The sequence below is a fragment of the Mercenaria mercenaria genome, unplaced genomic scaffold (genome assembly GCF_021730395.1).
Source record: "Mercenaria mercenaria strain notata unplaced genomic scaffold, MADL_Memer_1 contig_3238, whole genome shotgun sequence".
NCBI lineage: Eukaryota > Metazoa > Mollusca > Bivalvia > Venerida > Veneridae > Mercenaria > Mercenaria mercenaria.
In genome coordinates, this window is record NW_026461359.1 from 1 (window position 1) to 54,545 (window position 54,545).

Below are 54,545 nucleotides of genomic sequence, written 5' to 3' on the forward strand. Positions count from 1 at the left end.
AATCAAGTACACTAATAGGTAAGACGTCATTGTAGTGGGAAGTGAAACTAGCTTGTTTCAAACCGAAATAAGTGTGTTTATTAAACATATAGAGGTAAATTCAAATTTAATCAGATAGATTTTTAGCTAGAAATGAAGGTATTCTTAGGAAATGTGTGTGAAACCGGGTACACTGACTCTATGCCAGATCATAAGGGACTGGTTTTAAAATTAGTATGTTGGCAATTTGACCATTTTTACATCAGAATTCATTGTCCTGAAACGAAAATAATAATAATGATTATATTAGTATACACTTACTGAATGGCTCGTTGAATTATAGTCAATTGTGTTACATAACATCATATGCTTAAGATAATCATATATATAAGCCAAATAGCGCTAAAAATAATGGTAGTTGCGTACTTGGGTATTTAGATAACGCCCTGGTTTTGGGATTTAGTTTTCTTTCGTAGTGTTATTGTAATATTATTTTTGAAATCATAGAGCAGGTATGTGATTAATATTTCTCTAACATTTCATATTGTATTTTTAGTATGTTTAGTTTATAGTTGAAAGATTATATTACCAAGAAACAATTGTCTGTTTCCAGAAAGATATCCGTGTTGTACATTGAGATCTCGATCGTGGCCATCTGCATTTGATAGATATGGTAAGTATTTACTTTTACACAATTTAAATCACAGGTTTATTAATTAGCTGCATTAGTAATCTTAAGTATGTGTATGAAATAATGAGTTCATAGTTACAGATTTGTTTAAATAATGTTATGGCACGAACAATTATTAGATAAATTACAAAAAAAAAAAAAACATTATCAGTCTTCAAAGATATAAAAGGCAACCACTTACTAGACTGCTTCAAATCTTTTCCTTATAACTCAATGATGACATCTAGAACTTCGAATATCTTCACAGGATCCTTTTGCCGCTTGCCAAATTGGACCGCAAAGTTTCTTAGGTAACCAATGTCAAATCGATACAATATGGAGTTTGTGTTTGGCATCATATACGTTTACACCGAATATATTTATTTTATCATATTCAATTTGTCTCATTTAGTCAGGTCTATAAAAATGGGCACATGTTAGGCATGTCATGTAATATAACACTATTAGTGTTAATTCCGTTATTATTAAACCTTAGCAGAAGTGTAATTTCAACAAAACTTTACTTATCGTTCAAGAGTATGTAATTCGTGTTAATTTCTTTTACTACCTTATGACATTAACTCATTTCCAGAATTGAAGATTTGGAGTCAAATTATTTATTAATTATAAATTGTGCAGTGTAGCTTCTTTCATAACATAGTTTCTTTGCAGAGAGTATGATTGAGACCTAAATAGATAATAAATTACGCTTCTTTTATATAAGGGTGTTTGGATTCACACAGGCAAAGACTACAGAGAACAAGTAATGAGCCAGGAATCAGAGTAAAAGGTATATTACTACATTTATGTACCTTCTCCTTCTTATTATTAACAATATATTTATTTGTACCATCCAAAAACAAACTAGGAGCCTCCGCGGCCGAGTGGTTAAGGTCGCTGACTTCAAATCACTTGCCCCTCATCGATGTGGGTTCGAGCCTCACACGGAGCGTTGAATTCTTCATGTTAGGAAGCCATCCAGCTGGCTTACGGAAGGTCGGTGGTTCTACCCAGGTGCCCGCTCGTGATGAAATAAAGCACGGAGGGGCACCTGGGGTCTTCCTCCACCATCAATGCTGGTAAGTCGCCATATGACCTATGATTGTGTCGGTGCGACGTTAAACCCAACAAATAAATAAATACAAAAACAAACTAGGTCATCTGCATACTGTGAGATCTTAAACTCCTTTTCAATGATTATTATTCCTTTTATATTTTGATTATTTCTAATTAATATTGAAAGTATTTTACCACAAAGAATGAGAAGGTAGGGTAACAGGGCATCTTCTTGACGACAGCCTCTCTGTAATGAGAACCATTCAGTCATGTGTCCATTTACAAAGGCACAAAGGCACAGGATTCAATATTTGTTTAAAATAGTTTAATCCAAGATGTTATTGAATGGCCAAAGTCAAAAAGTCTAAAACAAGAAAGAATATCCAACAAGGAAAGCCACGTTCCAAAAATGCAGCCTCCCCAAACGCAAACCAAGCACGCGGATGCGCACACAATCAACACACAAACACACACGCACACACGTACGCACGCACGCGCACCAGACACAAACACACAAAGCAAACACACAAGGACAAAACGAACAAATAAAGGAACACAGGGGGCACCGCCAAATTGCATGCCCCTCACCGATATGGGTTCGAGCCTTACTCGTGGGGTAGAATCCTAATATGTGGAAGCCATACAACTGACTATAATTGTGTCGGTGTGACGTTTAATACCCCCCCCCCCCCCCCCGCCCCCAAACAAGAACAACAAAACAGAAACAAGAAGAAACCTTGTTAACATTCTAGAGGGAAAAGTTTATATATTTCAAAAGAATTTGTCAGAATGTTTGTCTGACATAAAATCTATATTAAGATTGCAACTGAATCATCCGAGGTCTTCAACTAAGTATCTTAGTCAAATCGTTATAAAAGTCCTGTAAACACACAAGAGGCCACATTTTCTACTTAATCTGCATTAAACTTTGTCCGAATGTGTTTTCTCTAACAAGCCAAATTTTGAACCGAGTTTCTTAAAATCTATAACTAGTTTAAACAAGCTAGATCACTAGGTAAATCATTGAACTAAATGGGTAATGATCTACCTGATTTTCATAGACCATTATACACGTACAAAATTCTTTACTATGTTATCTGGGATAAAATTTAGGTCAAAGGTATGATACTGGGGCATAGGCCTTCTTGTTTATATTTCTATCATAAATAAATTAACATACTTGTGTTTTACTTTGAGTTTTTGTTTCAATTGCAGTCGTGACTTCTGATATAAACATTATCCTTATCACAGAAATGTAACATGATAGAAGTAAATGAAATGAATATAGTATTCTCCTTATGAATAAGAAAACATTACTACAACAAACAAAGTAACTGAAGATTATGAGTACAAGAAAAGTAATCAAAGCTAAATATAAATTAAATGAGGCAGTCGCATTGATCATAAACAAAAAATGTACAAATTGGGATAGTCTGTTGTTGAATTACAATTATATTTTGTAAATATATTAGGTAAATGAAATAATTATGAATTAGTGTTTTTTAATTCCCTTCAACATGTTGAACATAAGCTAATTCCTAGTGAATCTCTTGTTTTCTCTGTTAAAGATTTATTTAATATTATGCATGTCTTTTCTGTAATAAAACTAACGGTAAACAAAAGATCACACACATCATCCATTAAGATAATAAAATTTCCTACAATATGCCCCTACCAAATAACAAAGATAGCGTTGAATTTCTGTAACCGTGACAATGTGTGGATTGTGTGTGTCACAGTTTAACAGTGGTATCTGTAACTACAGTTTGTGTAGTATTTCCTGTGAAATATTATTGTATATTCTTACCTAGGTATATGTTTAAGGGGTATTACAGTATATATTTTTCGATTAAAAAAGTATGAAACACACATAACGTTAAGCTCGGACTGATATTACAAAGTAGGAACTAAACATCGATTTTTTAATAGTTTCTCTCTATCCGGATATTCCCATTTGCATCTACAACCTGTGAATATCTAATAATCTCTTTCAAAAACAAAGTCTTCTTTCTCAATATCTTTTAAATGTAATTTTTTTATGATCTGTATAATAGTCTTGACTTTAATATAATATTTCATTTCAGACACTGAAAGGAGATCCACAATAAATGAATGCATCCAAACGCTAACCGCTGATTCGCACAGGTAAGAAACTATATGTTCGACATAATAAAATAACATAATATATATCTATATATGTTAATTTCAGCAACACATGTTGTCCATTTATTACCCATTTATTATGCCCGTCAGTATAGAGGGTGGGTCGGAGAGCCATCCACCATTTCCCCTTACAAAATCCTAAGTAATAATAAAGAAACAGTTATCTTAACTTAGTTTCATTTGGGGGTTTTCTATTTTTTTTTTAACATTTACGATGTGTTTGTGTTTTTCTAGCCAAAGCCAACTGCCATGTATTGTATGATATTTTTAATTTACATTTCAGCACTGACGTTTGATGCCATTTGTCTTTAGCTTTATTCCCCTTAGGTATACATGTTATGACTCCTTGTTGCTGGATAACCGATAATTCTCCTGAATAAACATAATTCATCGACCTTACTAGTAATGTACAAGTATGTTTCCCCCAAAAATTGTACAGTAATACCATCATTTCCAGGACTTGTATTCTTTGACATACGCCGCCGAGAGTTCAACATTTCATTGTCAGAACCCCCTGAATAGATTGCTTAGCATTTTCTGATAGTTGATAGTTTAGGTACCTCAAAACCACTTAATGTTTCATTTAAAGTTATATGACTGTTCTGTATCTTTCACTCTGTATAAACATTCGTAGTGACGCTTTATTTCAGCAAGAATTTCATCTTGGGTTTTAAGAATAATACCTTTTTTTCAGAAATTAATTTTTTGAAATACAGTTCTGTTTTAGATTTCTGTCCTACATGTACTCATTTAGCTTTTGATCGAATGAAAATTTCATCCATTCTTTTCTCTTTTTTTCTTTCTTAAATCCGCAAGATCCGTTCTTTTTATGACTGATAATTCATAATCTGTATTTGTTTCCTTTTCAGTTTTCTCAATTTCTTTTAAAACTTTTCTTCCTTTAAGTTAATTATTTCTGCTTTCTTTCTTATGTGAGACAGGCATAGCTTATTGTTATTCCTCTGATATTCAGCAACAATAAATTAACTAATTCATTAATATTTAATCTTATTTCCTGAAGAGGTATATTATTTATTATCTCTTTATTTTCTGGGGTGTCAAGTGTCAATAACATACTGTAGTTCTGTTTCTGTAATGATTTGTTTTAAACACTTTATATATATATATATAAACTTGACAATGAAAAGACTCGGCACAAGATGGAAGTCTATAAATCAAGTAAATCATTATCTCTCTCTCTCTCTCTCTCTCTCTCTCTCTCTCTCTCTCTTAGTAGGGAATTATAAAATTTCCAGTAAGACATTTTTTTTTAAATTTACCAAATTCTAATGACATAAAAACTAGTAAGTGATCAGGACGGTATCCAGGTAGAATTAAAGTATTATCAAGGTCAGTATATAAATTACCTGAAATACGAAAAATGCCAAGACGTACTTTTTGATTGGTTTGTGTCTAAACCATGCATATTCGCTTTTTGCAATGTTGTTTTCTCTCCTGCAATCAGTTAAGTTATACGCTGACATTATACTGTGTAGCTTATCACGTGCATTTGATTTGTTTAAGTGTAAATAATTGAAATAATCTATATCTTGACTAAGAATCAAGTTGAAGTCCCCAGCAAGAATATATAAAGAGTTTTCGAACTTTGACATTTTCGCTGACACCACATCTTAGCTCAGTAGGAAGAGCGTCGGTTTACGGATCGCGGGGTCGCGAGTTCGATCCTCGGGCGGGGCGTATGTTCTGCGTGACTATTTGATAAAAGGCATTGTGTCTGAAATCATTAGTCATCCACCTCTGATTCATGTGGGGAAGTTGGCAGTTACTTGCGGAGAACAGGTTTGTACTGGTACAGAATCCAGGAACACTGGTAAGGTTAACTGCCCACCGTTATATGACTGAAATACTGTTGGAAAACGGCGTTAAACCCAAAACAAACAAACAAACATGACAAAAGTTTTGATTATCTCTATTATCTCTATTAGGTCCATCTATTAGACAGTTACTAAAGTGAGCTCTCTATCGCATATTTTGCAGTTTAGAATATTATTAAGTAAATACTTCATCATTCATTTTGCAATCAAAATTATTGTTAATAAATATTGCGACGCCTCGCGAATGACTAGTTAAATTAGAAAAGTATATCTCATAGCCCCAAACAGAGCGTATATACTTTTCCTCTTTATTTGTGCACTTAGTGTTTTGTAAAATGCGTGTACTTTTACTGTTCAAAACATTTATAACATCTTTGTGTTTACCTCTGTCACTCATACCCTGAACATTCATTGAAATTATAGAAACTATATTTGTCAAGGTTATCTCTATAGGTAAATTATTGAGACAGTTGTTTGAATAATCAAGGGGTGAATGACATATGATTCATTTTTACATACTTCATGATAACATATGAGAACATTTCTATGAACGTGTGTAGCATTTAATTTTAAATTAACACGTTTTGAAAGACAAGATTTTACCTTCAAATTACAGGAGAGGCCATCCGTCAGAACTCATTATTATTAATTAATTATACAGATTCAATCTGCCGGCTAATTGATGACGAGAACTGAATGTTTAACTATCGCTCTACAATTTTTTAAAACATTTTTCTGTATCTTAAAAGGTATCTTACTCTCTATGTTTGCAGCTGACTAATAAAAGTGTTGACCCACGAATGTAAAAGGGGAGGTGTGTGGTCAAACATAATTTAATACATGATTATCATGATTATTATTATTGCAGATACTAAATAAAAAATCAATTGCTAAATGTTTTCACAGCTGTGTGTAAATGTCAGTAATTTCTTTTTTATAAAAATTCTCAAAATATCAGTACTGTTTCTAGAAACATGTTCCAGTATTAAAATCTATCTACCTTTTTAGTCTGCCAATATATGCGAAAAAGCATTTTTTCTTAATGCCCGGCAGCCATGTTCACTGTTAACCTTGTAAAAATTAGAAAATCGTCAGTGGGTTAACTCCTTCTAAGGGACGTAGTATGGTCACAGCACAAGGTCAAAGGTCAGTAATTGCATTTTTGTTATAAACGTCAGAATTTCGCCATTTTTTTTTTTGCTATTTTTTAATATATACTCAGTCTGGTACTTTTTGGTGATAATTATGAATTTGAGAGTTAAGACAAATTACGACGTGTAGATTTATTAAACTTGAGACTGGCAAAATTCCAAAAAGACTTAAGCTATTTCTATAGAATGAGCTAAACTTTTTATACGTTGTGAATTTTGTTCATTTACGAAAGCCATCTTGCTCATGTTTCTAAAACTTCCATTTTCAGGCTAACAATTATAAAAAAAGGCTGGTTTGTTGCCTTTATGAACCGTACCAGGAGAAAAATATATGGCACGTACCTAATAAAGATTAATACAGTTAAACTTTGTTTGCTTGAACTCGGATTATTCGCTCACTAATCCTGGCTCGAACTCATCGTCAGGTCCCGGCATAATATCTATATAATGTTTATTTTACTTTGACTCGTACTACTGATATCTCGAACATATATTGCTTGTCCCGTCGAGTTCTAGCAAATCTAGTTCGACTGTACTAACATTTGACAGATATAAAATGCAATGACGCAAAGATAGCAAACTCTGTTTGATTTAGTCTTTACGTGAGATAGTATAAAAATTAATGTGCGAGGTCTCTCAAGCATTCTCTAAAATGGCTTATGCTGTCAATTAAATCTCTGTCCCAGTGGCTTACACATGTGCTGTAGTAATTTCAGGAATGTGTGGGATTATAGTCCCACTTCACAAGCTATACACGTCTTACCCTGACATATTCAATCGGCAGTATTTGTTTATTATAAATCCATTGTTTTGAAATTCAAATCTCTTCTTCTCATCCTCCAGGAAGTAAGTTTTAAACCTTTAAGTTAACCATCATATTTCATAATTTTCGTTTTTCAGACATTTAACGGTGACAGTTAACCTAATCATTTTCTTCTGGATCCTCAACATGTACTTACTTTTTCCCCGCAAATAACTGCCAACTTCTCCATATGATTCAAAAGTGGAGGACGAAATTACTCCTGGCAATGTCTGATATCGGCCAATAATTAATCTTTAAGGGATTATGAATATGATCATATCCTGACATAGGATGCTATTCTGCAAGTATACATCAAATGAATATCACATTTGTATTGAGAAATATGCGCGAAATTTGTGCTAAATATTCGGTGCAATATTATTCTGGGAAAACACGTGTGCATATTTCTCGATCATTGTGTTACATATTCATTTTTAGCTCCACAATTCGGAGAAAAGGCGGTGCTATTCTACTAGCCCCGGCGTCGGCGTGAGCTTTCATTGTTAAAGCTTTTCGGAAACCTTTGATATTTTGTTTCTATAGCTATTATTTTATTTTATCCCATTGTACCAAAGCTCAAGGTCACCAAGGTGTTATACTTAGGCCTTTTTAAGGTAAAAGGTTTTCGCCAACCTTTGTATTTCTGTCATATCTTTGTTACTATTTCTTATGTCTAACTGTAAGTTCAGATAAACATTGTCCAGCATACAAACAAAGTATGTGCAGTGCCTGGGCCCATTATACCCAAGGTCAAGGTCACCAAGTTGATATGCTTGGAATTATTTTCATGTTAAACTTTCTAGAAATCTTCGTTTATAGACATATCTTTAGTAAAAGGTTAAAAACATTTCTTTATTGTCATCGCCTGCATATTTGATTACACTTATCATAAGTCTATTTGTATTTATGACAGAATTATGCCCCTTTCATACTTAAAGATTTTTGGCAATCTTCGCCTTCTGAATATAACTTTAGTACAATATAAATTTATGTCTTGGATACAGTGTTGTTATATTTTCTGGACCTTTGGGATCATGGAGTCCATTCAACGTATACGAATAGAGTTCCGCTTAAGCCGGTGCTAGGGGGCGTGAGAGGTGTTGCACATTTCATTACCTCTCATGAACAGACTCAATCAAACCGAGTCTGCTATTATTCTTCTTGATTGCATTCTTTGTTTTCAAAGGATCTTTTTACAGATTTTATTGTTGTATCTTCCTTTTAAAGTAGAGGTCTCTTATTGAGACGTATATTCATTTTACTGTCAAAGCGCCAAATAGTGGAGCACGTGGTGCACGTTGTCTTATGGACAGCGTTTTTTACTTAATATAAAATCATAAATATTGTACTTGTTTGGCTGAGAAAATTTGATAATTATTGAGGTAAATGTACTTTTTGATTCCACGTCAACCATTAATGTTGTGTCAATAATGACGTCACAAACCTGATATAAAACTAACATGTTTATATCTAAATATTGACGGATGTTCCATTTCAACTGAACATAGTTGAACATTCAGTATACATTGTTTAATAATTTAAATTTCATCAAATTCAAAGGACCAAAGTGCACTGCTGTGATTTAGAATTTACTAATTTTGTGACTTTTAATTTAAGGGATACCTTATTGTTACCCATACGATTAAATGAATTTAATTCAGGCTATGATCGTTGTTATGTTTCATTATAATAAATATAATAGTTACACATTGTGTAACAAATCATTCAAATCTGTCAAAATTTGACAAAGATAAAAGGAAAAACAGGTGTGGTGTTAGAAGAGTTGTTGAGTATATTATAAAGATACGCACCATTTTGCTATCTTAAGTATGTTAGAAGTACGTTTCCTAAAGTTCAGATTTGACCTTTGATATATCTGTGACCTTTAAACGACATTAAAATAACCCTGGATACGACAGTACCAAAATATTTCTACAGCTGATCCACATATAAAAAATAGAAAACATAACAAGTATATGCATGCCACTTTTCCCAGATATATATGCACAGCCTGCAGGTCCACGAGTGAACAGCTGCATTGGCGGCATAATTTATTTGTAAATGCACTCATTTGACCTTTAACCCAAATATACTCTAATGAGGAATCCTTGATGCGACAGCCCCTTTCCAATTTCATGTTTGATTCTAATGGCTACTTTAAATTTATACTAGTATCCGAGCATTAACAAAAAATGCCATCAGAAGTCACATTTTCCTAAGACATTAGCAGACTATTTTATACAATTCACATTTCCACCCTTGTATTTCCTAATACAAAATGCACATACTGCGTGTTTTTCATGTGTCTCTATAATAAAAGGTGTCCAGATCTATACTTGTTCAGTTTCCACTGAAATTTATAAGAAACCAGACCACAATGAACCGCTTTCAAAAATAACCCTATTATATATATTCACAGTTCATAAATAATTGCAAATACAATGCTATTTTTTATAGAAAAGAAAGTACGTACGTATCGCGAAAATACGGTGTACTCTTTTTATACGTTCTCTTGTGCGTTTCTGCGCACTGCCTATTGTGCTAAGTTGGCGGACTCGAAAAAATGGTTAACATGTCACGAAGTCTTACATAGCGTAATTTCACCAAGCCTCGCATATTTCTATTTTGTTTTTTGGTAGACGAGTTTCGTCACTTTCTTACATGTATCTTTATAGGTTTCGTTCGCATAATCTTGAACTCTATAAATGCAGTGCTGTTGCGGCGACTGTATAATTCAAGAACGTCAAGCGATTTTACCTTAATTTCTCGTTCATTGACCTGCTCTCGGATCAATTCATTTTTCTGCAGTAACTGGGTATTTCCTTCCTGCAACTGATCAGTTTTTACTTCTAAATTTGAGCCTTTATTTCTAAGAGTTTCTATAATAGCTTTACACTTTCGTTTACCATTTTTAATTCTATACGTATACAGTCTAGCTCCTTTTGCACTTGAAGTTTAATAACGTCTTGAGCTTCTGGCTAAGCAGGTCCTCAGTAATCATTTGTTTAAATTTTGAATTTTAAATATATTCCTGTGAGGCCAGACTGCTTAATTTATCTGAGACATTCTTCAAAATATCACTGAGCTCATCAGGATACGTAAATAATATCAAATGTGTATCTAGCGTAGATTGATTATTGACCCCATTCTGCTTACCTTAAGTCTCCGGCGCTGGACTACTACTAGCAAGGGATGTTATCTTCTGTTGACTTAGCCGGTTTCCTTGACGCTGATCCTGATCGTAAGACAGAAGCTCTATATTCGGAGCCATTTCGAGTGCTTATGTAAAGTTTATTTTTCTCACTTTGTATATTTCGCCAGGTACAATTTACACATCAGTCAGCTGATTGCCCACTGTTGTCCGATACCGTCTACACATATAATCAGATAATCCTCGTTAAAGTCGTGCAATATTCTCATCACATTTTATTATTCTAAATATCCAATACTTTCATGAATTTCTTCTTCAAAAAGCCAAAAACGATTACAGATTCATATTCCTTATCAGTTTTTTTTTCTCACAGTGTTTTAATTTTCAAGTACTTAGGAATAAAGTTAACAACATGAAAAAAAAAAAGAAAACATTGAAAAGAAATATTTTTTAACAATACTTAATTTACAATAAATGACGTAAACTCTACTAATACTCCTCAATACTGGAAACTAGTAAAGCTGTTAGTAAAGGAACACTCGTTATATCACAACTTTCATCGTACAATAGGTCGTTTGCAACTTTTGATTTGGAAAATTTTAAAGCTAGCACACTAAATGATTACTTCGCTACAAACAACGATCTGGTTGTTTACCTGGTCACTCAACAGTACACCAGTTAATTGATATTTATGATTAGTTAGGTAAAGCTTTTGATGACAAAAAATCAATGTGTATAGTATTCTGCGATATAAGTAAGAAGACTTCGGCAGTATTTTCATATTAAAACAGTATGCCTTGGGTTTAGCGCAGATATCATCAACTGGATTTCTGATTATTTACATTACAAGCGCCAAAAAGTCTTTGTATGTTCAACATTTTCATCTTTTCAAATTGGGCACAACAATAGCTTTTGCAGTTGAACCCATCCAAGACAGAAGCTATGTGCATATCTTTGGCTAAAAATAGTACAAATCTCTCATAACTTTACTTTAGGAATACACAGTTAACTTATGTTCAGACGCATAAACACCTAAAAGTCATACTAAATGACGATGGAACTTGGCACAAGCATATTTCTGATATAGCTAAATGAACGAGTAAGGTTTTAGGAACTATGCGTATGTTTATGTTTAAACTAAAGCCAAAAAACTCTAAACTAAATTTATATATCATACCCAAGACCAGTTCTAGAATATGCATCGATATTTTGGGATAACTGTACCCTATATGAGAAACAATTATCAGATAAAATATAATATGACGCATCAAGAACTGTTACTGAACTTACTAGACCAGTCTCAATTGAATTACTTTTGAAAGAAGTAGACTGGGTCGAACTAAGTGACAGGAGAACAATGCAAAAACTACTTTTAGCTTGCAAATACAAAAATGGAGACTTAACCAAGTTATCAGAAAGAACAATCTCCGCCTATTATTTTTTAATCTAATATGAATTAAGGCAAAGCCTCAAAGCGAGCTCAAAGAAATGGGATTTATCTAAAAATAGTATGCATCATTTATTTGTCACAAAGACAATATTCACTAGTCACAAGAATTCAGGAGAAACTATTCACTTGAAAAAGTCTACATTTAGTGTCACCATACCTACAGTGAATATCATACGTTGCAAAATTTATGGGAAGCCGGTGTCACGGTGACGTCATTACCGCGTTCCCGTTTCTTTCTGCTTATTAATGACATGCTTTCCATTTTCTGGCCGATGTTTGATCTTTTAAATACAAATAATATTTTTTTTCAAACAGCTGGAAATCATTCTTTCGTTATTGTTGAGTGATGAATATTTTTAGCAATTGAATAAAGTTCTGTATTCACTCCGGAAAGAACTACTTCCTGTGAGCACCAGTCCGCTAGGGTACGCTTTTTAAAAACTTCCGACGAAACTTTTCAAATCCATCACCAAGTGTGAAAGTATACTTGCGTTACCGTAAAGCTCGATTCTCGAGCAGGCCCTTAACTACAACTTGCGAAATAATAATGATTATGCCACTGTGGCTTGCTGGCTCAAAACATATTCTAGACCATTCATACCATCATCTGATACTTTATCTTCATTCAAAAGTAAACCAAAAGAAAGAAACGTTTAATGCACCTATAGTCCCTTCGTATTATCTGTTAGGAGACCATCTCTTGCAGGTCTACCATCTTTGCAACAAAACTTTTAAACAACACACGGACGTATCACCCTTTAAGTTCTTTTAGATTTCTTTTTGCAATAAACAGCCACTGCTATGATGTTAATATTTAAGGCGGTACAACATTACATAAAAACACTAAGAGGTTTTCTAGAAATAATTAAATAAACTAAATTAAGTAACGCGGTTTGTTTCTGCCTAAACATAATTAGAATACTAGGAACTGCGTGGGACGCGTGCGGCCGGGATAGCTGCAGCCTTGTAGGAAGCGTACAAGTGGTAACTTCTTTTGTATGTTTCATTTCTTCTATGATGTGTTGTATGTGTTTACAAAACTTTTTTTCTCGGAAGCTAATATTTATTTCTTTTCTTTACCATTCAGTTTGAATACTATGTATCCATTGCCCTTTTAAATTCATTCCAATATATATGTCTACTCATTTTCAGAATTTTCTTTTATTATTTTCTACAATCATAACGTATAAATAGCCTGACGACAATACAAAAATCTTCTAAGTTTTATTCCTTACGTCTGGCTATAGGGAAGTGCCGTCCGCTGATGTTGGTTTAACTTGTCGCCTAACAGATCGGCGCAATTTGAAGCAGTATGTTGGTATTTGCTTCAAAATTACCGAACTCAATTGCACGCAATGCACATTTGTGGGGTTTTCAAGTACAGTCAAACCTGTCTATAAAGACCATCATTGGGAGAGGCAAAATGTGGTCTTTATTGGGAGGTGGTCTTTATTCACAGGTAAAATACACTGTTAATGTTAAAATGGGAAACAAAACATGTGGTCTTTAGAGCCAGGTGGTATATGTTAAGAGGTGGTCTTTAAAAGAGGTTTGACTGTAATTATGATCAATTTCAAATTTACATCAGCAATTTGATCACTTGTTTCCATTAAAAATCGAACTTGGAAAAATATAGAATACAATTAATTGTAATATGGCTTGGTCAAAAGTATTATAATTTTTCAGATAATCCTTTCTTTTCTGTTTAAACTCGTCCATATGTTTTTCAGTGTTGTTCCAAAGGGGAGACATTGCAATCATTATAAAGTGTCGGTAAAATGCTGGCCAAGAGTTTACAAATCACAACAGATTATTAAAGATTTGGTAGAAAGATGCTCATACTTTGAAATCATCTTTGGATTGACTGGGAAACAACAAAAAGATCTATTAGAGATAGACATTTATGTCGACTGCGATGTAGAACTTGATTATACCGCATTGCTCGTGCGATGCGAACAATCTGAAACCAAGGACACAAAGTATCTACGCGTACTCGAGAGGAATATGTCAGAAGAGTTACTTTCAATGAGAGAGAAATTTTCTGGAATATTCATTGACAAGGAAGGAGTGAAGGTTGTAGAAGCCGTTTCCTCTGAACAAATAGATGTTGTCGTAGCTCATCGAGTGGATAATGAGTCGTCTGTGGAAAAACCACACAAGTTCGAATTGCAACGGGCTAAACAGGATCTGAGCTCCATTCTCGAACATGTCGTATTCGAAATACTTATTGAAAAATTTAACAACTTAGAACAGTTATACCAAACTAGTATGTATGAACCATTCAGGCACACTTTTGTTCTACCTATCATTGGTATATATTGACTTCACGTACAAATCTCATTAAGTTACTTAAGGACGGCTTAATGGAGTGTTACTTATATTAAATGATACATGGTATGCTTTGTTTATCTAAATGTTTTAAAATGTTTCAATGACATTGTTTTCACTATTATGAATAATATTTTTCTTTGCAACCGGAATTGTTCTACCTCATCTCCTAACTGTATCAGTAAATTCTACAAATACTAAGATTTTCTTTCCAGTATAAAACTATTTCTTGCTGTAATTTATTACTTTTTATAATATTTCTCAAGAAGACGAAACGGACGACAGTAATGCATCAAGCTTCAGTGAACTAGTAAAACAGCATAAAGACAATGTAGAACATCTGCTCGGGGAAATAACGGCGTTCTTCAAACGGAGCACTTTGCCGGAAAACAAACGCCCGGTCGGCCTTAGATTTGAGAAGAAAGAAGTTAGTAAAGAGGTATTTCTTTTACTGAACATAAGTAAATATATATTCATCTTATATCAATACTAAAGAATATTATCAAATATTGTAAAGCGATCGTGAGAATTTTCTTGCAGAATCACTTACATATAATATCCCTCCTTATCATTCTTATTCGAGAAACCGACAGAGCTTAACACCCTCATTGGTGGTTATGACCTCAGCCTTGTTAAAAGTTAAGGTCAGATTAAATGTAAACAAATTCCATTCGACCAGGACAGTCAGCTAAAATACGCAATAGATGTGTTGAATTCTTGTGACGTTATATAGCAGATCATTCAATTATTTAAAATAAATCCAAAGATGTAAATCCAAAATAAGTTCAAATTTTGCAGTGTTTATTCCAATGTCTAAAGTCCTGTTTGGGCGCCAGTTGTCACGGCGGTAGAGCCATAATCGCGCATTTCATCCTCATTGGCGGCTATTACCTCAGCCTAATTAACGTGATAACAAATTTGTTGTTGTTGATTGTGCGGACGTGGGTCCTTTTAGACTGTCAAAACACTATAAAATATAAATCAATATCTAAGATATACTAGGTAAACAACTCAGCGGTCACTACAATATAGCGAAGGCGAATGCGTGAATAATCATGAAGAAAGTACATGTATATGAGAATGAAACAATGATTCCTTCGAATAAAGTTAATGCTTAACAACGAAAATATATTACAGTATATATTTAGAGTGTTATTGAATGAGTGAAATATCCAACAAACCTGAAAAAAATATCCATGATATGATACGTATTTATTTACGTCAAAAGAAATAGAGGTAAACAACGTAGCGGTCACTGGCAAATGCAATTAGGCATTGTATTTACCATAAACGCTACGGGTCACAGGTTAGTAAGATATTAATGTACTACAACGTGACATACATATTATATTGGATATAGGAACGAGAATTGGATGGTTGTCGGCGGTTATGGGGCAGACTGTATTTGATCATTTTCCTTGAAAAAGGTAGTAATGGAATGAAAAACAACATGTCTGATTAAATAATTGAGCCGCACCATTAGAAAACCAAAAGAGTGCATTTGCGACCAGCATGGATGATCCAGACCAGCCTGTGCATCCGCGAAGTCTGGGCAGGATCCATGCTGTTCGCTTTCAAAGTCTATTGCAATTAGAGAAACTGTTAGCGAACAGCATCCACACAGTCTGGTCTGAATCCATGCTGGTCGCAAATGCACTAGGTTGGCTTACTCATGGTGCGGCTTAGTTATATTTTATCGTTTACTTTATTGTAAAATCACAAGTTAATTTACAAATTAGCGTAAGATAATTTGCCCTACACACTTGACTGTGTTTGTCTCTTTCCATTCTACTGACATGTTATCATTATCATTATTATACCAGATTTATATAGCGCCCTTTTCATGATAAACACTTAACATATAGCAAACGCAGCCACACAGGACGGGAAATTAATCCTCTTCTAGTAAAAACACAGAGCGATCTGACCAGAGGGACAGAGTGAGATAAAGCCCCAAGAACAGATAGAGACTGGGAAATCCTTTTAGATACAGGTCTGTCCGGCTAACTTAGCCTAGCTCTTTGCGAATAGACAGTCTAGTTCTTTAACGTGTCCGGTATATAGCACCGATACACGCAAAGCCGTCTTTCATTGGAAGAACAGTACAGCCTCTTGGATAAATGAGAGACACTCAAGAGCATCTCAGAAATTTCCAGTGCCTGGACCGAGATTCGAACCCCGGACCTCTGGTTTGACAGTCAAGCGTGTTACCAATAGACTATAGGCCAACCTCATGTCATGTACATGTGCTTTTAGGACTCAAAGAAGCAGTTTTCATCAACAATAAACCTACACAATTTTACCGTAAAACGGCAAAGTTAACGTAAATTGAACTTTCAGTTATTCAAGTACAAATATATTCAAAGCTTAGCTATAAGTGAAAGGTTTAAGATAATTGTGTTTTTACATATTATTTCAAATATCTATAATAATTTGTGAGAGAATGTTTAAAGCGGTGCGTTAATAAATTGGTTCAGTATATTATGCTGTCTAAAGGTTTGACATGTACAACAGCTAGATTATGCCCTAAAGCAATAATAAAATATGTATACACAAACATTTAAAACGATTACACTATTTTTACGTCACCTTAATCTGTAATTTAAAAAAAATGTCAATTTCAAACTTGCTATTTTATTCAAAATATTCAGTTTTAACCAACTCAACTGATCGAAAACGAACGACAGTGACGAACTGTTCTGATAAATTTTTAGAGAAAATAATGATAAATGTCTAGAGAAAATATAATTTTGTAAACTTATTTGTACATAATCCAGATCTTCGGACACAGTAACTCATTTTTATTTTTGGATAAAATCAGCTGCTGTAAATATCTTTAAATCTTTTAACTTATATCACATACGGCAGTCAAAACATCAAATATTGAACGATTTCACATAGGTTTTATAAAACAAACAACAAAGATATCGACTAAAATATCGTAATATTGTCACTCAGTGCCTGAACACTACGTTCAAATCCACGTTCAAATATACCAAAATAAAAACGCGCTTTACTTGATTCTCGAAATATCAGTATTATTTTAAATAATGTACTGTACTAATCTTATAAATATAATATATCATTACGAATAAAGTATTGTTTTTATTCGTTTTGTTTGAAATTTGGTTTCAGGTGAAAGAACAGCTGTTTGGTCTTGATAAAACAATTCGAGGATGCGGATACAGTCACAGTACATTTAATGTAAATGTTGAAAGACTTTCCGACGAAGACGAACATATGAGACGCCAGAAACGCATAACAGATTTCTTAAACAGAAATGGTATTACGAATATTAAATTTAACATCGTCTCCAAGTCAGTGGAAGAATATAAACATATAGGTGCCAGGATAAGGGTTCCTGAGGCCGCAAAACCAACTGAATATCATAAAGGAACGCTAGGAGGATTTGCATTATTTAATAAACAAAATGAAACTGCTTCATGTGCGCTTTTCTCCCGGCACGTTGCATTAGGCTGCAGCGAAAAATTGTATGTCCAAGAGGATGATGAACAGCTGACCGAACTAGGAGAGATATTAGAAGATACATTACAGCACGGCAGCTATGATATAGCAGCTGCCAAAATACACGATCATCTTGTTCAACATTGTGATGTTCAGTTCAAAAACTCAGAAGATTATCAACGTCCAGGAACACTTTATACACAAGCGTCTTCGATTGATTTGCAGGCAATTACATTTCTATTAATATTTCTATTAATATTTTGTAGATTGATATGATCATTATATATCACATTAACTAAACTTTAATATTGAAGACGTAGTCATATATATAATATACTCCGTTTAAACTGCTTTGAAAAACTTTAATAATATATAAATTAATAGTATATTTAACAATATAAATGTTTTGTTTTCATGCATTGATTTTAATGGTTAAACACTTGATACAACGGCACAAGTGTACAATACATTTTTTATAACTTACCTATCATTTAACTAACAACAGGATCTTCCTGTCCATTTGTTCGGATCTGTGTCGACACCTGGACTTGGAAGAATACAAATTCCAGAATTAAGCTGTCCCGGGGCGAGCGAGACGTACATGCAAATAGAAGACAGAAATCCATCCAAACGAATGGCTGTTCCAGGTGATAGTGGTGCCATAGTTTGTGCAGATGATCTTGATGACGAACTCGTCCATGTCATTTCAATGCTGATAGGCTCGAATACTGAAACAAAGAAACTTACAGATCCCAGTGTGAAAAGAACTTATATAACATTTCCAGTACAGAAAGGCGTCGAACTTTTACAAGTGAAGACAGGTGGTACCTTTTCCCTCCAGGGAGTTAGCAATGATCAGCAAAATTAGTAATATAAACAATGACAAAATATATTTCCTGAATGCTGTTTTGTAACTTGCTGCATATTTAAGCTAAGACGTTCTTTTGTCCACGATCCAGAATGCCTGATATGTTTAGAAAAATCCAAGTGCAGGGGTAATAAAATAACTTTTTACGAACGGAACCATAGTTCAAAAAGAATGTTTTTAGAATAATTGAGATAAAAATCTAACGTGGCATACTCAAGTTTGTAATGCTGTGGATAAACCTAACTGCTTTTTGACCGATGATATATTATGCTTACCATTTTTGTTTCAATGATAACAAGAGCCATGTTAGACATGGCTAATTACCCGCCGGGCATATTATACGTAATTGAAGGCTAAAGTTAGTATCTGAAAGTATTAATTTTGGGGAAAGCTTTGAAAACCGTTTAGCTGTGGTCCGCATCAGGGGTTTTAAAGATGTGGAAAAAAGAATAAGTCAGTGGTGAGGTGGTTTACTGCTAAATTTTATTTATTTTCATGAACAGTATAGCTATGATGTTTTTCTATATGGCTACTGTAAAAAGAAGGAATGGAAAGCTAACAGGGAACAAGAGTGCCACAATATACGCCCGTCACAGCAAATGTCTTTACTCTAGCAGCTGTATTTGCAAATGGAATTTTAATTTTGTGGTTGTTTAGTAATCATTGTAAGTCTTTTGTTTTTCTAAGTCCACAAAAAACTCCTTACCAGGTAGAGATACCTTAAAATACACCTAAAATTGGGAAGTAACATCTATGTTGTACTACAGAAAAGTGGTCTTGTTTTATCCCTACGGTCAATTATAAAAATGTTACAATATAAGTTATTTATAGTAACAAATAAGGGAAGTTAATCTTTTTTTCCCTACGGCTAGTAATGAAAAAGTTACAATAAAAGGTATTTAAAGTAACAACAAAGGGAAGTGATTCCAAAGAAGGGAACTGCGCATGACACTTCGTCCCATGATGGTGTATAATTGTGCCAAGTTACATCAAAATCCCTCCATGCATGAAGAAGAAATGCTTCGGACAATGTCATTCTTGTATCTGACCTTTGGCCTGTAAGTGTGACCTTGACCTTAGACCTAGGGACCTGGATCTTGCGCATGACACTCCGTCTCGTGGTGGTGAATATTTGTGCCAAGTTATATCAAAATCCCTCTACGCATGAAGAAGAAATGCTCCGGACAAGGTTTTCATTCTTGTATCATTTGACCTCTAAGTGTGACCTTGACCTTAGACCTAGGGACCTGGTTCTTGCGCATGACACTCCGCCTTGAAGTGATGAACATTTGTGCCAAGATATATCAAAATCCCTCCATGCATGAAGAAGATATGCTCCGGACAAATTTTTAAAGAAAATATGATAAAGGGGAATAACTCAAAAATAGGCCAGGTAGAGTTATTGTTCTTGCAAACTGCACTTCCTCCCAATGTGTTCTATCAGTGTATGAAGTTTAAAGAAAATCCCTCCAGTACTTTTGGAGTTATGCTCCGGACAATATCTTTTAAGAAAATAAGAGAAAGGAGAATAACTCAAAAAAGGCAAGGTAGAGTTATTGTTCTTACACACTACAATTCCTTCCAATGTGTTCTATCTGTGTATGAAGTTTGAAGAAAATCCCTCCAGTACTTTTGGAGTTATGCTCCGGACAAAGATCGTTTCGGACACACGTACGGGCGGACGGAGAGCATTTCTAATATCCCCTTCGCCTTTGGCGGGGGGATAAAAAAGGAACCTGCCTGCAAATCAAATACTGATAAAAATTATTATAAACAAAGGAGGGAAAATCGTGTAATAATGATTACATGTGTAGCAAATAGCGTGTTCAAAATTCTAACACTTCAGATGCTGTTATCACTTGGGTGAATTGGTTTTGAAATATGACCATAACCTTGTATCTATCCTACTTCACAGGTTAGATGATCAATATCATCATTTTATAATATTGACTCCTATAAAATAAACAAGGACCTCGGACATTTTTCCTATTCAGACTGCCTATCCGATTAAGGAAAAAGTGACATAGGGATAGACTTCTGAAATTGCATAGTTACGATAGTTGAAGACCATTTCTTGACAAATGCGACTTCATTTTACAAGTTTATGAACAAAAAAGAAGACTTTGTAGACATTTCTCATTCTCTTTTCTATTAAAATATGAACATAAATCATTTTTACGTTTTAAACATCTTTCCCCCCAGTGACGCAACAAAATAGTTCACATGCCTTTGTAAATAATTATTATATACGTATGCTGCAAAAATGGCACTTAGTCACACGTGGGAAAGTGTTTAAAATTGAAAAAAAATACATACAGGGTGTCAGCAAATAAATTTGTACATACATATTTGACACTTATTGCATGTGTTTCCTAAACCTTACATATCTACAGCTTTATTCATTTTTGTAAATATTTCAAGCACAGAAAACACTAAACTAAATAAATAGGGGACATAGAAAGTGAAGCTAGAAAGCAGACAGATCCTAATATGTATATCTTATGAATTTTTCAATCAGATCTGTTACCTCTTGACAGTCTATCCGTCGATTGAGTGTCATCAGGACTGAGACAACTGCATCTATCGTAAGTCAAGAACCAAGCAAGTGGCTTCGACATATTACATATGTGTCTTCAACGTAAACATGACAAAGAAATACAGACAAACTTCTATGGGAATAGTGCCACTTAGGTGCAAATTTTTTACCTTTTGTAGGACACAGCTGAAGCGAACCTAGAATGCATTTTAAGAGCAACATTTGCTTTTATTCGATCCAGCATCCTATACCACAACAGAACTACACCAGACACCATCTCATTAACTAACCTAGTTGCTTCCTGAACTTATACTGACACCCATAGAACTAATACTGACTCGCCCATAACTAACACTGACACCCCCAGAATTAACATCAATTTGCTCACACGTCTGAAACTTATTTCGAAGCCAACCGAAATACTAGTAAGGACCTGAAAGAACTAACACAGACACCCCTAGAATATCTATATAAATGTTGATACTAGCTAATGAAGTTCTGTTCTACTGATATAAAATGCTAAAAGTAAATCATCCCTGAACCCGCAGTGGAATAGGCAGTCTCCTGCACTCCTCCGTTTCAACTGAAAAAGGCCAACTACGCCAATGTATGGCCAGCTACACCACTGCATGTATTCAATAATAATCCTCCACATAATGCCCGGTCAGTATTGTACATGTGTATAAATACAGTATAGCAATAGATGTATAGCTAACAAACAATAGGATATGATCAATGCATCAGTGTCATCATGGGCACTCAGGTGGAAATAACTGAAATACAGTTAGGGACCAAAAGTTTTGTTCCACTTTTATTTTTTCCGTTTCGTTTATTTTCAAAAATGTCAATAAAATTGATAATCTGCATGGTATCAGTTTATTTATTGTGTTAAAATAGTTCATAGTAGACATACCTTAAATACCAATGCTTATTTTAACTAAAAATAAACATTTTAAATTTTTCAAAAATATGACCCTTAGTTACAAACTGTTCAAATTTCAAGAAACGAATATGAAATGAAACTAGCTTTTGTGACAGTTTGATAAAAAATATAACTTATTTATCAGTATTTGAAGCTGTTATATAAAATTATCTGCTACTGAAGTCAAGAAATAGCATTGAACTTAGGGCAAAATTCCTAGCATAATGTCCAATGTCCTTTATGAATGTTGTCCAAACTTGATTATTGTTTACATTATATCGTAAAATTGCACAAATCTTGTTTATAGGCAACATGATCGATTAGGTAATACTATAGACAGGGCAGTTTCACTTAAGTCGGTCATTTATTTCTTTACTAGGTTAAACTTTGTGTATATACTTGAACGTTATGTTCTTTTGATACTTTGTGAGATCAATGTGTGGAACGTTAAATGACAGAATCGTTTTAAAGTTTATGTTTTATTAATTATTGCTTTGATTATATTACTGTGCTAAATGCCACATTACTGTTTTATTTTTATCATGGTTTTAATTCATATGCATACATATTTCTCTTTTAAAGATGCCCCTGTTTTAAATGTAAAATCACTGTTTAAATGTCAATTTACTGCTTTCATAGGACATTACTATTTAAATGGTATATTGTGGTATATTACTGTTGAATGCAGTTTATGTTTTGACGTTATATATCTGAGACATAAAATATCATACTACAGATGTTTCGCTATGAAACGAAAAGTTACGATATTTTTACGATACCATAATTGATAAATGTTTCAAGAAATTGACAACTGACATATTTCTATGTCAAAATCTATTTTGTAAACTCATTACTCAAAATAGTGGAAACGTTGTAGTTGACCGGTAACATAGCGTCTTAAATGCTCTTAACGAACATGGCATAAATGATTCAAACATAACTTAAAAAAATCTCAATGTCAATTTTTCATACCAGTATCAAGATGCCTTATACCATTTTATAAATTTTAGATTGATTTTGTTAAAAATATAACATCTGGAAAAAGCCCTAACATTAATGACGACTGTAGAAATTACTATGATCTCTCGCATTACGCCTGCAGATATTACAGATCTTTTGCTGTCACATCTATAAAAATAAACAAAGTGGTATTTCCCTCAATAAATTAAAAAATGCTTCATTATTGCAATTTATCAGAAAATGGAATACGCAACATGCAGTTAATCATAGAACCATCTCAATTTTATCTACAATATGTGAAATAAATATAAATAAAATACAATTATTTCAAACACTATTGATATATACATAAACGCTGACAACTCCACTATTTATAAATCCAGCACATATTTTAGTAAAACTGCAAGAGCTCTAAAGTAACCTTAGCTTGCGGAATTAATAATATGACATTGCAAACGGAAAAAATGAAATAAGCTCTTTTAAGTACACTTATAAAATAAAACATGTAAGAAATCTCGAACTTTTTATGAATGGAACAATTATTTAAAAAGAGTCAACTTTTAAAAATGTAAAAATAAGTACTCAAATTTGCAATGCTGTGAATAAACATAACACAAAAATTTCTTACTTTTTGATTAAAATTACCATGGACTTTTGCAATGATGTAAGGGAACCTGCATGCAAATCAGAAAATGGTAAGAATTATAATCAACAAAAGAGGAACGAACAAATGTGTAGCAAATTCTAACTGCTATTATCATTTGGCTGTACCGGCTTTTAAATATGACCATATTCTTGAATCGAACCTGCAATAATACAAGCAACTTTATAACACTGGCTTTTTTTAGGAAACAATTTATGTACAGCAAGCTGTGTGTTGTTATTCCAAACCTAGATATTATTTTAATCATATCGTAAAACTGTACAATTTTGGTATACAAGCAACATAAGGGATAAGGCAATGCTATAAGCAGTTTCGATAATTTTTTGTCATTTATCAATTTCAATTTTCCTCTTCTATTCCAAGCTTAACACAGTTTTTGGTATCTTATCTGTCATCAGAAGTTGTTTCCAGTTAATACAGATATACTTTTCATGTCTAAAGAATAACCATGCTCGTGTTATCTAATTGAAAATAAATCATTGGTGTAATATCGGTTTGTTTTCTGTTTAAACTATACACCAGTTATCTCTCCCAATTCATGCGTTCCCACAATTTTAAGTGTATGCGTATCAGGCCGTTTTTATAGTGAATGAATGGTTATGAAAACCTTAACCCAAGATCTCAGCTTTATTTCACGGAAAATATCAATATGTATTTCAGTTCATTTGCTGTCGTTTACTTCAAATCCCCCTTCCTACTTTACACAAAACTATCACAGTGTGTTTCCAGTTCATTTTGCTTGACAGATTGAAGCAGGAAAAAAAAGCAAGACAAAAAGTAGAAAAAAAGTTGAAGCAGAGAGTCTTCTAATGAAAATTAATATTAATGTGCGTATAAATGGTTAAATGATAAGCATAATATTTAAATTTACTATATATTTTGTACAGAAAGAAATATCAAAATTTATTTTCATATAAAAACATTGATGCAGTGGTATCAGATATGCCTCTTTCCGCGCGGCCGTACGTCATTTCCAAAAATTATAAACGAAAACATTTGTAAAAATCAAAATCAAAAAAGGAAAGTAAATTTAAAACAAAAATCTTAGCACAATCGTATTTATCTGACGACAAAATAAACAAGGAAGAATATCCAACAGGGAAAGCCACGTTCAAAAAACGCAGCCTTCCCAAAGACACACACGAACAACTCTTGCACACCATACACAAACATGAACACAAAGGACAAACAAACAAATACAGGAACACAGTGGGGCATCGCCTTGGAACGGTCAGTGGCAAAACCACCACTGGGGAGCTTAAACCGGTTTATGGTGCACCTAACCTCACTCTTACCCCCACCATGTTCCAAAGACACAAGACAGTGTAAATAAAAGTAATCCCCGCCAGGTGAAACCCTAACATACGTAAAGGCAACAGAAGGTATGAAATGTAAAACACAAAGATTCCCTTGTAGATATAATATAAAAATGCAATCCTTAAGAACCTAAAACGCATGTACTCAATGACTTTGCAGAAGACAGAGCAACAAGGGAAACACCCTTAAGGGTCCGACGGAACAGGCCAGAAGACGGAAATCAAAATAGCTCAGTCCTGGTGGGATTTAAGAACTACTAATCGTAGAGTCCTCCACCTGATCCGTCAGACACAATCAAAGAGGAAAGCGTAGCGTCCAACTGTAAAAGGGTTGAACACCAAACTTGCGGTGTGTCTCAAAACAGTTGGGTCATAACCTCTTTTCATAAAACGTTTAATTACTTTACTAAATACAATTGGAAAATTGCCATGAGACAAAATCTTACAAAGTTTGTAAACCACATCCCCATAAAAAGCGGGTTTTGATATACCTTCCCGCAGAAGTGATTTTAAATTGCTATTGAATTTTAAAACCAAATCTGAATTACGATAGTAAAATTTAGAAAAGCATTTTCGTAATTTATAATAACGGTAGCCCTGTTGAAGAAGCTTATTTGTAATAAATAAGTTACGTTCATTGAAATCTTCAACATGACTACACGCTCTTGCAAACCGAATTAACTGAGAAATATATACCCCATAAGATGTAGCCTGGGGTACATCTCCATCCAAATGTGGGAAATTTACAATACTGAAATTAAAATCATCCCTCTTGTCATAAATTTTGGTATGTATGAAATTGTCGTAAATAGAGAGATGTAAATCTAGAAATGAAGTAGTATTATCCGAGTTGTTAGTTTTATTTAACTGCAGCTCCCTGGGATATATATGTTCCATTAACTGATCAAAAAACGAGTTATCCATATTAAGTATATCATCCAGATAGCGTGATGTATTATTAAATGCAGTTATAATGTCTGCTTGTGTATCTTGAGAAAGGCTCAAAGTCGACACGATTGTGTGAGTTTTACTAGGTTTAAGGATAATTAAAAAATCAGGAACATTATTTTATCTGATGGCGAGATACAATTCAATGTTTGCGGGATTCTTTTCGGCTGTTGAAAAGATTGATAGCCTAACATTTATTTTGGAATTCTAATGGTCATAGAAAACCACACAGTTTATAGCAAGCTACTGTAAATTGTAGATATATATCGGTGGGAGGTGAGCAGTTAGCAGTTTCAGCCGTTACAGCAATTAACTGTTACAAAAGCTGCCAGTATGAGATAACTGTTGACTACCCTAACTGCTACAAAAACTGGCAGTTAGAGCAATTTATTGAAAATACAACAGTGATCATGGATGACAAAATAAACAAAACGTGGTAGTGGCCATTTAATTTCGTATAAAGAAAGAAGACTGTGGCTATAAATTTTCGACAAGATCATGTAATTACCTCCCCTGATAACATGTCAATAAAACGAAAGTAGGAAATACCGATTTGTATAGTAGCATTATATTATTTCTTATTGTGGCCGTGGCACTAGATTTATATAAAACAGATCAATAAGATCAATTCTACATGCACCAAATTCAAGTGTTAATCTATCATGATAATTGAACTTCTCAGTAAGGAAAGGTGAAAATCATGAAAATTGTACGGTCAGGATATCAACCGAGTGGGGTGTATTAAAGTCGGTCCTGAGCGGATATTCTCAACTTTTCTTGGTGCCATCTAGGCCTCAAAATGTAGAAGGTAGGGTTGCACCGGGTTGGCGTTGTAAAGAGGGTGGACGCCCACCACCCCCAGATGGTGGTCATCCTTGGAAAATTCTTGTTTCTGAGCAAGGGTAAACTGATGTATTTGGCCAGGAATGCTTTAAAGATTTTTATGCCTCCGGCGGTTGATTGCGCGGGCGTAACCATAGAAAAAAAACCGGTCCAATCTGGTAGTTGTGGTAAAGGGGGTCCGTGAATGCATCTCATTCGGCCCTGAACAGATATTCTCTACAATAATACTCGGCGACGTGCAGGCCCGTAACTGTAGAAGAACCCGGGGGTCGCACCAGGTGGGCGTTATAAAGAGGGTAGACACCCACCATCTTTAGGGGGTGGCCATAGTGGGACAACTCTTGTTTTCGAGCAAGGGTGGACTGATGTATTTGGCTAGGAACGTTTCTATAGGCTTTTTTTTTGCCTCCAGCAGTTAATTGCGCGGGCGTAACCATAGAAGAACCCCGGGGTCCCACTTGATGACAGTTGTAAAGGAGGTCCGTGCATGCGGAAACCACATAGCGGCTTCCCCTGGAAAACCCATGTTTTCTCGTAAGCGGGCATTAAGTTCTGTCTTGAACGAATATTCTCGATTTATCTTTGCGACGTCAAGGCCCGTAACTATAGAAGAACCCGGGGTTGCACTGGTGGGCGTTGTAGAAAGGAAGGGCGCCCACCACGCTCAGTAGGTGGCAGTCCTTGGAAAACTCTTATTTCCGATCAAGGGTGGACTGGTGTGTTTGGACAGAAATAAAGACTCTTTTGCCTTCAGCAGTTGATTGCTTGGGCACAACCATGGAAGAACCTTGGGTCCCACATAGTGGCCGTTGTAGAGAGGGTCCGTGTATGCCGAACCGGTATAGCGGTCACCCTGAGAAAGTCCTCGTTTTCTCGTAAGCGGGCATTAAATTCGGCCGTGAACGGATATTCTCGACTCAACTTTGCAACATCCAGGCCCGTACCTGTAAACAAACCCGGGGTCGCACCATGTTGGCGTTGTAGAGAGGGTGGACGCCAACAACTCCCAGATGCTGGCCATCCTAGGAAAACTCTTGTTTCTGAGCAATGGCGGACTGATGTGTTTTGCCAGGAAAGCTTTAAAAGAAGTTTTTTGCTTCCAGCAGTTGATTGCGAGGGCGTAATCATAGAAGAACCCGGGGTCCAATCTGGTGACCGTTGTAAAGTGAGTCCGTGCATGCGGGACCCGGCATAGCACCACCTAGGGCAAAACTTTTGTTTTCTCGTAAGCGGGCATCACAGTCTGCCCTGAACAGATATTCTTGACATAATTTGGCGACGTCCAGGCCCGTAAATATAGAAGAACTTTGGATCGCGGTTCGGATGGGCGTTGTAAAGAAGGTGGATTCTCACTACTCCCAAGTGGTGGACACCATTTGGAAATTTCTTGTTTCCGAGCAAATGAGGACTGATGTGTTTGGCCAGGAATGCTTCGAAAGGCTTTAGTTGCTTCCAGCTGTTGATTGCTTGGGCGTAACCATTTTAGAACTTGGGGTCCCATCGTGTGGCCGTTTGAGAGGCGGGGGGGGGGGGGGGGGGGGGAGTCCATGCATGCGGATCTAGAATAGCGGGAACCCTTGGAAAACTCTTGTTTTCTGGTAAGTGTGCATCAAATTCTGCCATGAACGGATAATATCAACTTGTTGAAGAACCCGGAGTCGCAACGGGTCGGCATCGTAGAGAGGGTGGACGCCCATCACGCCAAGGTGGTGGCCATCCTGGGAAATCCTGGAAGTTTTCCTACTTTGATACTCCCTCACTCGGTAAGTTGCCTCACAGTACAAGTTTTGTTATTCTCATCTCTCCTTTGTTCATTAAATATGATAAATTAACACTTGAATATCGGTGCATGTAAAGTTCGTCTATGAGTTCTATATAAAACAGTGACCCGGCTATACGATGCTACCATACAAATCAGTATTTATTACGTTCGTTTTAATGAAATGATATCAGGGGAGGTAATTACATGACCTTGTCGAAAATTCAAAACCTAAGTCTTCTTTCTTCATACTAATTGCCACTACCACTAATTGGGTTATTTGTTAATTTCGTCATACATGATAATCATTGTTGTATTTTAAATATTGTCTGCTATTACTGTAACTGCTGCAACTGCAAATTGCTCACTACCCACAGATAAATATATGGACTGAATTTTATTTCTGATGTGTAAACACAAGTATAAACTACGTTGAAACTTCTCTGAAATCATGCCAGAATTAACACAATTCGTTGACTTGCAAGAAATCCGAAGCTGGTTTTTACCTATCTAAACGCACAAGAAATAACATTTGAAATTATATAAACACATTAAAACAAGGAGGACAAGACAAAGGCTGAATGCAGGTTGGGGAGTGGGGGTGGGGAAGGGAGGGGTGGGGGGGGGGGGGGCGTCGTTATGGGTACCATCTTTAAGGTATCGTAATATTTCAAATTTGCATTACTTTTGCATCAGGCTCACGTTCTCCGCTGTTTTACTTTCTTATTTGCTTTGTAAATCCATTGTTGTTTTCTCCGGTTAACAGCGCCAAAATGTAGGTAATTAAGACAATGGGTTAGATATTGCGTTCTTTAAATTAAATTTTAGTCATATATTTTGACCATTGACACATATATGAGAACAATTATCAAAAGATATGAACTTTAAAACTCATATACATATTTTGGCATTTTTTAAAAACAGTTCTTTGTAATGATAAACAAAGGAAATTATTCAAGAATATATTGTAAGCTTTTAAATCATAATCTAGTGAGATGTGTATAAATTTAGGTAGAATTTTCATGAAAAATGTGACATTGATGTATCTACATTTTCGAAATATTGTAGAGAAATTGCCTTCGACTGAAGAACCCATGTGCATTTCTATGCTATAAAATGAAACATGAAAATGGTACAGCATATGCAACTTATAATTTAAACTGATATTTTAGTCTTGATGAAATACAATAGTTTGATTTTATCTCATCATGTTACAGTCCAATAAAGTGATTGCACGTTTCAGATTAAATTATTTTACCATTTTTGTATGTCTTGTGTTTAAATCACTTTAACTGGCATGTCCTTTTTCATTAGATATTGTTTGTCAATAAAACCAATTCCTGGAGTATTACTTGCCACAAACACCACGAAAGTCATCTTGGATCTTGAGGTGCCAAGCCTGAGTAAAATTATTCCGGTGTGCTAGAATACATAATGACATAGTCTAGTATGTGAGAGAGTTCTGTGTGCATTTAAGGTCCTCCAAAAAATCTTTGAATAATTATGAAGTATTTATCTGAAGCAGAAAACATCGCGGGGAATAGTCTAAAATCGTGGTGCTCTCTGATACATCCAAGATAGTCCCCAAGATAGCCGCCAAAAGTTGCATTTTCCCATACTCCACATAAGCAAGTAAATTGTTTATTAACGTGACATGTGTTACATACAGTACATACATATTACAATAAATGATCAATCTTCACAACACCCGGCCCAATGGGCCTATATGTCACCTGTTAACTTATTACACATTTATAACATGATCTAAAAATGGGAATAATATGTAATAAGATATCATTTTAATTCAAAGCAAATTTGTGGCTATTTTGATGATTAAAACAGTTTTAAATCTATGATATGTTACAATGTTACTACACATAACTAATTCTTATTGTTTGAAATGATGCATATTACATGTACATAGTATTAACAGTATTGCAAGCTTCATCGTTTAAAAAGTGCACTGCACTTTGTCTTTTGAAATAGGCTTTCGCCAGATATTTAGCAACATTTCGAGGATATGACACCACTAATTCTTAGCTTATCATTACTGTTCATTTGAACGAACTGTATGTCTGACCACTGATCGCTAAAATGTTGTCTCTAATATCTTCGTAAAATTCACAGTCAACTAAATATGAACCTCATTCTCCACTAAGTTCATATAACACAAGGTACACAGTCTATTTTATGGTTCTTCTCCGACGTATCGCCCTGTTTCAATTCTTAGTGGCAGTATAGTCCAGAAAAATCGCGAAAAAATACTTCAGATAATGGGGAAAAACAAGATTTGGAACATACCTACTTCAAGACAAAACCGAAACTAGAATGTGTCTGTAGGACACAGGGTGTGCCCCCACTGGTACATTTGTCACAAATAAGGGGAAATAATTCAAATATTTGCAGTCTTAATGGGGTATAGCCTCAACAAACATTTTTTATGAAAAGGATTCATTATTCTAGGCCACATGCTTTTTGAGCTATGAGCATCACAAACAAAAAATCCACTATTTTGGCTATTTCAAGGGCTCTAACTCTGTAATAAGCTCTAAGATTCTCAGAAAGAATGCCAAGTGTGCAAGGTCACATCATGATAAAGGCTCAAGCAAGATTTTATAAATTTACATCAAATACTTTTTGAGCTAGGCACATAATTAGGTGAAAAAGTGCATTTTTACTATTTCAGGGGCCATACCTTTAAAACTAGGTGGTGGAGCCAGCCAAAATATAACAGATGTGCAAATTTATATCATGATAAAGACTTATTCTAGTTTTCAACCATTTATATTAAATACTTTTTGAGCTAAGTGCGTCACAATGTGAAAATGTGCATTTGTTTACTATTTCAGGGGTCATAACTCTAAAAATAGGGGACTGAGCCAAATAAAGGCTCATGCAAGATTTCATGAATTTGTATCAAATACTTTTTGAGCTAGGCGTGTCACAAGGTGAAAATATGCAGTTTTGACTAGGGGCTATAACTCTGAAAATAGGGAGGGTGCCCAGATGAAAAATAAAAGGTGTGCATATCATGATTAAGACTCATGCAAGGTTTCATGAATCTATATCAAATATTTTTTTAGCTACGCGTGACACAAGGTGAAAATGTGCATTTTTTATTATTTCAGGGGCCATAACTCTGGAAATAGGGGGCGGAGCCTGACAAAAAATAGGAGGTGCACAAGTTCATATCATGATAAAGATTCATGCAAGGTCTCATCAATTTATATACAATACTTCTTGAGCTAGGCGTGTCACGAACCTCGGACAGACGGACGGACAAGAGCAAATCTGTATGCCCCCACCACTCATGGGGGTGGGGGGCACAAAAATGAGCATGAGACCAACTCAAAAATCCAATATGGCCGAAAAATCCAAGATGGCCGCCATACCTGTATATGATTTTAAGAAATACCTACTATTGCCTATAATGCTTAGATAAACAGTTAGAGTCATTACTTTAATTAATGATAATCACCTGTTTAAAAGTGTTTAAAGTAAGGAAGCGACTAGTACTATTTTATATGTCTTTGGTATCACAGGGATAGGGATCAAACTTCACAGTTTCGTGTCATTGGCATATAATGTGTGTGCAGTCACTAATTTAGAAGCAGAATCTATCAGTTCTACGAGGGTGCTCAAAATATGAAGAAATGTGCAGTAATATCTACATTTAGACATTTTTGTAGAAATAAAAAAATATATGATAAGTAAATACATTTAAGGCTCCTGTGGTATTGATGAATAGGGACAATGAACTGAGAATATACTGATCCATATCAAAGCGAGCTTTAGTTTTAAAAAAGAATGAGTCAAGGGCGTTGTTTTCTGACGTCTGAAAAGAGATGCTGACTCTTTATTTCACAATTTGGAACTAAGCCCAGTATTGTACATGAACCTACAGACAAACAAACAAACCTCAGGCTTCGAATGTGGTGTACATCAAGTGACAGCATATTGTCTGGATGTATAATTGCAACATGCATTTGTTTTCAAGGATAACACCACTTGACATTTGTGGCACGTATTGATAAAATGCTGTTCCCTAAGTTTCTGTTTTGATCAGTCATTTTGTGATTTAAAGTCATTTTTTTTTTTGGATTTACTTGCAAGCTTTGAATGATGCTTTCCATCACAGATTGTGAAAAAAACATAGGTTTTCTTTGTGCGAAGTATAAAAAATGCTTGGGAAACTTTGACCAGTTTCTTTGATTTCACAACATCATTAATTCTCCCACCATACAGTGGTGTGGGAGACATATTGATTTACTCCAGTCTGTGTGCCCGTGTGTCTGTCTGTCTGTCACAAAGCTTGTCTGCACTCTAAGTTGAACATTTCTCATCCGATCTTCACCAAACTTGAATAAAATGTGTTTGACCATTAGACCTCAGCCAGGTTCGATAACTAGCCAAATCGGCCCAGACATTTTGGAGTTACGGCGCATGAATTACCGAAAAATCGTCCTTTTTACTGTTGTCTGCACTCTAAGTCGAACATTTCTCATCCGATTTTCACCAAACTTGAACAAAATGTGTTTTACCATAAGACCTTGGCCAGATCCGATAACTAGCCAAATCGGTTTAGGCATTTTGGAGTTATGGCCCTTGAATTACCGAAAAATCGGCCTTTTTACTCTTGTCTGCACTCTAAGTCAAACATTTTTAATCTGATCCTCACTAAATTTGAACAAAATGTGTTTGACCATAACCTCGAACAAGTTCGATAATGAGCCAAATCGGTCCAGCCATTTGCGAGTTCTGGTCCTTGAATTGTAGAGATTAAACGGTATATAAAGACTGACTTGCTATTTAGATGATTAGGCAGTTGTGCGAGACAATAGCTTTTTCAAAAGCAGCTCTAGTTCCCAGTTCTTTTTTTCCTTTTAAAATTAAACCCTTCTTAGACCAAATGCCTACGATAGAGTCTTTCATTTTCTTCTAAACAAAAGCACATATCCTGCAGCAAATGTCAATGAGAATCGCAAGCATCTGTTCACGCAGAGTAGGCCTACAGCGTGCATTACTCCATCGTCTGCTACAACTCTTGAATATACTTTAAAGGGTTACTTATCAAGTCGGGCACATATGATGTCAGGTATTCTATCTCTGTTGCCTAATTCACGGCGCCGTGCGATAAATTAGTTCATGATTTCCCTTATAGTTTTGGGTGCATCATAGGTGGCTACGGACTACTGCGTATCTGTTCACATTATATACGAGCATCGTGACATTTTTGTAAAGGCTATCAGGGGAAAGAGACGACAACTTTTGCACAAAAATTAAGTTAAGTTTAATTCTCTAAATTACTTTCTATCTAAAAACGAGGTTTCATGAAGATATCTTTAAAATTGGTTCCAAAGTTATAAAAAAGTACCATGGATGGACATACAGACGGACCAACGGATGTAAAAGTTGACAAAATAAGTTAACTATTATGTTCTCAAAGAAATTGCCATAACAACAGATTTAAATTATTTTGCACATACACAAAATCATACAAGTGTTTTCATTTTTCTTGGAAGTCATACTCTGAGATAGATTAAAACAAATTATTTTCTTACTAGCACTATTTTCTAAAGAATGTTCGGGGAATTTCGTTAACAAAAAGACGCCACGGCTTTTCTTTTAAAGGCCCACAACAACATTGAGTTCCAGTTCAGTTTAATCATTTTCTGATCAAAATCCTGCATTATTTTGTAAAAATATCGAGCCTATGCCTAGTTATTTGATGATAAGCGAAAAAATAGAATGAAGTTCGTGAGATTTAGATTTAAATATAAAATGCAATATTTATATTGATCAAATGACATTATTCAGTTTTGTATGCTCAAATACCGTAACAGTGAAATTCAATTGCTTTTGGCAGGTAAAAAAAATTATGAATATATTCTGTAGTATTATAGTAAGTTCATCTTACATTATTATATGATTTATAAATTTGGATCATATAAACTAGGTTAAAATGTATACTTTTATAAGTCATATTTGTTTTCCTTAATGATAACAGACATCAGATATGAAATATATAACAAGTAAGGATTTTTAATTTTTACTCGTTTTATTACCTTTGCTGATGAAATGTTTGATTATTTGATTTTTTTTTCTGAAGATCAATAGATAAACCGCAATTGTACTGACTGACATTCACACACATGACATAGCCTTGTCAGATGAAAAATAAAACCATTAAACTGAATTTTCGTCAATAGTTTAATCGATAAATTAAGTTTACATTTTATCTCCCGCGGTTCAATTGAAGGCCTAAGTACAATTTATATAACGTTCAATCATAAGATATAAATATAGCATGATTTTGGAGTTAAGTTTAGATGTACGCCGAGGCGCGGTGGTGACTTTACGTAGATGCACAGCTGCGTATTGAAAACCTGACAAGCATTTAAAATTGAATTGGCTTATCTATTTGGTGGCAATAAGAACTCTGTATCATTGAACGGAGATTGCTTCATACGCAGTCGTTGCTACTTTGTATTTGAAATTGTTATAAACATATAGCGAACTCGCTCCTTATAGGCATTTTTGTACCGCAAACTGATCTTTATGTCATTGATTAGTTGATGTAAAGTGCTTTGAAATTCACCAATTGTCTTTTTAGTTTTTTAACAATTCAATTCATTTCATTATCTTAACAATTGATTGCTTATTTTATAATATTCTTGAACATGTGAAATATTACATACTGTGTCTTTATACAAGTGTTTTCTTCTGAAACAATAATGTGAAGTTTTGAAATATTATATTCCGTCACATGTTAAATTAGCTGGGAGATTTTGTTGAATAAGTACTAACATTCCTAAATGCTAACATTCCGGTTTGATTGATTTCAGAACGTTTTACTAACTTAGTATTGGCACTGTTAAATAGAACACTTTTGAAATTTGAAAACAAAAAGGAACATGGATCAAATTGTTGCCAAGTTTACGCCCAATGTTTCCTTACTTATGCTACTAACACACTTTTTTTCTGCTATGTAAAGTTTTCTGTATGTTGGAGTTGCTACTTTTCTTATTTCCCACTATCCCCTCCTCATTACTACACCCAGTTACCATATATACCGGCTTAAGCTTCCGTTTTGTGATTTTGACACTGACGCTCATGTGAGCGGTGCCTTTGTCTTTGTATATATACGCGTTAATATATGTATCTGATAAGAAGTGTAAGACATTTTTTTATAAAAACCAGGAAGTTTCAGATATCCTCCCATTCTTCTAACATTTCTTTTAAATTCTTGAATATGATATATATCAATATTTACTATAATTTGTTTTTGGGGCGGTGCGTAAGCCCCGCCTCCAATAGAATTAAGACGGGAAAATGAAAGCCCGTCACTTCTTTGTGCAAAACGGCAAAGCGCATTCACTTTCTACATCCTCTCATAAAGAAGAGCACCTAAAACAAAGCGGATGAATATGACCTATATTACGGCTATTTTAGACTAGTCTGGTTCCCGTCGTACTATGTATTTTAGTACGATAGTGAAGGGGCAGGTAAGCCAGACTATTTTTACACTCTGACGTCATGAGGGAAAACTCCACTTGGTTTTAATCTGAATTGTCTAAAAATATATACAGGTCAGTGACTTGTAGCTTGGCGGACTACTTTTTAAAAAAAATTCTTAAAACGACGCAATCTTGTCCTTTCGAATAACTGCAAAAAAACATATCTATGCGATTATTATTATAAACTGGACTTTTATTAGGTTCGTGAGACCATGGTACAAATGTATAGTGTATGCATACCGTATTTGCAATTACTACATAAAAGTTTTTATAACGGAAACGCTTGAGGAAACGGAAAGTCACTCATGTTAGCATTTGTTCAGGTTTTTAGCTTTCTGCAATTCAATCTAGGAAGATATTGCATCTCGAATGGAGTGTTATTGAATAAAATCATCGAGGATACGGGTTGCCTATTTGTTCTGTCAAGCGGCGTCATGGCGTGTGTATAAGTCACGTCATTCGTTTGCTTGGTGAAGATGGGTAATTTGGTATACAACTGAACGTCGGACAAAATTTTGCATGGCAGCAAATCAAAATTATTCAAGAATGTTAAGCAGAACAGAGAGGTCGGGCACAAAGCTAAACAAGGTTAGCGTTTGTTTTTCAGCTCTTATTTTATGTAATATTTTTGATTTATTTCAAAGGCTCTATTCAATAATTTAGCTGTTCAGCTATTTGTGTATTCTACTGTCCATTCTACGTTTAAATTTCTTGTACAAGTGCGCAGCTGCACATAATACTCATAAAGAAGGGTAATGCAGTATAAATAGATAGATAACGGTTTGACGTATTAATCTTCAGATTTCTATGCAAGGTAGTCGAATGTATTTGATGATCATGAACGAGCATTAAATTCCATCGTCAAAGCCAGTTGTTCTTTGAAAGTCAACAGGTGTACGACTCCAGTCGCATTCGGTTTAATAATATTACAAAACGCACATTTTTACAAATTGGTATCCAATCAGTTAGACCTCATTCTATTAGTGTACACTGAAAAACAAATTGTTTGTGCAACAAATACCACTCCAATTAACTGTTTTCCCAACGATTTGCCATTTTCGGAATCGACAATAACTTAGGTATTCCGTAAACCACATGACCGATTTTTGGTTTCACAACCTTTTCCATGTCGAATTAAATCTTAATTAAGAAAGAAATCAACTGTTGTTTGTAGCCACAGTTTTTTCTTATCAAATAGGATAGATCACCCTGACATCACGCATCAACACCTGTTTATCTGGTGGTGGGCAAAAAAATAATTTTACATTGTTTGTGTATGGGATTAGAAGTTTTAATTCTTAATAATTTCGTTCATTTATAGATATTAAAAAATCAAAAAAGTTTCGAAATGCTAACGATATTCATGTTTCGTTATTGAAATATCTTTTGAAAATGAATAACCGTTTTAAATGACATATGATTTAAATAGCGCCGTAGATGCCCTCAACTTTTAGGAAAACACCGTAAGTTATTAAGCGTTGAAAATTAATCCGTTTTATTTCAAAATAATTAAAATTGATCAATACATGCTTATTTTATATCCTTTCCATTGATCAAAAAATTATTGATATCATTTGTGATTTTAGAAATATAAGCCTTTAGAAAAACATCACTGTTAACCAAAAACATGGACGCTCGGCATCTGTCCATCCGATCTTTTCTTATCAGTCCTATAAATAGAATATACAACGGATTTGTATACAAATAAATCAATATTTTTCATGAACACATTTAAAATTGTGTATTTGGTGTTGTTGATGTCTATTTTTAACTAAGCCTATTCTATTTTAATCAAGGATTTTCCAAAAACGGCAGAGAAACTTCTCAAAATGCAAGATAACATTTCCCAAAATCAAACCAACAAATGGTTTAATTTTGTTTACATTTTAGTTTTTTCGGGGAAGCGGTTGTCGGGTATCGATTTTTTTGTCCTATTATATCGCAAAGTACTGTGTGTTGCGCATTACCAGTCTAATCCGTTATGTTCTGTGTCCCAGATTTTAGATTTTTAGTCTGTGCTTCAGGGGAGATAAATTTAATTAATCTTTCTCTGCTTACCTAGGGTTGATTATTCTCCCAACAAAATTTCATTTGACAGGAAACATTACTATAAATCAATCAAATGCGTGGCAATATCAAAAGAAATCAGAGGTCATGGTTCGACTGTGTAGTAAATAAGCGTAAATTTGAGGGTACCGGTAATAATAACGGTAATAATAACACCAAAAACACGGCCTGTGATTAGATTGATTTGTGAAACTTGGAAGTCTGAAAAGTGCTGTATAGTCTAATCTATAACAGTAAAAATTAAATTTGAGTCTAAAATAATTATTACTTTTTAACTTTTTTACACTAACAACATCTTTCCATAAATGGCATTTTTTCCCCCAATCTGGACAGTTATCGCGCAGAAATTTTCCAATTTTAAAGGCCTAGGCCTCTTCCGAATTTGCTGGTGAAAAGCCCTGGGAAATAATACAATTTTCAGCATAAAATCGTTTGAATAATATTACAATTATATGTAGACATTACTTTTTTGCAATATTCTTACAGTGAACTCGCATTTTATGTGCTGATCTTAAACAGATTTAAGAGGACAATTCCATAACTAAATGACCACTGTCAGTATATAAAAGACCTTATTTAGTTATGATATCCAGAATTATATGCAAGACAGACTCGGATCAAATTGAATGTAGTAAAAATTGATTTTTAAGCCTCATTTTTAGCTCACCTGAGCACAAAGTGCTCAAAGGTGAGCTTTTGTGATCGCCCTGTGTCGGTCGTTTGTCGTCGTTGTCAACAATTTGACTGTTAGCACTCTAGAGGTCACACTTTTGAGCCAATCTCAATGAAACTTAGTCAGAATGTTACCCTTAATAAAAGTTTTGATGAGTTCTTGATTGGGTCATCTTAGCTCTAAAACTAGGTCACCAGGTCAAATCAAAGGAAAAGCTTGTAAACACTCTAGAGGTCAAATGTTTTATCCCAATCTTAATGAAACTTGGTCAGAATAGAACCCTCAATAAAATCTTGGAAGAGTTTGACATTGGGTCATCTGGGGTCAAAATCTAGGTCACCAGTTCAAATTAATGGAAAAGCTTGTTTACACTCCAGAGGTCACAATTTAGGCCCAATCTTAATGAAACTTGGCCAGTATGTTACCCTCAATAAAGTCTTTGACGAGTTTGATATTGGGTTATCTTGAGTCAAAACTAGGTCACCAGTTCAAATTAAAGAAAAAGCTTGTTAACACTGTAGAGGCCACATCTATGACTATATCTTCATGAAACTTGGTCAGAATGTTGATCTTAATGATCGTAAGGTCCAATTTGAATCTAGGTCATCTAGAATAAAAAAAACTAGATCACCAGGTCAAATCAAAGGAAAAGCTAATTTACACTGTAGATGCCACATTTGTGATGATATCTTAATGAAACTTGGTCAGAATATTAATTTTGATGATCTTTATGTCAGGTGCCAATTTGGGTTAGGTGGGGTAAAAACTCGATCACTAGGTCAAATCAAAGGAAAAGCTTGTTGAGGCCACATTTATGACTGTATCTTCATGAAACTTGGTCGGAATGTTAATCTTGATGATCTTTAGGTCAAGCTCGAACTTGGGTCATGTCGGGTCAAAAACTGGGTCACCGGGTCAAATCAAAGGAAAAGCTAGTTTACACTTTAGAGACCACATTTATGACCATATCTTAATGAAACTTGGTCAGAATGTTAATTTTGATGATCTCTAGGTCAATAGCCCAGGTGAGCGATACAGGGCCTTCATGGCCCTCTTGTTTATATTTTCTCTGACTCACTTAATAAATTTAAATTTATATGACAGTAACCTAATATTCTCTATTTATTACATATTTGACGTTGCATGAGTGTAATACAGCCATTAAATAAAAACGATACTACACTTTTGTAATAAAGCTTTGACATTGACGTCATTTATAGTATAGGCGACGTCGGTCAAATTGACTTGTTTATATAGCAGAAGAAAGTCGAATATTTGGTGTTTCGACAAGAAAGGATAACATGAGATAAAAAGAATTTATCTTACATTTGTGACTATCCACATTGAATTTATTAAACTCTTTGAATATAATTGATAAAATGTGGTGTTTCACATTTTATCATGCAATCTATCTTATATTTGGTATGAGTGTCATCCTCAGCCAGACGAAGGCTCTTGCGCAAACCACAGGTTCCTATCTCAATATTTGACTTTCATCTAAGAATGTTACAAAAACAGCTGAAATGCACCGCCCCATCAGTACTCTCAGTGCTTTGATTTATTGAACAGGAAAACCCCTGTTACTAAATGTATGACTTATTATGTAGTATGAAGTATATATCGTATTGATAAGAGAGAGACGGTGTAATTTTTCATCGGCTACTTATAACGAAAGGTGATATTTAACCGAAGTGTATACATATGTAATGCGTTATTCAGTGAAAATGGATTGCAGGGTTAAACATTGAAAATTGTGTTTATATTCACAAATGATTTCTCTAGGCCGACTGGCATTAATAGTTTCCTAAAAAAAAGAATGACATTGATGAAAGTCCCACTTATTGAATCAGTGCAATATCAATGACAAATAGCTTTTTAGTACTCAGTTACAGACATTTTCGTCTACCTGATTTACTGTAGGCATTTTTTTTCTCGTACTTCAATGAGCAATTCAGTACTGCTCCTGTGAATTTATTTGGATATATGCAATCTTTATTTATGATACTAATTATGACATTTCAGCAAATAAAATTTGTAAACACAATGCAACCTGCTTTAATATACAATCACTTTTCTTTTTAGTTCGATCATACATCTTCGTGTAATATAACAAACCGAAGTTTTACCAGCGACTTCTGGGTTTAACGTCTTTTTCAACATTTGTTTTCAGTCATATAAACGGCGGTGTCTACTTGTAGCAGTGAGCACAATGCCCAACTTTATTACGCTGCCTCACTAGAATATCACGCATACAAAAACATGACATAATATTCCACCCAGTCACATTATACTGACACCGGGCTGACCAGTCTTAGCAACATCCTCTTTATGCTGAGTGCCAAGCGATTTTTACGTCTCTGGTATGACGCGGCCAGGGATCGAACCCGCGACCTTCCACACTTGTAGCGGGCACTCTACCACTAAGTCACTGAGGTGGTCACTTGCTAACTCTACTGCATTATCTGGTAACAATATGTTAAGACATTAAAACTTTAATTTTCTTTTACTGTATTTGTTTTAAATGTCTTACAACTAAACAAGTAATACAATTTTCTACTTTTGAATGTAATCATAATACTTACTATTTACACAAGCGAATCTTTTCATTTATGTGCGTGATAAATTGAATGGTCGTAACAGACTAAACCAATTACATGCTTGCTTTTTTATATAAACAGATAAGACGTAAAAAGTGTACCCGATTTATCTCTTTATCTCTAAAAAATCCGGTTAAATTAAAAATAATTGCAGACAGTCTATAGTAGTTATTGACAGTTTTTCCGGCTGATATAATCCAATGAAAATGTGTTTTTCTTTCCTGTAACCAAAACAGTTTGTATGTTTTACTTTGGAAATTAAGTGCAACTTGGATACATGTACCAGAGAGGACTGTGTTAAAAGTTTCTATAAAATCGCAAGTTTGTTGAAACAACCTATAATAATTATTGAATATGGTAATAACCTAAAATTGTACATCAAGACCTTAATTATTGCGGTTTTGTTAAAGATCTTAAGTAGTTTAAAAAATTTTGATGTGAAATTAGTCTTTATTTGTGAGTTCATCTAAAATCAGAAAACACCGAAAGCAATACAATTAAAAGAAGTTAGTGTTATAACAAGTATCTCAGTGTTATCTTAAATACTCATGTCAATTATTATTCGTTTTTGTGTTGCGTGACATTCCTGGTGCTGTTAGAGTATTTCGTCAAGAACCATAAACAGATAAAAAATGATGGATTATATGAAAGGTAAGACGACTTTTCTATATTGCATTTTCTCATTCCAATTACGCAGTTTCTTCTTCACAAGGATAATCGCAAAGTATTCATGTTTCTGCATTTCTAATGAATTTGAAGTAGATTCGTACATTTTATGGAAGTTATTTATGAAAAGCTTGTATTTTGATGCTACATTATCATATTTACTGTTTTATCAGCCGCCATTTTAGACGATTTTCTTGTTTCAGATATCTATATCTTTATGAGTATTCACACTGGATGTTGTATTAAACTAGTGAATATTTAACTGGTTGTATCAAGAAACCCGTTTATTGCCTTTCCCACAGGTGGTCTTTTTATGCAGGCTGTATGGTCGATTACCAACTTTTTTATCGTTATACCTCACTTTTTTGATTGTCAAAAGATTTTTCAACCTCTTTGACACGTGACCGAGCGAAAGTGACTGTCAGGTCATGTGACCGCGCTGATCTCTTGAATGTCATATAAAGGCAATAAACTGCTACAGTTTTTAGCAAGATAATTGCCTCCCTTGTATACAAAGAGTGGTGACGTCACTATTTCATGTGTACATGCGATTACCGCGCTAAAAATGAAACTGTTGAAATAAATGAATTGAAAAAACATAGTTTTTATTTTTTAAGTACTAAACTTTGTTCGGTATAATAACATAAATATCATATGACAGCGTGTGTGACATTGATATTGTCAACCCTCGAAATAGAATGTCACCACTCGGTTAATATCTGCCATCAGGTTGACAACATTAATGTCACACAAGCTGCCATATGATATTTAAATCACGTTAACGTGCGGTGACGTCAGTGCTTTTTGTTGCGATAAAAAAGAGCTGTACATATTTTATCAACTGTTTTAGATTAAGGGCACATTAGAATCGAAATAACTAATAGAAAAATCGTGCTTTAACACTATTGATACATTCGGGTGGTACTTAAAATAATTATTATAATATATGATAATTATATTTTTTACGCCCGGCGTATAGCCGCCCAAAGCGTGAGATTATTTTATTACGTACAATAAAAGCCGATTTTTCACAAAACACAGAAAAGGAGTATGTATTCAAAATAGAGGGTGTGTACCTTAACACATGTCGTATATTTTGGGCAAAAGGGCACCAGCATTAACATGACTTAATAATATCGGTGTGAGAAATATTCTCAAGTTGGCAAAAGTTTATTACACATTCATTACACTATTCCTTCCCAAGACTGCAACTTTTCTCGCAAACTGCCGTTAGAATTATGCAAAAGTAAATAATTTGTTACATTAAAAATATTTTAACATGTTTAAGAAACTGTATTTTAGAGAATTCACTGAATTGCTTTACATTTTTAAATAATCGTATATGTGATAACAGCAGGTGTTAGTTTTATTATTTTTGTTAGATTTTACATTTCATCATTTTTTTTATTTTATTAGATGTACAACGCCATTGAATATGTCATTATGCAGAAAATAGGCGTTTAATCAAATGAACAAGTTTCAGTTTCACACTGAGCTAAATCTAGTCAGATAATTGATGGTTCTCACTCTAACTGAATATTCTGTTAGTAGTTTAGCATTATCCTTAAAGAACTGGGGACGCATGGTATACGCCTATATCCATTTTATTTGGAAAAGTCGCAAAATATCCCTTGTCATGTAGTAGAAAAAATACCTATTTAATGTTATTAGGTGTGCTATTAGAAGGTTTTATATACACTATGACCTAAATCCTTAATAAATACGCTGATATTCCCTTATTTGGGATGGTTCAATAACAATAATTACATTGCGTGTTTGGTTAAAAAGGAGCGCTACCAGACATTTAAAAGAAATGATAATGATAATTGAGATTGTAGGGAGAAGGTAACCTTCTTTTATGTATTTATGAAATTAATGCGAATACTAGCAATGAAGACATCGAATAAAATATCAATGTTAGTATAATAAAGGGAATTCCAATAGTTTTTATGCACACCCTTCTGCGCCGACACTTTCTATGGAAAACTGAAAGAAGGGACTCGTAATATGATTAAAGAAAGAAGACATTCAACAAAAGGTATCAAATACTTATTCAGCCAAACTTACAATTATATACAAATATAAGAAGGAATTCGGAAATATGAGTTAAAGGAACAATCACATATTCTTTTGGCACCTTTAATTGTAAAACGTCTCCATAAGAGATATTTTTCAGTTGTATAGAAAGAAGATTACAACATTCAATCTCTTAATAAAATTTGCGTCTGACGGAAGAGGGGGAGGACTCTATGATGAGCAGTTTTTTAAATCCTACCAGGACTGAACTGTTTTGATATTTGTCTTCTGGCCTGTTTCGTCGGGCCCTTAAGGGTGTTTCTCTTGTTGCTCTGTCTTCTGAAAAGGCATTGAGTACATACGTTTTTGGTTCTTAAGGTTTGCTTTTTATATATTTATACACGAGCATTTTAGTGTTTTACATGCCATGCCTTTTTTGTTTCCATTACGTGTGTTAGAGATTCACCTGGAGGGGATTACTTTTATTTACACTGTCCCATGTCTTTGGAACATGGTGGGGGTAAGCCCCACTGTGTTCCTTTGTTTGTTCGTTTTGTCCTTGTGTGTTGACTTTGTGTGCGCGCGTGTGTGTATGCTTATTGTTCGTCTTGTCCTTATGTGTTGGCTTTGAGTGTGTGTGTGTGTGTGTTTTTCGTTTTGCCCTGATGTGTAAGCTTTGAGTGTGTGTGTGGTGCACGCGTTTGCGTGCTGGGAGGTTCGTTTTGAGGAGGCTGCGCTTTTGGTGCGTGGCACTCCCTGTTTGATATTTTTCTTTGTTCTTATAGGTTTTTTTTCCTTTTATAGAATTTTTTCAATTCACATATATGATAGAAAAAATTGTGCTGAAAACAATGAACAAATAAAAACAATGGGTCACAATGCTTGTTTTTGTGAAAAGTTGTTTTTAGCACACACACTGTTGCTGAAACTGTCAGCGATGTTTCAACATTTTCTTAATTTTCTGCTTTTTTATAAATACCAACCAAAATATACATCAAGACACCACAAGAAAGGTTTTATTATATACTAAATTTTGATGTAATAGTCATATTTCTAATACTATATCTTTACAATAATGGGTACAAATAAAAAAATATTGTTTCGTATTCACTTTTGTGAACGGTTTTCAATGAAAAATTCCCATAGTGAATAATACGTTTTTTAATTTTGAAAATGGAGAATAGTAATGTGACGATTTTCGTTACAGGTCCACTGCCTTAAAGAAATTATAAGTATAAGGTGTTTTATTTATAATTATTATTGTTAATAAGGTAAGCGGATAACTTGAGGTATTGACAAAACTGTTAATGGACAGATACCTGTATCATCTGGTGTAATGCTTCCAATATATTGCAGATTATTGAATTATGTTTTGGTACTCGAATGATTCCAAAATCCAAAATTTTGACTATTTGTATAATTGTTAAATTCATATGACCCTTATCTGAGATATAAACTTTTTTTTAAAGTGTAGCTCTTTTTCACTATACGTTTAACCATTTACCATTTCTGAAAAATATGGGCTGTTTATAATTACAATATCATCAAGATACCTCGACGTTTCATTAAAAGCTTCAGTAATATCAAATTTGGTCTCGGGGGACAAACTGAACATGATATCACATTCATGCATGTAGAATTATAAGAATAAATATTAGGGTGCAGTTAGTTCCAATCGGAATACCAATTACTTGTCTGTAAGTGTTAATATATTTGTTGAAATATTCGAGAATTGATAGAATATACTTTAAAAAGGTCTAAGTTACCACCATTTTGGTGTGATTTGTTATATTATATACATGTTTCAAAAGATTTTATATATCAAGATTTTAGAATTATAGAATTTATTAACATTATATTATTATTATTATACCAGATTTATATTATTATACCAGATTTAACATGACCTAAACTGTAACCTAATAGCAAATGCATGGTTCATGCATGGTTCTAACTCCACTAATGTAACTTGTGATAGAACCAAAATATTTAAAAGGATTAGCTGAGGAATATTGAATATGACTGCAATGTTTCCGTAGAGGTCGGTAATATTTCCAGGTTAAAATAAAGACAAAACAATACAAATGACTCCCAATGAAGCTCGAAAAGTGATTAAAACTGAAAAAAGTAACAGTTTCATAAATTGTTATCCTGAAGGGAATACTATAATAGAGATTTCTCTGATCCATTGAATAAAAGGATAACTTACTTAATGGAAATAATGAGGTTATCATATTTTCAAATTTAATTATTAGATTAAAACTAGTTTTGAGTTCGATCATAGTCAACAGAATATGTATAGCATGTCAATTCTTTTTATATCAAATTACCAGATTCTGCCATAATTATAACCTCAATGCAATCCAGACCATAAATAGTTCATATCAAGTGCCTTGCTAATGAACTAATTTCAATCTTACTGCGATTGTGTTTAGTTCACAAATTCAAAACAGTGTAACGGAAGAGTAAGAAAAATAAGTTTAAGTTTATTAAAAAGAAAAACAAAGAAACCAGACACTCCTTATTTTTTGTATCGCATGAACATATTGTTTTAAAATGTGCATTCGTCTGTAAATATATTTTTTCTTTTGTTTAACGTCGCACCGACACACACATAGGTCATATGGCAACTTTCAAGCTTTAATGGTGAAGGAAGACCCCATCTATCCTCTGTGCATTATTGCATCACAGGCGGGCACCTGGGTAGAACCACCAACCCTGCCACTTAATACGGAAGCCCTAGAGGGACACTTCACTTCCGTATTTCCTACTTTTGACTTCTAAATGTTGCACTTCTCACTTCCAACTTCCTGACTTTCAACTCCTGACTTTCATCTCCAGGTTTCTAATTGCCACATTCTTTCTTCTGACTTTCGAAAAGGGAAAGATGTAAGTCAGAAGCTATGAAGATGGAAGCCGGAAGTCAAGAACTTAGAAGTCAGAAGTGCAGAAGTTTGAAGTTGGAATTAAGAAATAAGAAGTTTGAAAGTCAGAAGTAATGAGTCAGAAATCAGGAAGTTATATATGGACGTCAAAAGTTGGCAGTTAGAGGTGTGGAATTTAGAAATCTGGAATCGAATATCAGAAGTCTTTAAACGAGAGGGCAGAAGTGCTAAAACCGTAAGTAAGAAATGAGAAGTTCGCAAAGTTTTAGTTAGTAGTGAAGAAATTGGAAGTCAGTAGTCGGAAGCGGTGTAGTTAGAAGTCAGAAGTGAGGAAATTGGAAGTAAAAAGTTTGAAAGATTGAAGTCAGAAGTCAGGCAGTTAGTGGTCAGAAGTGCGAATGTTAGAAGTTGAGAACTTTCAAGTGAGAAGAGCAGAAGTCAGAAATTAAAAGTACGGAAGTCAAATGTCTCTCCAGGGCCTTCATAACTGGATGAACCAACTATTGAAAAGAGGCTAAGGATGTTTGTAAATAAAAAAAGAACCCCAAAAGGCTTTATAATATGCCAGTGCATATTCTGGGCTGTTTTTAATTTGTTTACAGATTGCAAACAGATGCTTAATTGTAAACCGTATCTTTCAAACCACAATGCAAATAATGTGCTTTAAGTTCTTATTTTCATCTAGAGATTAACATATGATATCTATGCCTATGAAAACTACTATTATTATTTCGACACTCTTTTTCAGCATTTTACTAGCAGTCAGAACGGCATGATTTCCCCTCCTAATGGGACCAACATTGAAAAAGCTCTGGCGGTGACTCTGACACAGACACAGCGTATGAAGGTGAAAAACTGACACAGCTGACGACTCTGCAAAAGATATAGCGGACGAACCGGAAATAAAACTAATTTTATCCTACCCTCATACAAGATATAGCACAAAATTGGCCTGCCTAATAAACTTTGCTTTATCTATTCAGTGTCAAGATATCACTTTTGCGGGAACTTTTGAAATCACATATTTTATCAAAAGTTTGCACTGAAACCATCACCATTGTATTGGAAATGCTTGAACTTAGAAAATGAGTGGTAAAATTATAGGTTTTTATCCAGAAACAAAAATGTTATTGCTATTTTTCACTTTTATAGCACTTCAGTCGGAAATTTGAAAACACTTTTTTTCCGAATTTTTCATAGAAACCGTTATCATGGTATTGGAAATGTTCTAACTAAGAAAATAAGTGGTAATATCAAATGTTTTTACCCAGAAACAAAAAAGTTGTTGCATTTTTCAATTTTATTCATTAATAGAATTGCTGAGAATATTAGTTTACTGTCTGAAAAATTTAAATTTATTAGGCTCGTCTACGAAAAAAGCCTCGCCTAATATATCTTCTTCAACTCGCCTAATAAATTTAAATCTATCAGACAGTTACCTAATATTCTCCATGTAAATTGTATTGATTAAAATTTCGTTGATATAAGAATAAAGAAACCGAAAAAAAAGAAAGAAAGAAACGTAACACACGTAATAATACAAAAAAGAGAAGACAAACTAAGAATCAAAATGTAATAAAGCAAAAAGAAAATAGGGCTACATAATACATTTCCCTAGAAAATAAACTTCTTTCGAGTTTTTTTAACTCTTGCTTTTTGGCCCACTGCTTTTGAAAATCGACAGCTGAGCTATTTCGCCATTCATGTAAAGGTGCATTTTCATTTGACAAATATCATAAAAATGCCTATCTAATTTACCATGATAACTGACCAACCTAACTTATCTTTCAATTGTTTGTCTGACATGTTCGCGTCATTTTTAAAATCGATCGCCGACTGTACGGTCTAACGGTCTAAGTGTCTAGATAGAAAAGTTATTGTTTTCTTTTGTTTAGTTTAGTTTAATACAATACGAAACGAATCTACAGTGCCTATGGAAAACTAAAAGTTAAAAAGGAAATGGAAATGCATCAGTTAGAGACAGTAAGCAACAATTGTTTTAAAACCTTTAATGTTTAATGATAGAAAATCATGAAATAAAACTAACACGCTGTATAATAATCGTACATGGTTTTATGACTCTGGGTGAACTATTTTCGAAGATATTACCAACACAAACTTTTAACCACCTCATGTATTTTTTTTCATTAATCAAAGGAATATACTTCGAGTCCGGTTTAAATGAAATCTCAAACTAAACATTAGGTCAATACGCAACTTTACATGCTATACAACAAACCTCTAATGGTTTATGGTTTTAAAAGTCAAATACTTTTTGAGATACATACGACACAAACTTGCATCCAGTTTATGCATAGTTTTGATAATCAATGGTGACTTCTCTAGTCTGACTTAGAATTACGGAATAAAATCCCAAATAAACAACTTCTATGATAAATGATATTCCTACGATATTTAATGAACCTAGGCCAAATAGTTTTTGAGATATGTGCAACACAACATTTTGCCTTTTTATCAGATGCTTTTGACTAAGTCAAAGGTCGTAACTGTCGGGGAGTAACTTTCGTCATACTGAGTCTATTTTATCAAAATCAAGGTCTATAATACTGCTTTACTGATGAATCTTATGTATAATATTCAGGTACATTAAATATTTTCATTAAGTTTTCATTTACTTTATGCTATTTTTTTTCAGGGAGTTCCAGTTATGTAAGCAGGTTGGCAATTTACATTTAGAAGTATATTCAAATGATAAGCAGGAGACGTCAATGCCACTTGGCCGATGGGCAATTATATTGGCAAGTGGTTAATTTAAACAGTAGGTTGAAATTATTTGTCTTGCTTAAGGTTTGCTGAATGTAAGATCATTTGCAAAGCCAAATTTATGTCCAGAAACACTATATCAGATTAGACTATATTTCAGTGAGAAAATATAACATTTATAAACATTTTATATAGTGCATTAAAGGAGTTATTAGTTATCTATAAATACATGACTGTGTACATGTACACTAATACGTTTTTAAACACTTTGGCATTTTGTTTTACATTTTTCACGACAACTCGAATAATCACATAAGTACGGACAATTTTCAAAGAAAGATGGAACGAGCTTCAATTTTTCGCAGTTTTAATTTTTCGAGAGATCGTGCATTTTTAGGGAGCGAACATGATATTGTTTCCATTTTGTATACTTATTTTAACTGTTTTTAAGACACATTTCCAAATAATGCTATTCTGTAGCATGTATATGTCTACGAAAGTGGTACATTTATAAATCTGTAAAAGTAATGTTTTGCACAGGTTGAGTGTATGGGGTCTGCTCTGCTCTAATTAAATTTGTCATTAAAATAGTAGGTTGAAATTATTTGTCTTGCTTAAGGTTTGCAGAATTAAAGATCATTTGTATGTTTTCCCATTGTGCACGCGGTTATATCAATGTCAACAGAAATGACTACAATCACAAATATTTAAAAACTTAATTTAGTACTTTGTTTCTGTAAAGATATGGTGACTATTCTATTTCATACATATTTCGTCACAAGAAATGTCTTTTTTTTTCTTAAATGCATTTGTAATTATTCTGCACTGAATGAATCAAATGTGAACTGATAGGTGACATCTTTACAATATGTATAGTCCTGGATACGTAAAGCACAGAGTTCCGTCAGACTGTGTCTATTTTATCAAAGTCAAGGTCTATAATTCTGCTTTACTGATGAATCTTATGTATAATATTCAGGTACATTAAATATTTTCATTAAGTTTTCATTTACTTTATGCTAGTTTTTTCAGGGAGTTCCAGTTATGTAAGCAGGTTGGCAATTTACATTTAGAAGTATATTCAAATGATAAACAGGAGACGTCAAATCCACTTGGCCGATGGGCAATTATATTGTCAAGTGGTTAAATTAAACAGTAGGTTGAAATTATTTGTCTTGCTTAAGGTTTGCTGAATTAAAGATCATTTGCAAAGCCAAATTTATGTCCAGAAATACTACATCAGATTAGACTTTATTTCAGTGAGAAAATATAACATTTATAAACATTTTATATAGTGCATTAAAGGAGTTATTAGTTATCTATAAATACATGACTGTGTACATGTACACTAATACGTTTTTAAACACTTTGGCATTTTGTTTTACATTTTTCACAACAACTCGAATAATCACATAAGTACGGACAATTTTCAAAGAAAGATGGAACGAGTTTCAATTTTTCGCAGTTTTAATTTTTCGAGAGATGGTGCATTTGTAGGGAGCGAACATGATATTGTTTCCATTTTGTATACTTATTTTAACTGTTTTTAAGACACATTTTCAAATAATACTATTCTGTAGCATGTATATGTCTACGAAAGTTTTGCATATTTTGAAATGTACAGGTTGAGTGTATAGGGTCTGCCCAGCTCTAATTAAATTTGTCATTAAAATAGTAGGTTGCAATTATTTGTCTTGCTTAAGGTTTGCAGAATTAAAGATCATTTGTATGTTTTCCCATTGTGCACGCGGTTATATCAATGTCAACAGAAATGACTACAATCACAAATATTTAAAAACTTAATTTAGTACTTTGTTTCTGTAAAGATATGGTGACTATTCTATTTCATACATATTTCGTCACAAGAAATGTCTTTTTTTTTTCTTAAATGCATTTGTAATTATTCTGCACTGAATGAATCAAATGTGAACTGATAGGTGACATCTTTACAATATGTATAGTCCTGGATACGTAAAGCACAGAGTTCCGTCAGACTGTGTCTATTTTATCAAAGTCAAGGCTATAATTCTGCTTTACTGATGAATCTATGTATATATTCAGGTACATTAAATATTTTCATTAATTTTTCATTTACTTTATGCTATTTTTCTCTTTCAGGGAGTTCCAGTTATGTAAGCAGGTTGGCAATTTACATTTAGAATATATCAAATGATAACAGGAGACGTCTAAACACTTGGCCGATGGGCAATCTATATTGTCAAGTGGTTAAATTAAAACAGTAGGTTTGATAATTATTTGTCTTGCTTAAGGTTTGCTGAATTAAAGATCATTTGCAAAGCCAAATTTATGTCCAGAAATACTACATAAAAATTAGACTTTATTTCAGTGAGAAAATAAACATTATAAACATTTTATATAGTGCATTAAAGGAGTTATTAGTTATCTATAAATACATGACTGTGTACATGTACACTCATACGTTTTTAAACACTTTTGCATTTTGTTTTACATTTTTCACGACAACTCGAATAATCACATAAGTACGGACAATTTTCAAAGAAAGATGGAACGAGTTTCAATTTTTCGCAGTTTTAATTTTTCGAGAGATGGTGCATTTGTAGGGAGCGAACATGATATTGTTTCCATTTTGTATACTTATTTTAACTGTTTTTAAGACACATTTCCAAATAATACTATTCTGTAGCATGTATATGTCTACGAAAGTTTTGCATATTTTGAAATGTACAGGTTGAGTGTATAGGGTCTGCCCAGCTATAATTAAATTTGTCATTAAAATAGTAGGTTGAAATATTTTGTCTTGCTTAAGGTTTGCAGAATTAAAGATCATTTGTATGTTTTCCCATTGTGCACGCGGTTATATCAATGTCAACAGAAATGACTACAATCACAAATATTTAAAAACTTAATTTAGTACTTTGTTTCTGTAAAGATATGGTGACTATTCTATTTCATACATATTTCGTCACAAGAAATGTCTTTTTTTTTCTTAAATGCATTTGTAATTATTCTGCACTGAATGAATCAAATGTGAACTGATAGGTGACATCTTTACAATATGTATAGTCCTGGATACGTAAAGCACAGAGTTCCGTCAGACTGTGTCTATTTTATCAAAGTCAAGGGATATAATTCTGCTTTACTTATGGAATCGTATGTATGATATTCAGGTACATTAAATACTTTCATTAAATTTTCATTTACTTTATGCCATATTTTTCAGAGACTTTATGCTATATTTTCAGAGAGATTCACTTATGTAAGCGGGGTGTCAGTATTTAGATGGATCATCAAATGATTAGCAAGAGACGTTCAAAGCCAGCTAGTCTAAACACTTGGCCATAAAATGGCTTGACATTATTCTTCCTATTTTGTCGATACTACACTGTTGCATTGTATACAACTTGAGTGGCAAGTTTATATTTATACGAAGTGATCAATTCTGTAAAAGAAACGAAAAGAACTTCTATCACGGGTTCTATGAAACAATGTTTACTGAAAGAATATGAAAGAAGAAGAAAATAATCTTGACTTTCCATGTACAAATGAACTGTCTTAAAATCTGACATTGACGTTGCTAACGTTTGATAGAGTAGAAATGGCCTAAGCCCTAGAAGAGGGCCATCAGTTTAACCGGTTTAGTATATTCAAGTATAGGTAGTATTCAGAATCATTTGCTGATGTTTCTGCTGTTATTGATCGACCACACAATGAAACAAGTTATTATGTAAAGGGAATATGATGCAGATTTCTCAAATGATTACGAATCATAACCTTATAATATTTTGTAACACGAATTAGTCATTTTGTTCGCACGTGATAAACTATACAGAATAGATTCGACATAGATGTGTGAATATTGGTATAACAAGATATGTCTTGTTAAAACTACTGAATGTGCACACATAAATTAAAACCAGCAATTACATGATTACTAAATGAGTTCTGTCTTTCAGGTTTCTGTGTTCAGGATATTTCTGCTGAATCTGGGGCAGGCGGTATCCTGTCAGCTTGATAAAAGCGTAAGAGCTTCTTCTGTTTTTGAATTTGTGGAAGTACTCATTAATATTTCGTGTGAGTTCGAGTATTATATCTTATAATATCACAGTGCTTTCAACAGCTTTATTTATATAAATGAATAGAGAGGGAAATTTGCATTATCATTACGATTTTTCGAAGGTGCAGTTAAGGGAAGAAATATAAAAGTTACTATTCGGCATTCTTCAATATACATGTAAATCATTGTAGAAAATGTCGACCATGAACTCTCTGCAATATCTCAGTTCTGTATATACATGCATTATCACAAGCATATTAATTTTTTCGGAAAAACATCAACGTAATAATAAAATGATTTAAATAACATAAAATAATAATAATAAAGCACGATACGAATCGTAGTCAAAGTAATCGTAAAGAACTGTTATCGAACCTACGGCAACTTGTGCAGGAGTCAAAGATTTTACCACGTTGCCCATTTTAAGATATTATTATATTTAGTAAATGCAATGAATACATAAAGTTTAGTCAGCCTTATATGTAATTATACTATGAT

At 33.9% G+C, this 54,545-nt stretch overlaps 1 protein-coding gene and 1 long non-coding RNA gene across 4 annotated transcripts; both read left to right on the forward strand.

Moving 5' to 3' along the window:
- Nucleotides 1-592: 592 nt before the first annotated feature.
- LOC123540483 (uncharacterized) lies at nt 593-24,492 on the forward strand (the record flags this gene model as incomplete). Its single annotated transcript, XM_045325565.2, has 7 exons — nt 593-652; nt 1,374-1,439; nt 3,790-3,850; nt 13,988-14,523; nt 14,852-15,024; nt 17,721-18,275; nt 18,556-24,492. Coding segments are annotated over 7 exons (1,814 nt in total), but the record flags the coding sequence as incomplete, so codon positions are not given.
- Nucleotides 24,493-41,905: 17,413 nt separating this feature from the next.
- On the forward strand, nt 41,906-54,482 carry LOC128552862 (uncharacterized). 3 transcript variants are annotated; one of them, XR_008369191.1, is made up of 5 exons: nt 41,906-42,371; nt 49,944-50,066; nt 51,044-51,166; nt 53,236-53,626; nt 53,947-54,482. It is a non-coding gene; the product is annotated as an uncharacterized LOC128552862 (long non-coding RNA). The 3 variants fall into 3 exon arrangements; XR_008369190.1 differs by having other exon boundaries at nt 41,907-42,371; nt 53,236-54,482; XR_008369192.1 differs by lacking the exons at nt 53,236-53,626; nt 53,947-54,482 and adding an exon at nt 52,130-52,172 and having other exon boundaries at nt 41,908-42,371.
- Nucleotides 54,483-54,545: the final 63 nt, after the last annotated feature.